General features: G+C 40.7%; 5 protein-coding genes across 13 annotated transcripts in view; 4 read left to right on the forward strand and 1 right to left on the reverse strand.

The window, feature by feature from the left end:
* The first annotated feature begins 484 nt into the window (after positions 1–484).
* h2ax (H2A.X variant histone) lies at positions 485–1,235 on the forward strand. Its single transcript, XM_029447727.1, has one exon. The coding sequence runs from the start codon at positions 598–600 to the stop codon at positions 1,024–1,026; it is 429 nt and encodes a 142-aa protein (XP_029303587.1). The 5' UTR covers positions 485–597; the 3' UTR covers positions 1,027–1,235.
* A 2,494-nt stretch (positions 1,236–3,729) lies between these two features.
* phldb1a (pleckstrin homology-like domain, family B, member 1a) lies at positions 3,730–35,723 on the forward strand. 7 transcript variants are annotated; one of them, XM_029448182.1, is made up of 24 exons: positions 3,730–3,899; positions 9,855–9,953; positions 10,502–10,625; positions 11,522–11,692; positions 13,537–13,662; positions 14,969–16,044; positions 19,266–19,502; positions 19,941–20,072; positions 20,275–20,412; positions 20,948–21,076; positions 22,015–22,170; positions 24,014–24,124; positions 24,226–24,315; positions 24,435–24,566; positions 25,926–26,084; positions 26,222–26,362; positions 27,074–27,172; positions 27,270–27,348; positions 27,521–27,665; positions 28,010–28,100; positions 29,393–29,539; positions 30,556–30,775; positions 34,170–34,255; positions 34,773–35,723. In XM_029448182.1, the coding sequence occupies exons 2-24, from the start codon at positions 9,894–9,896 to the stop codon at positions 34,911–34,913; spliced, it is 3,990 nt and encodes a 1,329-aa protein (XP_029304042.1). In that variant the 5' UTR covers positions 3,730–3,899; positions 9,855–9,893; the 3' UTR covers positions 34,914–35,723. The 7 variants fall into 7 exon arrangements, with proteins under 7 accessions (XP_029304042.1, XP_029304041.1, XP_029304039.1 ...); XM_029448181.1 differs by lacking the exon at positions 3,730–3,899 and adding an exon at positions 4,314–4,482; XM_029448179.1 differs by lacking the exon at positions 3,730–3,899 and adding an exon at positions 7,179–7,295.
* Positions 32,863–56,043, reverse strand: stk36 (serine/threonine kinase 36 (fused homolog, Drosophila)). 3 transcript variants are annotated; one of them, XM_029448189.1, is made up of 21 exons: positions 55,742–56,043; positions 55,509–55,649; positions 54,644–54,721; positions 54,421–54,551; positions 54,152–54,341; positions 53,095–53,188; positions 52,803–52,990; positions 52,545–52,714; positions 52,368–52,464; positions 51,444–51,575; positions 51,181–51,357; positions 50,998–51,089; positions 50,785–50,848; positions 50,563–50,673; positions 50,393–50,467; positions 50,191–50,305; positions 49,984–50,110; positions 49,698–49,878; positions 48,562–49,488; positions 48,103–48,198; positions 32,863–33,109 (listed from the first exon to the last, which is right to left on the reverse strand). In XM_029448189.1, the coding sequence occupies exons 1-21, from the start codon at positions 55,823–55,825 to the stop codon at positions 33,044–33,046; spliced, it is 3,336 nt and encodes a 1,111-aa protein (XP_029304049.1). In that variant the 5' UTR covers positions 55,826–56,043; the 3' UTR covers positions 32,863–33,043. The 3 variants fall into 3 exon arrangements, with proteins under 3 accessions (XP_029304049.1, XP_029304046.1, XP_029304048.1); XM_029448186.1 differs by having other exon boundaries at positions 32,864–33,109; positions 54,092–54,341; positions 55,742–56,042; XM_029448188.1 differs by lacking the exon at positions 32,863–33,109 and having other exon boundaries at positions 47,821–48,198; positions 54,092–54,341; positions 55,742–56,041.
* On the forward strand, positions 42,190–47,042 carry atf5a (activating transcription factor 5a). The gene is made up of 4 exons (XM_029448191.1): positions 42,190–42,341; positions 43,257–43,505; positions 43,790–44,975; positions 45,056–47,042. The coding sequence occupies exons 2-4, from the start codon at positions 43,364–43,366 to the stop codon at positions 45,240–45,242; spliced, it is 1,515 nt and encodes a 504-aa protein (XP_029304051.1). The 5' UTR covers positions 42,190–42,341; positions 43,257–43,363; the 3' UTR covers positions 45,243–47,042.
* Positions 56,044–58,614: 2,571 nt separating the features above from the next.
* The window catches only part of adamts15a (ADAM metallopeptidase with thrombospondin type 1 motif, 15a), a 12,245-nt gene continuing 25 nt past the window's right edge, over positions 58,615–70,834 (forward strand). The window contains exons 1-8 of the mRNA XM_029448190.1: positions 58,615–59,550; positions 63,639–63,771; positions 63,892–64,059; positions 66,384–66,667; positions 67,012–67,189; positions 67,284–67,456; positions 68,472–68,647; positions 69,209–70,834. The exon at positions 69,209–70,834 is cut by the window's right edge and continues 25 nt beyond it. Of these exons, the coding sequence (XP_029304050.1) occupies positions 58,615–59,550; positions 63,639–63,771; positions 63,892–64,059; positions 66,384–66,667; positions 67,012–67,189; positions 67,284–67,456; positions 68,472–68,647; positions 69,209–70,001 (2,841 nt within the window). The 3' untranslated portion in view covers positions 70,002–70,834. The remainder of the gene's footprint in view (positions 59,551–63,638; positions 63,772–63,891; positions 64,060–66,383; positions 66,668–67,011; positions 67,190–67,283; positions 67,457–68,471; positions 68,648–69,208) is intronic.

The following is a 70,834-nucleotide window of genomic DNA, read 5'->3' on the forward strand; positions in this document are numbered from 1 at the left end:
CGTTTCGCACAGCCACGTCTCCGTGCAACACAAAGCGGAGGATGAGGAAAAGTCTGTTTTTCACCACAAGTAGCTTTTATAGAGTAAATACAAAGTGTGCAAGTGTAGAGCTAACTTTACTAAGATTCAAGCGAGCCTAAATTGTCATAAAACAAGTTCCTGTTGTTAATTGGGTTTCATTATTCTAGGTAAGATAATATACCTCCACTGCTCCTGCATTAGATTTGCTTTACTTTTACTGCACCGTTCATAAAAGCGCCAAATAACTTGAAGCTGGAGGGAAGATACTCGATTGGTCCGCGTCTTTACATATGACCCAATCACAACGAGCAGAAGAAAACAACAGCCAATCGCCTTAGTTTCTGCTGTATGGCCAGCTTGATTGGTTTGAAAGCAGAGAAGAATGACCAATAGTCACTGACTTCCTGTCCTCTCTGACCTCTGAAAGCCAGTCATACTTGACTATTTTCATTCCAAAGGCCAATCACAACTTAGGGTGGGACAAAGCTGGGGTTTATATCCAGGTTGTGTGGCTTCGTCCCGCTTTGCTTGCTAACTTACGATTGTAGCTGTTTGTATTTGAAGATCAACTCGACAATGTCTGGAAGAGGAAAAACCGGAGCAAAGACCCGCGCCAAGGCCAAGACCCGCAGCTCCCGTGCCGGTCTGCAGTTCCCCGTGGGCCGTGTCCACCGTCACCTCCGCAAGGGTAACTATGCTGAGAGAGTCGGTGCCGGAGCCCCGGTGTACCTGGCCGCTGTCCTGGAGTACCTCACCGCTGAGATCCTGGAGTTGGCTGGCAACGCCGCCAGAGACAACAAGAAGACCCGTATCATCCCCCGTCACCTCCAGCTGGCTGTCCGCAACGACGAGGAGCTGAACAAACTGCTCGGCGGTGTGACCATCGCCCAGGGCGGCGTCCTGCCCAACATCCAGGCCGTCCTGCTGCCCAAGAAGACCGGACAGGCGGCAGCGAGTTCCGGCAAAGCGGGAAAGAAGGCCTCATCTCAATCTCAGGAGTATTAGCTTGCTGGCTAATAACTTACACCCCAAAGGCCCTTTTAAGGGCCACTCACTTCTCATCGAGAGGGCAATTGTCCTGGCTTGTTACCCGTTTCACATTCTTTATTAAATAAAAGCTTGTTTTGTAAAAGTGGTCTGCACCGTTTGTTAAGTAAACGTTAGGCCAACTAAAGTTCCTTGCTAATAATGTGAATAAAGTGTGCTAACCATTAGCCGATGAGTTAATGTAACGTCTGCATTCACCAGCCTGAGATTCGGCCTTATAATGAGAGTCTTTTGACTCGTAGAAGAACTATGTTGTTATATACACGTGCTACTCATTTAGCAAACCGTTACAGGTCTAAGGGGGGGGGTGGGAGTCAACCCCCTCTGACCAACATGCGCTACATGATCTTTGTAACGTTAATGAAACCTGTACGACCATCAGCCTGCTGTTCATCTGGTCTAGCATGACTTTGCACCTTTGGTGCAAGATTCTCAGTTGAGTCATTAAAAATAAAATAAACAAATTCTCTAGTGAAACTGTAGTCCCTTATTAACTTAACCAAACCTAGCTAAAACTAATTCAGTCAAACTATACATCTTACCGTCAATATGGACCTAATGTTCAGCTTTTGATTTATGGTCATTTGAGACTGGTGCAGTAATACTGTTTCCATCCCAGCTGAACTTAACATGGTAAGCCACCACCACAGTCCCCGAAAGCACCAAGATATTGAATCGATGCCTAACATGAATTCAATAAGACTTGAGTATGGACTTATTCTGGTAGGATTTACTCGGCACAATTGTATTACACTGCATTAGTTAAGAGTACCTACAAAATGTAAAAGCCTAAAGCCATATTTAGATTTAGGCAAAGTCTGTTTGAAACACTTTGTTTTTATTTGTTAAAACAGTTGTCTTCAGGTAAAAGTGTCCTAAATAGAGTCCTTGTGCATCGGTGCGGTTAACGCCTGCTCAACAACACTAACGTTTTTTTCTGCTTGCAGCTCCAGGTGTTTCCTTGAAGAAACAAACAAGAATGAGCACAGTGGCATCTGATCAAGTACATGTGGCTCTAGTGCAGCTGGCATACCATTGTGAATAATTGTACTCTATAAACTCCAAATGTATAGGAGATGGAACAGAAAGTGATCAATAACTAATGCAAGAATCATTCTGTTACACAAGACAAAAGCCATCAGCATAGACAAGCATTTAGATAAAGTTCCAGTACATCATGTGAGTAATTTATTTAGATTACTATATATTACCAATTGCTACATTCTTTATAAAACCATAACTGGCAGCTCTCATATTATACCATGTTAATTAGTGTTGCAGAGAGGTTTAGAATATGTTGTCCAATCTAAAAAGGGTGTGGTGTAATTATACAAGGATAAGTGCAAACCCTGAAACCCTCAGCTGCCCACATAAAATCTACACAGGAAGAAAAATCTCCCACCATACAAACTCCATGTCAACAATGCACACCAGGTTGCATACAATACATACATGGCTTCTGACATCTTTGCCTGACAGCTACACAGCAGCACAGTGACTGTTTGTGGACTACAAACACACATAAGAGCTGCAAATGCCACTGATACAGTTAACCTCGACAGACATGTCAGAACAATCATGGCGATCATGATAGTGGGAGTGCACTTCACTGATGTTGCCACCAGGGGTCAATTGTTTCAAGCCTAACAATCTGGGGTATGTGACAAGTGTTTACGTCCATGTGTGTTTCCATTTATTAACAATTGAAAACCGCTCTCTGCACATATTGTTCCAATGAATATATAACACATGGACTCTCGCCATAATACCAGATTGATGAAAACGTTCCCTGCTGGAAATGAAAGACTCGTCAGCAGTGTTAAAAATATAAAAATATTTGATCTTGAGGATCCATCAATCCTCTCAACAGTCATACTTAATACTTCTTTGTGTGGGATTCGTTTATTCAGAGACTCGGTTATTATTGTGTCATCTGTGGCGGGGATTACTTGTTTTTTTTCTCATTACATAAAAAAAAATCACCTATAACTGTTCCGCAGGAGGAGAGCCTGTATATATTTCTGTCTGCTTCGACTGTTTTATTAGTGGCAAAAACAGCATGACGCACCACGTTTGAACTGAGCCCAGGACAGGCTGAACCAATTACTCAGGCCATGACAACGTGTCCAACACCGACAGCCGTGCTAAAAATTCCAGCCTGTGAGGAAAACCTTAAATGTACACTGGCTGTGATAACTATAATTTCCTGATTGGCACTGTGTCAACAGTGATATTCAGTTTTTCTTTACAGCTTTCCTCTGCTTCTTCTGAGGTTTTACAGTATTTATGTAATGTAATGCTTGAAGTAGAGATGTAAAGTCACAGACATTGTTGACTTGTGCGTGTGCTTCTCTCAAAGTGCAAACAAAGGCAATCTAACCCCTTTATGAGTTTGAAGTGATGTCATCCTGACACTTTTTCCATGTTGTTAATGACAGCTTGGTAGGAATAATGAATGGAACAAAAAAAAGTATTACCTAAAGCTAGTCCAGGGATACTGAAGGGAAAGTCTGAGAAAAGAACAAATGTGCCTTTTGGGAATCACAGAGCAATGTTAGATTCAAATGAATGGGAAAAGGGAATGATAAGTGGGGAGAGAAAAAGGGCCGGACAGAGGGGTGGACCCGGCAGAAAGATATATGTGGATGCACTGAATGTTTCACTTTGAAACTGTCCCAACAGCAGTCGAGAACTGACTGCATATTTCCATCCTCTAGGAGAGAACTGGGAGACTTTTCTCATGAAGACTTGGGAAGATGCCTCGTCTCTTGTGTTTTTAATCTTTGGACCGAATCATCCCACAGACAAGAAGATGTTCCTAGCCAGCTCTGGTAATGAGAAACAACAAATGTTTGCTTGATTGTGTGTGTGTGTGTGTGTGTGTGTGTGTGTGTGTGTGTGTGTGTGTGTGTGTGTGTGTGTGTGTGTGTGTGTGTATTGCAATGAGAGACAGAGCAAGTGGGTGAGACAAAGAGATAATGGGGCTATTGTAGCAGTGTATTACGCTCATGGTTTTCAGCCTGATACGACCCAGTTATCTCTCACTCATTGTACGCTCTGTGAGAGAGAGTTTAATACTTTCATTATGATTTCTGTTATCTTCTTGTATTGACTTGCGTGCCCATTTATAACTTCAACATTAGAGAGCAGGTGGAAGTCATTTGGTTTCAGAAAGAGAGAGAGTTTAGGAGCTTGTGGTGGCTTGTGTGTGTGTGTGTGTGTGTGTGTGTGTGTGTGTGTGTGTGTGTGTGTGTGTGTGTGTGTGTGTGTGTGTGTGTGTGTGTGTGTGTGTGTGTGTGTGTGTGTGAGATCTGGCTGCCTTCAGGGCTCACGCGTCCAGTAATATACTTTGCTGGAATCACAGGCTGATGCAGTATTTCACCCGACAGGAGTGTGAGGTGTACATGAGCCTGAGTGAGTATATTTTTTACTTTAAATTGCTAAAAACCTTCCAATGTGATGCATTTTTACGTACATGGGGACAACAGGTAAACTTCACTTTATGATTACAACCTGTTTGCGTGTAGATAATATGTACGCCTCACTCTTCATATGTGCATTGTTGATATGTTATGAGAGACAAGTGGACAGATGTTACAAAGGAAAGTTGTTTTATTTTGTATTATTTGTTCTGGTTCGTCTGGGGTCGTGCATCACGTCTGATCACATGATGTGAGTTGGGACTTAGTGATGCTTGTTGCAATATATGAGAAAGTGTGTGTTATATCAAATAAGAAGATGCAATTGGCTTTCATGTGTACACATTGTAATGTTTTGGCTGCATAACGATATTGTAATTTTTCTGATGATGTTGCAAAAATGAGACACCACAATGTCCTGCAACTATCTGGCTCTTTTTTTCCCCCTGATATGATGATAATCTGTACAACTCATCTGAACATCAGTCTTTCATCACATTCCTCTCTCAAGATGAGGGTCGTTCTTGTCCTCATTTGAGTCTCACATGCAGCATTCCTCCCTGCCACAGCAAGCTGCACCGCTCAGTTTTGGGTTAAGGTTAGGGCAAAGGTCATGTTTTGGCTTATCAATCTTAGCAGAAGAGAAAGCATCAGTGTACTACTGAGAGGAAGTACCGACAGGGTTCAGGGGCAAGGAAGTCCCTGTTACCTGAATTAAAGCGAGAAGAAGGTCGAAAGCTGTTTCTCATCAGACCTTCACACATTCTTCAGCTTCATGGAATGTAAGCTGCCTCTACCTTTCTGACTGTATCCTGCCCAAGCTTTTTGAGCATGCTTCCACCTGTCTGCCATCATGTCCAGGCATCCTGCAGAGATCTACACGCATCTGCTCCACAACTTTAGACAGTATGAAGCGGTGTGTATCCACAGGGCCTCCGATCAAACACACGATTCAAGAAGTGGAAGAATTCCTCACACCAGTGCGATCAGTAAAATACACACGCTAACGCTATTAGAAAATGTTCTAATAGTGGTGAACTTCTTACGCTCCCACACCGCTCTTCAACTGTTTGAATGCTGAGGCATCTCTACTATCAGCTCAGGCTTACAACCAAGACCTCAGGGGAAATAAGAGTTGCATAAAGTCAGCAATCAAGATAAGAAGGCAAACTGTTAATCTGTGCAGGCCAATGTGATTAAACTCCTAAATAAAAACCTTCTTTTCATAGCCACACTGGTTAAATAAATGATTTCACACCACAAGACTTTTTGCTATAAAAATGTGTCAACTATTCAAATCTTTGTGTTACTAATAAATCACAATCTTTATAATAGTGCTACACGAATGGGAAAAAGCATCACCCTTATACTTTACTTTAAAGTGCTAATGCATGTGTTCCAATTAGGAGTGTCGCGATATAAAGATTGATGATAAAAAAGGTGATATTTAAAATATTTAATATTGATATGATGTTAATAATAAATACACATGATAATAGCGCCTCTGAAATCATTTCCGTTTTTGTTCTGCTATCCTATTCATCCATTAGTGTAATTGTTCCTTTTATACACTTTTGTACATTTGTGGTTACAGACTCTCTCTCCTCCCCCGACACTTGTATTCAAAGTAAAGTGTAGTTGGTGTGGACACTAGGTGTTGACAGGTTTAGATGATCCCTTTCTTCTGCTACCGTATTTGCTGTAGCTAGACTGACTAATCTCCATTTAAAGTCCTCATTTAAAGAACATTCAGCGACTTTTCATCCCCTCAGCTGTAACCTCCACATCATCACTGAGGGCGACTGTTTCAGAACATCAGGCTTTTGCTCCAAGTCCATCTGGTTACATAGCTGCCTCTGTTTGTTTGTTTTTATTCTCCTTAGTGACTCATCATCTCCTTCATTTCCTCCATCTCCTCTCCCCCGACCATGGGAAAAGCCTTGAGAGATCAATAGTGGAGTCTTTCTCCCACTCTCTCACTCTCTCTCTCTGTCTTTAAAGGCCAAATGGTTCCTGTGGGACGTCTGAAAAGATGGCTCACACGTGTTCGCTCACTTCCTGTGGAAGTTAGTATTTCTCTATCCCATCATCATTGATGTATCAAGCACAGTGGATGAACTATAATCAGCCGTGCTTCGTCATATCATCATGAACTGTTATTCAACAGAGTGGAAATACCTGCTCGACACACTGTTACATCAGCAGCACAGAGCTTGGAGCAGGAAGTCAGAGGACACAAGGTCTTTTCCATCCCCTTACTCCTACACCACGTTGTATTTCCTGCCCGGATCACACTCTTAACAGCTGCTTAACCAATAGCCAACGGTGAGGAGACTCACGGCATGGAAGGGGTTCGTTCTCCAGCCTCCTCAGATCATCTGGTGCGGTCCATCTGATCTTCCAATCAATGGAAATCCTGTAGGAGTGAATACATCTCAGGGACTCTCTGAGGAGGATCTGGACTTTAACCCCAACGTCTCTTTATATGGGGTGTTTATAAATTGGAGTCGAAGGGGTTTATCTGCCAAAAAAGTGAAAGGAAGTCAGTAAGAAACATGTAATTTAGGGAGATGTAATAGCACATTTTAAAGGGCAGTGCCGATGCTGGTCCCCCCTCTGTAACTCTGCACCGGGATGGGGAGGAGAAGGGGTTGGGAGGTGGGAAATAGCCGAGGAACTCAGTGAGTGAATGAAGAAAGCTAGGAGCAAGACGTAAACAATAATGTGGACACTGCTCTGCGGATTAATGCACTTCAAACTAACTCATGGATCTAGCTGTTGTCTGGACTCTGTAAAGGTAGAGAAATGGTAAGAGCTGCATGCCTGTCAGTGAAGTGAGTGTGTTTGCAGCACGGTTCTGTTTGTGAATAGTTTTCTGCCTATTTTTATCTCGTCCTTCATAAATTAACACTCTTTTATGTTATGAATAATTTAAAATGTCGAATTTATTGTTTCGTCAGTGTTCACTCTCAGCAGAAATCATTTCTCTTTAAAAGTAGCAGCCCAGACTGTGTGGCTGGCGGTGTCTATTTTCAGAAGCTCATAGCAACTCTGAAGGGCATAACTGCCCCCATAATCACAGGTTACAGTGGAAGGCCCTGCATTTGCAAGCACTAAAAACTATTCTCCGGCCTGGGTGTGTACGTTAAATCACTGAGGCTTGTGGGAGCAGGAGCATGTGTGTGCACATGTGTGTGTGTGTGTGTGTGTGTGTGTGTGTGTGTGTGTGAGTCAGACAGCCAGAGACACATTACCCTGCCCACTCTCCTGTCCTGTGTCTGACTGCGTGGCTCAAAGAGGACCAGTGTTGACAGCCAGTGGGCTGACAGCAGAGGCGTGAGGGGTCCAGTGTCAACGGTGAACAGAGGGGACGGTCTGTTCTCCGTGTCACCGGGTCCTCTGAGACTCGCACACTGGACGTGATTGTCAGATATGTGTGGCTTCATGCGGCGGCTTCGTCTGGAGTGACATCAGACGCAGATAGAACGCCCTGTTGTCTCAGGGCTAAACTTGGAGCAAACAGCTGTAGATGTTTTTTGGCAATTCTCTTTTCAAGAATTTTAATTGATCAGTGATGTCAGCATGGGGCAACAATGAGCTCAAGCATTTGTCTTTGATGCAACAGTCATGTGTTGGTGTGCGAATGGGCTGGTGTGGTCATTTCCTGAGAGTACAGACAGGTAGGAAATTAAAGGCGACATTTTTAGTCTATTTGCGTCTGTAGATTTCTCCTAAATTCACCAAAGGTTAGAATTAGATAATGCATCATATGCATATTTAAACATAACTTTCAGAAAACTTGTAATACAAAAAATAATTGTCTTAATGTAAGTTAAGACACTTGACTGTAAGTCAAGTTACTGGGGAAGTTGCATGGTGATATATTAGTTAAAGATTTTACCCTAGTCACATGCAGTGTCAAAATGTACATAACTTTTAAGGCTGTTTCCTCATATTGACTTTTTTTCTCATACTTTAGTAGCACGTACACACACCAGACTTTCCAGTTTCATTCATATTTATATTCTGAAAGATTTATACAGAGGGGCTTATTTTTTGGCTGATATGCCTAATATATATGATATATGATAGCCTAATTATATAACATGTTATTCCTAATAACATGGCAAAAATGTATTCTTTTTTTATGGGTGTTAAGGGTACAGTATTTTATGATTTATGGAGTAATACAAATATATATCCAAAGTTCCCTACGTGAAAACCTGTGACCATAATATGTCAACAAAAATACATTTTGAACCTAGTTTTATCCAATCTCTGTTCAGAAAATAAAACTAAGCACATATTTAATAAGATAAAGCTTCAATTGCATATATATATATATATATATATATATATATTACATTTCAGAAAACTTGTAATATAAAATTTGTATTTCTTAATCTAGGTAATGAACTGGGGAAGTTTCATGGTGATATCTGATAGTTAAAATATTGTTACCCTATTCACCTGTAGGGTTATGAGAAACACAGGTCAAGATGGTTTGATATAAAGTATATAATAACGTGGATCATATACTACTGCCTTCAAAGTCACCATCTGTCAGAGACAGCTCTCTTCACCATCACAGCACCAAATTAAGGAATACATTTTGGAAAGATGGTGTTTGTGTAACCAGTCATACAGGACATGCAGTCATTTCAATTTGGTCCATGATAGACAAAACAGACACTACATAGCAGATCATTTTGTCAATCTCAGTTTGGCTTGGAATGCTGAGCAGATACTAAATCGTTGCCAGGACGAGCAACCCATGTGGGTGATAGTGAGAGACATGGAAACCAGCTTTTAGTAAAAAAGACGGTGAGTCATCTGGGCTGCTTATGTGTCTGCGTGTGATTGTTTGAGTTCCGTCTGGTCTCTGTTTCCCTTTCGTCTGATGAGCAGACAGCTGGATATAATCTGCAGCATCTGTCTGCAAACATGGAGTGTGTTTGTGTTTGCAAGAGCTGTGTGAGAGTCACAGTGACTCATCGGAGACCGAGGAAGCAATGATCTGACCCTTGATGTTTGAGGGACCTGCAGAGCTCATTCATACCTTCTGATACACCTCATAAGTACAATTGTGAGGATACTAATAGCAGACTGTTGTGTCAAATCAGTCATGTCTTTTAGATTGAGGCATAAATTAATCCCAGTTTTCTTGATGGATCATTTGGTCTGGCCAGTTCTAGTGAAACAATTACCCACTATAATGGTTTGGTCACATGGGCTTATAAGTGGGGCAGGAGGTTTCTAAGGAAAGCACTGTTCCCATTGTAGTACAACTGTAGTAGCAGTATTCCCAGCGCTCCCATTCATGCCCTGCTCTCCCTCTCTGTGTGTGTGTGTGTGTGTTTGCTTCAGGATCTTCATGTGTCAGATCATTCTGACAGTCCAGACGAGATGGAGCGTGTGAGCAGGAACAAAGTGGAACATGGGAGACAGACGCACCAGATCTTACAAGTAAGAATTTAAGATTGTGTTTAAGGATTTAAAAGTAAGTCTTCAGTTTTTTTTAAACATATATTATTACAGTATATGTTAATTCCTCATCTTTTAAATGTTAAGACATGGACTTGTCTATGCTCTTTCTCTCTTGTTATGGATTTTAATTATTTTATTCCTCTTTATTTCTCTCTTTATTTCTAACAAGTAATCCTGATTTTGAATGAAACAATCTTTCATTAAAATGATACCATGTCCAGTCTTCCAGTACTCGAGGCTCATATAAGATGTGAGACTATATCTTATTCAATTGTTTAAAATTAGGATTTCAGGATGAGAGACTAGTACAGTTTGAGTCAAGTGTATACATTGGACTTCTTATTTTAACATTTTAATAGCTGTTCTTTGCTATTCATACATGTAGTTTTCACTTTTAAGATTCGGTACAAAACTGATGCTGTGATGATGTTTTAAGACGTGTAAAATCAATATGCCGTGTGTAGAACGTAAGTGAGCAGTTTCAGGATCATATAATCATGTTTTTTAAATTGTTTTTGTTTTGACAGAGCACCCCTTTAGACCTGATTGAGACAAGCAAGTCCCTGAAAGTCCAGGCAGAGCGCCCCCACCTGGTTAGTTTGGGAAGTGGACGCTTGAGCACAGCTATCACCTTGCTACCACTGCAGGAAGGTAAACACCTGAGTGTGTGTGTGTGTGGGATTGGTGGGTGCATTGAATATGGAAACTAATACTTATTTAGAATGATTTATCTTCTCACTAAATTATGCACTACTTATTTTATAAATATCTTTATGTCCTTGTTGAATAGGATCTCATTAACAGCTTGTTAAATACGCAGTATTGCTGTTAAGGTGACTAAAAGAGGAGCCAATAAGATCAGGGAATGTTTTAACATACATGTTAAGCTACAGTTTATAAACCCAGACATCTCTGTAGTGACTACAGGATCTGTAATCTATGTTATTGTTAGCAAGTATAGATACTTCCATAAGCACATTATCCAAAATAATTCACATGTTCTTTAATAAGTAGGTAGCACAACTTGTCCTGAGTTGACACAAACGGATACACTCCCTGAGGCACCTTACCTTCTAACCATCTTGTTGTTGCTCATACTGCGTGAAAGTTGCAATTACACCCTTGTCTGTGATTTTCTTGCACTGAGCCCATAGACACCACAGAGGAAGAGAGGGTGTGACGGTAGCGCCCCAGAGACGGAAGTCTTCTGGGATTTTCGTTGTGCTCCATCTCTGTGATGTCACAGAAGAATAAATAGTGTTAAAGTTAAATCTTTTACAATCAGACAGCAATATAAATACAACTGATACAATACAGAGAATAGTAGATGCATATATTAATTTTTAGCCTTACATTTGCCAGGCTAAGCACACCTTGTTTTTCAACATTCAATAACTCCATTTGTGACTCTACCATGTGACCTTGACCCCCGAGATGACGCCAGTACTTCGAACTGCAACCTAAGAATACTTCTGTGAAGAAATAAATAGCAGGTCCAAACGGCTCTCCTGTAACTGACGCTGAGGAAATGTTTTCTCTTGTTGCAGGGAGAACCACGCTGGGCAGCGGGGCGACAGACATCCCTCTGCAGGGCCAAGGCATCGCAGCTCAGCACTGCTACATTGAAAACCAGGCAGGCATCATCAACTTGTACCCATGTGGAAACCAGTGCTCTGTCGATGGCCTTCACATCACCAAACCCTATCGCCTGACACAAGGTAGCACGCGCACAGGCTTAAGTGACTGAAGTAATATGAGTGTTGGTGTTAAAGCTGTTTTTTTTATTGCATCTTATATCAATTAGCTTATATAGCTTATATAATGGTTGCCTTAGACATCCACAATGCCCAGAGGATGAATCCTAATGACTTTGGATCCACTGACCTTTCATTTAGCACTACCAGCAACATTTTCACCTTCCATTGAAACATCTCAATGTCTACGAGATGGATTGGCACAAAATTTGGTAAAGACTTTCATGGTCCCCAGTGGATGATTCCTAAGGACTTTGGTGATCCCCTGACTTTTCCTTGTGCGATAGCATGAGATGGAAATGTGTAGTTTCATGGGAAATGTCTCAACAACTATTGAATGGATTGCCACAAAATTTGGTCCTTTTCATGATGAATTGTAATAACTTTGGTGACCCCTTAACTTTTCATCTCGTGTCGTCAGTTTGAAATTAAAATGTATCCACTCCTTTGAACTACATACCACCAAATCTAGTGATATTCCCATCACAACATTTGTGTTTTGTGCTAATTAGCAAATGTTAGCATGATAACATGCTAAGCTAAGATGGTGATTACAGTAAACATTACAACCGCTTGGTATCAGCATTTTAGCATTGTCATTGTGAGCCTGTTAGCATGCTGATGTTAGCATTTAGCTCAAAGTACTGATGTGTAGCCTACTGATGAGCTGCTAGCATAGCTATAGACCCTTAATCTTGTTTAACTGCCCTTTATCTATGAAATCACACAGATGTACATTCAGATTACTTACATTCAGCTTCGTAACAACAAAAGAGTCCCACGTCTTTCCAGTAACATGTATACTTGCCATAAAAAGGCACAACAGTCCCGCCCCCCTCAGTCCCCTCTCCATGGGATCCAAGCCAGCAACTACACCAGAATGACATTTGAAGCCGGTGTGATCAGCCAGTGTGTGGAAGCAGCAGCTGCTGAACAAGAATACTTCAGGCTGTGCTTCATTCAAAGGACTCCTGTCGTGAAATTCTGATTAAAACAACTGGGAATGGAGGAAACCGCTTCATTTATATCTTAAGGAACAATGTTGCAGCCATATGGACCTTTGACTTCACTTTGAAGGATGACATATTAATCTCCCTGTGGATTATCCAAAACTGGAAACAAAACTTCTGGGAGTATATCAGGCGGAAATGCAGGGAAAGGAGAAGGAGAGGGAGTTGATTTCACTACCTTGCTAATTACACGTGAGTTAAACTAGTCTGTTTATTTGTGTCAGGTAAACAGTCAATACACTCCCTGTAATTGTGCAAACTCTATTGTTGACTACAGGACAAATGAACAACAACAGTACATATGTTGAGCTCTTTGCCATGTCTGTGTCACACTTTAGGATTCCTGTTTCCTACCACTTGCTTTTACTTTTTATATTTTGTTTCTTTACATGTCAAGCTTAAATGTGGTTCACATTCAAAGCATGTTAAAATAAATCGTACAAAAAAATCAGTGTATACACTCACACCTCCTATTCCTAGTCTTGATTATGTAATGCTGGTAAGCAGGACTGCATTATGGATGTATACACGCAGCATATGCACTGTTGTGAAACCCTGCAGCCATTATACTGTAGACATATTGAACTAGTTAAGCCATTGAAAGCTGAAGTTACTGATTGTTAGAAATGCTTAAATATGAAAAAAGCAACAACACCGCATCAGCAATAATTTGTTGATCAGTTTGTTGAATCTTCTGTAGCACTGCATTTATGGTGTTGTTAATACTTAGCCTCTCTGACGATGTTAACTAACTAATCATTGACAGCTTTCTACCCACATGTTCTTCTCTCCTCGCAGGGTGCATGCTGTGTTTCGGGCAATCTGTCTTTTTCCGCTTCAACCATCCAGAGGAGGCCCTGCGGATGAAGAGCATGCTGCCTGGAGGGAGCCAAGGACTGATCAGCACAAGAACTCACCCAACAGGTAAAGACCCTGATTTGATAATCATACAACACTTATAGCTTCAGATTGTACAATTCCTGTGATCCAGTTGCTGTGAAAAACACACCGGTTGTGTTCATACTCAGTGCGTCAGTTAGTAATAATACCTAACAGGGACCCAGAAATAAGCTGGTATGTATGAAGGTTGTACAGTTTCCTCAGAAGCTATTCTAGGCAGAGCAAATACTTTGGGCTGATAGATATTATGTCACAGTTGGGTTCCTACCTTAGTGTACAAATCAAGAAGTCAGCCTCTGGTTAGGATGATTGTACATGATTAGCTGTATCCATGTTTTAGGACCTTCATCCTAACAAATGGTTACTGAGATGACATACAGTAAGCATAAAAACTAAAGAGAGAGAGAGAGAAGATAACTGAACACTTGATCATTTTGATAGATAGATACTTTATTTATCCCGAGGGAAATTCAGGACAGTTTTTTGTGTTAAACTCAGAATTGACGTTGACATTAAACTTGCATTTTCATGTCAAAAGTAACATTTGATACCAATTTTTCCAGCTCTTCATATCTCCAGTACAATTGTTCTTGAAGTCTGACTTGAAACATTGGTCATTATCCTTGGCGGGATGCAGAAATAGCTTGTTCAAGGCTAATTATCTGTGGCCTACATTGTGATCTAGTTCATTTAAATCTATGGTTTTTGCTCCAGGTGTGACCCCATTGTGACAAAGAATTGTTGTAACCTTTCTTTTTAGAGTAACATTCATATAGTGTTATATTGTACTGGCCCGTTAATTGCTTTGCCGTCGTGCCGTCGATGATATTTAGAACCCATTCTCCTCTGACCTTATTAGTTGGGCTGTCAGTGCCTAAACATACAGTAAGAGTACCACACCCTGCCCAGTGTGTATGGGCCACTCTTTCCTGACCAGGCCCTGATTTCATCTGCTCTGAATGAAGTATACCACTGCAGCTTTTATATTTAGCAGCTCCAGATCCCTGTAGGATTAAAACACAACTGAGGAGCAAAACATCCCGCCTGCTGGGTTCCTATAGGTGAAAATGGGCTCTGAGACATTTATCACTATTCAAAGTGGGCCACTGGGACACTGTGTGTTCAGGCATGTGTATTTGACCTTTTAAGGGCTTCCCCCCTTTATCCTACAGCACTCACTATGTGGTGAACGTCAGTAGGACAAAGATGACACAGGACAGATCCCTCCCCCTGTGTTTGTTTCTGTGTGTTTTTGCAACTGTCCTCAAGTGTCCTCTTCCTTTATTCGACAGGAATGCTCATAAACAAGTGTTTATGTCTCCCTTCGCAGACTCTCACAGCGCCCTGAACGGGAACCATCAGTCTTTTCCGAGCAACGGCGACTCCAAAATCAACAACAAAGCAAAGAACCTCCAGGACTCTTTGGTGCTGAAGGGTGGATCTGGTAAACAGCCCTCTCCTACAAACATGCTCAATGGGAGAAACGGAGAGGACTCCATTTATGAAAACAGCAGCATCTTTCTTGACGAGAACCTCGACAGCAAAACTCCTCCAGTACCTGCACGGTCCACTCACACAAACTACCCTCCTGTTCCCCATCCACGGACCTCACTCTCTGTGGCCTCAAGCGGTACTAGTCAGAGGGCCCAGGAGAGCCCAAAGCTTCGTAGGAACATAAGACCAGAGGCCACGTCAAGCCCCACACCACTGAGCAGGGGGTCAGGACAGGGAAAAGAAAACTCTAGCCCCAAACCATCCCCCGTTAAATTTTCCCCAACAGCTCCATCCAGCCCACGAGTGAGGGGCTCCTCCCTACAGAAGAGATCCCCCAGTCCTATGCGAGATCAGCCTCTCTCTCATGTAGAAGTCCCTCAAAGGCTCAGGACTCCAGAGCCAATTGGGTCCACCAGCCTGAGAGACCTCCCTCCTCTCAGCCTGAGAGACCTCCCTCCTCTCAGCCCTTACATGTCCCGCAGAGGGACTCCAGGATCGCAGGGCTCAGCTTCCTCCCTCGCCTCACAGGGCTTCAACTTCCCAGAAGGACCCCAGTCCCACCTTAAACTCACAACTACTTCAAAAGCAGAAGCCATGAGGGCAATGTATGCCCAGGGTCCATCGCCAATCTCAGGGCAGGAGAAGGATCCTGGAGGCAGGCAGATAAGGGCCTTCCAGGGAAGTGCCAATATGTCAGGCCTGGGTTCTCTGTCGAGTTTGTCTCCTCTTGCTAGCCCTCGTAGCCAAAGAAAGACTTCCTGCACGACCATGAAGGAGCAGAGTCATATGAAACCATATACTCGCGAACGCAAAAACAGCATCTCTGAGATCAGTGACAATGAGGACGAGTTACTGGAATACCATCGCTGGCAGAGAGAGGAGAGGCTGCGCGAGCAAGAAATGGAGAAACTGGTAAGTGATCAGCACTTTAGATACGACTTCACAGTAGATACTAGAGAAATCTGTGTACTGCTGTGAACTTCACTCAGGAATTCTTAAATAAATCATCTGCAGGTGTATGACTCTTTGCTTATTCTATATACTCTTCATGGGCGGAATGTGTATAAACTTTAAATCTGCTATAATCAATTTTTGACCAATTAGGAGAAACATCTAAACAAACTGACAGGTACAGAGCCACAGGTGTATCCAGGCATACAAACATCTTTAAAAAAAAGAAAATGTATCCAGTAGACACAGAGCAAAAAACATGTGAAAGTTAAGTGAAGGTGCTGAAACTGCTGGCATAGCAGACACTGTGTCTGCATTCAGACATCTTGTCTAAATCTCCTGGCACACGGCCACTAGCTCATCTCCCCAGAGCATTACTGGCATCGTCAGCCCATGTGGCCCGTGAAACACGGGGTGAACATTCCTCCACAAGTCAGTCCAGAGCGGAGGGTGCGGCTGCTTACTGCTCAACACTATATTTATCAAAAGGACGAGCGGCTTTTACTTTCAAAGATGCCCGTACTTCACTGGAGGCTCTTTCTTATCTGTACCCACTCTACATCATAGACTGCATACTTGTTATCCATCCTCAGTCCACACCCACTAGCCCCCGACCCCCATTCTTCAGCCCCTACCCCTGCCTGCTTCTGACAGCTGAAGCGACCATAAGGGAGAAGAGGGGGGTTGGGGTTCCCAGCACTCCACAGACTATTTCAGGAACCAAAAGGTTTCTGGTAACAAATAAGAGAGTTACCAACCACACACATCTGAGTTGGACTGATAGAGGTTTCACTGCTGTGGCTACAGAGTGTGCATGTTTGTGTTGACTCATCCAGTATGTGTAGATAATGTAAACTGATAAATAACTGATATTTCTTGGCCGAATGGTGTGTTGATCAGTGTTTTTGCTTGGGATACATATTTAGAATTTCCTCCATTACATGATTTTAATTTTGTAGGCATTGATATTCTGCTGTGTTCATGTGGTGGTCCAAGTTAAACAGCATCACTTGCAAATGCTAGTTTGTCAAACCACCACCTGATGATCAAGCTTGGTAGTCTGGCCCACACAAACTAGACATTATAATTATCCAGCTGCAAACTCAAAATTTGAAATTTGTTCTGGGTTGGCTGACATTTGTAGGTTTTCAGTGATTTCTGGCTATGTTGCGCTATGTTGCTAGTTCTTATGAAGATAGATGATAATAAGACTTACTGCTTGTGTGTACGGTAAAATATGATGACACAGATATGAATGTAGATAACAAAAAACGTGAAAAAACTTTCCTGAATTACACATTAAACAGTAAAGTACCTCAATAACGTCAAGGCATCTGTTGAAGGAAAAGTTTAACATTTTGGGAAATAAGTGTATTTACTTTCTGGGAGTTATGTGCAGAGATTTATATCACTGTGTCTGTTAAATTGGAAGCGAGATCCAGGATATGGTTAACTTATCTTAGCAGAGGCAAACAGCTAGCTTGGCTCTGCTAATCAGCACCACCAATCAATACTTAATCTGTTTTAATCCGTACAAAAACCTAAGTGTATCTTCTAACAGTGAGCTTAGACTGGACAAAAACAAAGGAATAATGAAGTGTGTCCATATGGACTATGGATTAAACAAATGAGATTCAATATGCTAATTATTGAGCTTTAGAGGCGCTAGCTGATTCCCTCCGTTTCCAGTCTATGCTAAGATATGCTGATGTCTCCTAGTGGTGATGTTTAAATGGTGCACATTTGACAACGAGCTGATGTGGTGAACTGTGTTGGTCCCTGGACGATTGATCGCGATTGTTGTTTTTGTTTCAACTGTAGACCTGTAGATGAGAGAGACAAAGAGAGGATATCCACTCAGTGAAATGAATGCCCTACATTTGGCACACTGCTCTCTTAGCACAGTTATCTCACTTTACTGAACCCAACCTACATAAATATTGCTGCTATTTAAAAATACAAATAAAAAACAAACCATTCTGCAGTTATCTCTCAGCAAAAGGAAGAGCATGGCTAGAGAGGAAGAGATGCGATAGAAGAGTTAGTTTTAGCATCAATTCCACTGGGATGGACTACTAACTGTAGGCTTGCAACATAGTTCAAATATTAATGTTTTAAGTGGGTTCTGGTTGATTGAGAGGATTTATATGGTGATAGAAGAAGAAATATTTATATTGCAATAAACAGCAACATTTCAGTAAAAATAAAGTAGTTTGTTTCAGCATTACGCTATTTTGCACCATCAGATGAGCTCAACATTTTGGTTAATAGCCTACGCTTACCGGTGTTTACTTTTTTGAAGAGAGTCACATGAGAGGCGTCAATACCACTCTCATATGAGTCTGTTACAAACATACCATAACACAATATTACTGGCATTACTTGCCAGTTTACAACTCTGAAGTCTGAATTTAAGTCAAGAACTAGACAAACAGCATAAACAACTGTCAAAGGTATAAATCTTGCCATTAAAGTCAATGCTTAAGACAGAGTTGATGTGGTTATTTTAACAGCCTGAATAATTTAAATACCAGACAAAAGTGGCACAATTGTTCCCAGTCTCTCTCCTAATTATTGTTTCACATTCTATTTTGATAGATTAAAGCAAGCATCCCATTGTTTGGAGTGATGGGAAACAGCAGACTGGCCACAAGCTAGAACCATGTGGCATATGAAAGAAATGAAATGAAACACAATGAAGAAAAAATAATCTAAAACAGAGCAACATCTAAATGATCTCTGATCAGAAAGTAAAAACCAATAGACAACTAATGTATAATTATTATTATTATTATTATATTATTATTATTATTATTATTATTATTATTATTATTATTATTATTATTATTACATTATTATTATTATTATTATTATTATTATTATTATTAATAATGTAGTGTAATCTCAGCAACCAAACTCACTCGTTTTACATTTATACCTCTTACAGTTATCAGCCTGTCAGATTCTCTTCTCATAAACTGCTCTGACAAGTTTTACTATGAACCCCCTCCTGAGAGACAAACTCCATCAGCTTCTGCCCTCCTGATATTAGGTTACAGTTGCCCCGTGCCAGTGGTCGAGGGACAGCTGCCTAAATGGGACAATGTCACACAAGGACACTTGCAGCTAATACAATCTATAATGTAGGACAGGCACGCTTACGTCTCACATCTCTTCTTTAGGAGCGACAGAGGCTGGAGACCATCCTTAATCTGTGTGCAGACTATAATTACGAGGACAGTGCTGCGGAGCTGGCTGAGGTGGTGAGGAGGGGGCTGCTGGGGGGCGTGAGAGGAAGCTGCTCGGACACAGCAGGGGGGATGTCCCTTCAGGGAGTAGACAGACCCCAGAGGGTGAGAGAGACTGATGAAGAAACCCAGAGAGAGGAGTCTAGCAGCACAGAGAGCACACATCAAGAGGTAATAAACACGTTCATGAAGGCATGCATTAGATTCTGTTAACTATGTATTCGTCTGATTAGTACGGAAGAGTGTAAGGACCGGGCATGAGAGGAAATATTGAGAGGAAGAATTTTTACAATTTTGCATTTCAAAAATAAAGTCGAAAGGTTGAGAATAAGTCGAACTTTCTGTACATGCGCTAACGCTAGCAGTTTGATTTATTCTCAACATTTCAATTTTATTCTCAAAATGGAAAAAAATTGTATTTTCCCCAAAGTTTGACTTTATTCTCAACATTTTAACTTTGTCCTAAACATTTTGACTTTATCCTCGCAGTTCGACTTATTTTCTCAACATTTCGACTTCCTCTTCTCATTTATTTCCCATTATGCCTGGCCCTGATACTCTTCCATAGATTAGGAATCTTGTAACAAAGGTGTTTAAATGTGCCCTCAGTGTGAAGAGCTGTTAGCTGGTCAGGAGCAGGTCTACCTGGAGGAGGAGAGGAGCAGGATCTTGGCCAGGGTTGATGACTTGAAGCACAGAGTCAGTGAACTGGAGCTGCAGCTACAAGAGACCAAACAGGAGGTCAAAACACACACACACACACACACACACACACACACACACACACACACACACACACACACACACACACACACATTGTAGCTTGTACCCTCTTAGATCAACCCTGATAGTGAGAGGAGTGGAAGCCGTTTCACCTTGAAGTATTTATTTAGCTTGACAGCACTTGTTGGTATTCAGACTCTGACTCCATATTTGTCTCTAGGTGGAGATGGAGCAAGCCCTGCTGCAGGCGGAGAGGCGGGCAGAGCATGAGCAGGTGGAGGCTGAAAATGAAATCATCTCCCAGCTGCAGCTCAAACTCAGCCAGCTGGACAAGGCCACCCAGAAAGAGAAAGACAAGGTGGGCACCCAGGACAGAACTATGCAATGCCATTAATACTCTCAGTCTGCTCAAAGCTGTTGGTCTTATACGTACTGTTTGCACACAAATGTTCTTGAACATCTGTGTTTGACTATATAACTGACATGCACTGCTTATGAATTAGCTGTCTGTCCTACAACTAAAGCACAAACTGACTTCTCTTTGAAGTGTCCAATATTTCTTGCGATTAAAAAATATAAAAACAGCTGAAATATTCCTTCCATGCATTAGCTGGATGTGACCAACACTAAAATGTTGATTCAGACGTGCATATACCTTTTTAATTTTCTCCCATTTTAACAAATATGTGGAGCGTTGCGACCCCTAACACACCTGCAAACCTAACCTCTGCTTCAATCCAATAATACTTTAACTACCTTGGCCTGTTAGCTTTAAAGCTTCGCTGCATGGATTTGAGATGTGTGTGATTTTTTTGTTTTATTTCTCCCTGGGGTGGTCTGTGTGTGAATGTGGACCCAATCGTGCGTATGTGTGTGTTTCTATGTGTTTTTAGGGGAGGGCTAATGTGTCGGCTGAGCGGAAGGCCCTGGAAAAGCAGAGGAATGAGTACAATGAGCTGAAGAGGCAGTTTGATAAGTGCCTGTTGTCTCAAAGGGAACAGTTACAGGAGCAGCTCAGCAGGGTCAGTGTTCTCACGCAGCCCACTGGCTGGCAACAGTGAGTTATAATATACCAAATACCGCAGTTCTAGATGATCTGCACAGAAACGTCCGCAGACATAACACTGACTCTGTTATGAAGCATTCAGAGTTACTCATAAAGCTACAGACTGTGTTGTCCCTCATTACTTCAACATATAAGGTTATAAGTGTAGCGATACAGTAGGCAATGCTTTTGCTATTCTAGCAGCGATTTTAGACTGTTGCTTTATCTCTGCTGTTCCCTCATTCTGGATGCTTGAAATGTGAAATGCAATTAGTAATCATTAATAATGTCATTAACTGCTTTGCGCTAAAAAGTTTGCATGCCCTTTACAATGAATCGCATAAGCACACTTGATGTCTACAGGCAGATTATTTTCAGATTTGATGTCATCAAAATTTGGCTTCTTAATCATAGACATTAAAGGATAATGATGGTGTGTCTGTATAGTTTTATTGTTGTGAACATGTCCCATGAAAAGGCCAAAACCAAGCACAGGTTAGTCCGTCTCTCAATACTTTCCGACCTCTCCACCTGTCTGTGGTACTCATAAGAAACCATCTGTTGCTACTAAAACCTTAAATCCTCAATAGCGGGTCAGAAATTTGGTTTAATATATATATATATATATATATCTTTTAACTGAATACTGTAGTTATTCGCAAAAGCTTCTCAAGCAGGAGTAAACTGTGCTTTTGTTGGGGGCTATTTTCAACCACGGTTGCATATGTGCTAGTTAGTATTTACAGCAGCAGTGCCTGTGTTCATCATTAGGAAGGGAAATGTCACCCTGCGGTAATATAATCACTGTTGGTTTTGCTCTTTTCATGGGATTTTGTGAACAATAAGAAAACATATAGAATATTTCCAGCCTTATCCTTTAATAAATAACCTGCATGTGTATCTGTATGTGGACAGAAAGCTGAAGCTCTGGAGTCTGGGACCAAGCAGTTTGAGGAGCTGGAGTTCTGCCAGCTGGAGGAGGAGAGCAGTCTGGAGGAGAAGAAGGACACTCGGAGCTCGCAGCTTTTCCAAGAGCGAGCCGAGTATCACTGCAGCGTGGCCAAGAGGAAGGTGGGGAAACACGTGTGGCATACATCACTCTCTATGACGACCATGACTATTCAAACGGAATTATAATCTGTTTATAATTAACACTCATAACAATATTCATAATGCTTTATAATCATGAAGCATTTTATAAAGTCACTATAGGTGGTCATTGTTTGCTTTAAGTAAAGTGAACAAATATCAAAAACAACACACATTGTTGTAAAATGTATTTATTTGTTTGACGGGTCATAACAGAAATGTAGTTTGGCACACCTTTTTGAACTAATCTAATATTTACCTAAAAAACGTACTCTAAAGATGCAAAATATAGATAATGCGTCAAACCATTTATTCTTTATATTTAAGCTTTGATCAACAAAAGTGAAAAAAAGTGTATTGTGTATTGTGTATTGTCTGGTTAAGTAGAAATCGTTTCAGGCTATATTATATATATTTATATTTATATATAATATATATTATCTATATTTTTAGTCAATCTTTAGAGTGAGTTCTTAGGGGGAAATATTACATTATTTAAATGTAAATGCCCATTCAATTGTTCTTCATTCAAAAGTTGAGTCAAATTGGAGAACTACATTTCTGCTATACATTGATTTAAAAATCTTTTGTGTGTTCTTGCATAGATTTAATGATATTTGTTCACTTTACTTAAACCAAACAATGACCACTAGTAACGTATAACTGTATTATATCTGTCTATACCTCAGGACTTTCATTACTTCCCTTGAAGAACCCAACGACCACTCATAGTCACATAACAGTTATTATAATGCATTATAAAGAGATTATACGATTCAAGATTTAAGCTTCAAGATATTTATTGTCATATGCACAGATAACAGACAGTTATACCGTACTTACTTTACTAATCCTCCAACAGCAAAAACTTAAAATTAGAACTACATGTAAGAGATATACACAATATAAAAATATAAAAATAAATAAAGAGGTAAAAGGTATTGCACATAGCTTCACAGTACAGTGTTAGTACTGTGACATATGAAATATTTCACAAATAAGGTGGACAACAACAAAGTGCACCATGCATAGTTCAAGTTGTGTTGTGCTCACAGTTCAATCAGTTGGGGTGGGGGTGGGGGGAGCATATTCACAAGCCTGTGTGCCTGTGGGTAGAAACTGTTTGTTAGTCTCGTGGTCCTGGATTTCAGACTCCCGTAGCGCCTGCCTGATGGAGGAGAGTGAAGAGTCTGTGCTGGGGGGGGGGTGTACTGTCCCTGATAATGTTTTGGGCCCTCCTGGTGGTGTAAATGTCCTGTAGTGAGGGGAAGGCTGCTCCTGCGATGTACTGTGTCATTTTTATCACACGCTGGACTGCCTTCCTGTCCCGGGTAGTTCCTGTCTGTGATGGTACTGGTAAGGACGCTCTCAACTGTACTTCTGTAGAAGTTGCTGAGAATTTTGAATTTTCTCAGCCTCCTTAGGAAGAACAGTCGCTGCTGGGATTTCTTAATGTTCTGTTGTGTGTTGTGAGACCAGGTGAGATCCTCGCTGATGAGGGTTCCGATAATAATGTTATAATAATGTATTACAACTATGATACTTCAAAATAAATCTCAGTGAGTGACCAGCAATTATGAAGTATTATGATACTTGACCTCATAAGTCATTATAAAATACTTTATGTGTTATGTATTATGTATACTATAGTATTTTTGCAAGCATTATGAATATTTAGGATAGCTAACTATAATTGTACAGTGCTATAAGCAGAATATAAAGTATATTTATTATGCATTACAGACATGGGTGTCATAAAAGCTAAAACATTTATGTGTGTAAAATATGATGTCAGCGTGATATGAAGAAACTGGTTGATTTGCAGGAGAAGATGACCACTATGGAAACTCAGGTGAAGCAGCTGGGGGTACAGGCGGCTCAAGAATGTGAGAGGATGGCTAAAGACAGGATAGTGACTCTGCAGCTGCTACACAAGGTTGGCTTTTTACTGCCCAGTGAGCTTGTATGTAATTCATAATAGTGATGCATGGCAAGCTTTGAAAGCGCCTCTATGTCCATGCTGGTTTTGCTTCTTAGGAGCAAGACAGGCTGTGTGTCCTGGAGAAGAAGTACTACACCTTGACAGGAGGGAGAAACTTCCCGAAGCCCAACAGCAGCATGGCAGAGGTGAGCAGGAACATGTGAGACATGATATCAAACAGCCGTCTGTGGTTACTGGGAGAGAAGTACTGCAAAATAAAAACAAATGGATTTTTTTTTAAAACTTAGATTACCTTTTTAAACAGGGATTTCTTCACATCAGCGAACCCGACCTTGTTAATGTGGACGGTCCTCCTCATAGCCCCTGTCCCTCCACTGCCTCCTTCTCCTCCTCTCACATCCCCTCCCCTGAATTCTACCCTGTTAGGCTGCAAGAGGTAAATCTCCTCTTTGAAACAAAACCTAACAAATGGCTAATAAATGCCTGTGCTGCAGTTTGTAAGATAAACAATGGGCATGATGGTGTGTTAGCAAATACTGACAAACAGCAAGCGTGCAGTGCGTATCTTGGTAGGTCAAGTTTCTACCTAGCTCCACATCATAGGGTTATACTATTTAGAATTGAAAGATTCAATAATGCAAAACAATATGTATATATTTGGAAGATTACTTTTAGGATCATTGAACTGTAACGTTGCTACAATCCATATTTATTTCAAAGATAGAGACCAAGTGAGTTCATGTGATCATGTGTGTATAATACAGTGTTGGGGAAGCACATTTGAAAGCATAGCTTTGCAAACTACCAATTACTTCACACTCTCTAGGGAGGAAGCTAGTTTGGTTAACTAAAGTAGTAGTTCAAACTACTTTGTAAAAACTATTCCACTCAATTGGGTTTATTGCAAAAATTGCCCACTCGTTCACAGGTCATTTATAAACCAAAACAATATTGAACTTGCACCTTTTTAGACCGTTTGACGACTTGGGCACTGCTCTAAAAATAGGTGTAAAAGGCTTGTTGTATTACTTATTAGTTTTGTAACGTCTGACTTTTACAATCTTAAATATTTTTCTCAAAGAAAAAGGGGACCAGCAGGTCAAAGGGGGTTCAACACAAACAGTAGAGAAGCATAAAAAATCACAATTACTTTCCTTTTATGACCCAAAATTGTGCAGTTGTTTCAGTAGTTAACTACACAAAACATGCCAAAAAATAAGGTAATTGAACTACTTGAATCACTATGCAACTATGAATGTAGTTGAATACCAGAAAGCTACTGCTAGTAGTAGTTAAACTATTAGATTAATTACATGTAGTTCACTGCTCCCCAACACTGATGATACATCCGTGGTTGTGATGCCCACACGTTTGCTTGTGCATCTTTGCATGACTTTTCTAAGTGTTGACTATTGCCGTCTGCAGCCTTCTCACCCATGTGTTCTGGCTGTCGCTGCAGGAGTACCTCAGGCTCTCTGATGTCTTTAAGATGTATGGAAATGCTTCTATGCAACCTCACTCTTCTGCCCCTGCTGCTCTCCACTGCCTCTCCCTCGCTGTAGCTCCAGCTCTGCCGTGTGAGGTAGACACCCTGCCTGCATTCTGCCATTATCTGATATGTTTCTCTGACTTGTCAGTGTACTAAATACTGAACCCACCTGAGCAAGTTAACCGTATCTCAAAACATATTTTCTTATAGATGCTGCTTCTTAACGTTCTTTTCCACTTTCTTCTCTCTCCTTGTTCTGTAAATGTGTGTGTCTTGTTTCTGTATCGACTGGTTGTCTGTGTGAAGGAGTACATCACAGTCAGTCAGTTAAGCCAGATCTTTGGGATGCAGAGACTTGATCCCTCCTCTTCTTCCTCTATTCCATCATTCCAACTTGCCTCCTCTGAATCTACCTTCTCGTGCCACTCAACTGCATGTGGTCCTTCCTCCTTTCTCTCTGCGCAGGTTTGTTATTCTTTCGTTATTAGTGGGGTCCAAAGGGCTGTTTCATGTTTATCTTTCCGACCTGCTTGATGCTTCTGTCACTGATGCCGGTGCTGTACTTGCTCCTCTCTTTGGCTGGATGTTTTTCATCACCTCAGAGCCAGCCTGAGCTGAGCAGGAATGCAATGCCTCCTATTAACCTCGAGCGCTGGTACCAGGACATCATGGCTGCTGGAGAGCCTCGTTCATGTCCTCCACCACTGCCTGCAAAGTCTTTTTCCGCACGCAGACACAGTCAGGTAAATGCTCCACTCTTTCTGCAGGCCAGACACCAACACACTATCTTGGACCCCTGAATCTAGGTGATCTTCACACTCTCCATGTTATTATGGCTAGGAGGCCCTCTAGTGGACAAAACAAGACAGGGTACTTATTCTGTAGTTTCAGGAACTTCGCTACGATTTGTCATTGAGAGATGCTGCTATTAGTTTAATCTTCAATTGGGTATTTGAGCATGCAGGTATAAAGTACATCATGTTAGAACTTGTTGTAAAAACAAACAAACTGTGAGCTGGAAGAGGAAGTCTTAACCAACAGTGTTACATGTGCTGACTGACACAAGGTTGAGGCTCTTCTGTTTGCTGTACAAACATGTGTAAGTGGAGAGCTAATATAAATCATAGTGCTCCGACATCAGTACAAACAAGCAGTAACAGTCAGCGTTGGACTCAGCTGAAGAGGTAAGAAACAGATACAGTAATAAATGTAGTGGAGTAGAAGTTTAAAGAGGCAGAACATTGAAATACAAATACTTTAAAATTGTACTTGAGTACAGTGCTTGAGTAAATGAACCAAGGTCCCTACCACAACTGCCCCCAGGGTGTGCAATCAGTTTCGGTTTGTTGAAATAATCTTCCATATTAAGATAAGAAAGTAGAAGAGAGTATGAGAGCATATCCACTTCCTCCTCAAATGTAAAGAAATATTGAACAGATTTGTCTTTCTCTCAGTTACTGAAGTCCAAATCAGATGGTGAGGTTGGACAGGCAGCATCATACACACTGCCACACTGCAGTGGTGTTGCTCATGAGAAACATGCATCAGCCAAGGTGAGCCCGGTTTAACACATGTAAATTGTAAAAAAGAAAACATTAAAATAAATCTTCTAAGTAGTTAAACGTGCGGTGCTTTCTATATGTTTTTCAGGGGTTACAGTTAATGCTGAGAGAGATGTCGAACCCACTAGACATGGACTCCAGGAGGCAGTTGGCTCTGCAGAGCAAAGGTACTTGAGTCGCATGTCATCTGTTGAGCACACAGGAGGGTTTCACCTGGCATGCTCTCACCACAAGTCTCTTAACATGCTCTGGATCTGACTATAATCAGCTGGTAGCAATCACTTGGCACTGTCAGCAGAGGGCACTGTAAGTCTGTGACAGCTGTCTCCGCTCCCACAGATCTGTCTCCCACAGTCCATCACTCCATCCTCCATCACCAGTCGCCACCGAGTGGCAGCCAAGCGTACGACACCCTGAGCCTGGAGAGCTCAGACAGCACGGAGACCAGCGTCTCCACCGGCAACTCCGCCTGTACCCCAGAAAGGTGAGAGACTGGAAAATTAGCAATTGGCTCTGTTTCCATGGGAACACTCAAGTCTGCCCCGTCTCCCAGGAGAAGGGTCACTGTGCTTTGTTTCCGTGACAACATGTTTTGTTACATGTCTGCTCCCGTGACTACTAGTACACTGGCTGTTGCCATGCCAACCTCTTCAAGTTTCCAGTTGTTTGATGAAGTTAGGAGTTCAAAGACTCCGTTTACTGCCGCTCATGGAGAAACCTTTGTCTCCGTCTCCTGCTGCTGTCAGTGTTTGGTTTCCAGGCATGTCTGTTGACTTTTTTCTTGTCGCAGCCGTGTCATCAGAGCATCCTTCCCTCTGTGTGTTGTAGTGCCTGCGGGTTGGAGGCCCAGAGGATAGAAGAGATGGAGAAGATGTTGAAGGAGGCGCAGCAGGAGAAAGCCAGACTGATGGAGAACCGAGTGAGTGTTGTTGTGAAGTTATCCTCAGTTATCCCATCACTTCCGACACTTCATCTACTCCAAGTTCATTTCAGGTTTCGACAAGATTAGTCATTTACACAATTAGTGTATACAATTAGGCAACTATTTTGATAATCGATTTAGTTTAATTACTTATACAACTCAAATACACATATCAAATATAATTAATAAACAATAATAAGTCATTTATTTTGAACAAGTGACAAACCAAAGCAAACTTATATTGACCAAAAAGGTGTAAGCTTAGCCTATTACACCTACCCCTTTTACATGTATTCATTTATATAGTTCTCATTAATCCCTTTATCCTTTTTCAAGCAAAAATGCCAAATATTGTCCAGTTCCTTTTTTTTAAGATTGTGAAGATTGTTCTGCTTCTCTGTCATACATGATACTAAACAAGCAATTTGAATACATGCTCGTGGACTGTGGGACAGTTTCTAACGATGTACTGTTAATCAATAATTTGTTAAATTGCAGCCCTAGTTCCAAATGATAAACCTGAAGTTAGTGCCCTGACCTCTGGTGTAACGAGTGCTGTATTAATAGAACTTATTTAACGTGGTTTCAGTAGTGAGTATAAAGTGGATCCCCACTCTGGCGACACGTTTTGTTGCTGGAGTTAGGGCTGGGCATTATGGATGAAATACATTTTTAATATAGGCCTATATCATGGGTTAGGGTTAGGGTTAGGGTTAGGCTGTTAAATATCAAATATCTTATCAAATTAGTGTCCGAAGCTAAAAACTCACAATTTCCTCATTCATTTTGACTACGGATTTTGTAAAAGAATAACAGGATATGATCCTATCATCACCAAACATAGGCTTGCCAATTCCCCTGAAAGTTGATGAGCAATATTTTGGAAATGATCGCAGGAATCTCATTTTCTCCTGTTTAAAGGAACCAAAAAACAGTGTCTCAAAGTGATCAGTTCAAGGTGTGGTGAAATATAAGTTGTAAGTAAGTAAGTTTGTTTACCTTTGTATTATTTCTACATGTTGAAACAAAGTAGACCTGTATGTAAGTATCTGAAAGCGGCAAAGGATCATTTACATCAGCAAAGCTTACTCTTCTATATACAGACTTAAGGGATATATTTTACAAAACCCTGGATTGGGACTTGAATTCTCATGTGCCTCCTCTGACAGTCATTCACTTTGTATTGCAATATTTGCCTACCATTTACATATTCTCCCCGTCTCCCTTTTCCCCCTGTTATTTTCTCTTCTCTCCTTCTGTTCCTCTTTCTCCTCTCCCGACGCTCCCAGGAGAGGGAGGTGCAGGCTCGGCGGCAGATGTTGGAGGAGGAGCGGAGGAGGCGAGAGGAGGCCGAGAGGAGGCTTCAGGACGAGACGACCCACAGGCTGAGGCTGGTGGAGGAGGAGGTGAAGATGAGAGAGAAACACTTCTCGCAGGTCAGTGGAGCAACGGGAAGAGACGGGCGGCGGGGGAAAAAAGAGAGGAGGGGAGGGGAGGGAGACTTAGGGGAGAGGATGAGAGGCGAGACACTAAAGAGAGGCTGGGAATATGGGAAGATCAAAGATTGTCAGGGAAGGGAAAGAATGGAAAGGGTAGAGAGGAAGAACAGAGAGAAAATGGATGGGGGTGCACAACAAATATAATTTAGATTTAATCTTGACAGACTGTATTTAATTACCAATTGTCTTTGTCTTTGGTATGAGAGCTGCCAGTAAACAAATATCCTCAAATCATCAAGGACACATGCACCTAGTTCTGCCAATTTAAAGCTATAATCAATATAATTATATCACATTTTGGTATTAAACATCAAATGACTATGTGTAATGTGAAAGGGGCCGCTGGTCGCGATGAAGCCACAGGTTATTATCCTCAGCTCAAAAGAGCGTTTTAGGGTCTTTAGGGTCTTTTCACTCTCACAGCTCAGGCATGCAGCTGTTTTCCCATATCAAGCTCTAAAATCCTACTGCACACTACCAGCTCAGCAACAAACAGCAGACGGACACAGTTAGCGACTAGCTGTAGTGTAGCATTTAGTAGCTAAAAAAGCAGATATTCCCCCCAGGAGATGGTAGAGACCAAAAAAGAGCTAAAAGTCGAGTTAATATTGGACTCACATTCATCAGGTGGACAGAACCCTTCAGACTTGACAGCAGATGTCTTAAGTTTTTCTTAAAAAATAAATAAGACCGTGTCAGGCAGGCCTTGTATAGCCTCTCACTTTGAATATTTAATTAGTAACCCTATGTATCAACAGGACTGTAAGTAGAAAACACAAATAGCTTTGAAAGAAAAAAATGTTCAGATGTCATTTAAATAGTCAGCCATCCACAGACCTGAAAAATTTGCATCCTGACTTATAATTAGCTTATTACGACTTGAAAACGTTAGACTGTCTTCTCATAGCACTTGGTTAGTAGCATTACAGCAGCATGAAACCTTTCCTTCACAGGCCCGACCAATGACGCGCTATCTGCCGAACCGTAAGGAGGAGTTTGACCTGCGAGCCCACGTGGAGTCGTCCGGCCACAGCATAGACACTTGCCCCTTCGTCATCCTCACAGAGAAGATGTGCAAGGGCCACCTGGTGAAGATGGGCGGCAAAATCAAATCGTGGAAGAAACGCTGGTTCGTTTTTGACCGTATCAAGAGGAACTTCTGTTATTACGGGGGTGAGGATACAATGACACTTCATCATGATTAAAGGGTATATTTGTCTAATTATTACTGCTAATTTGAGCATTTTTTACTGAGGAACTCTCGTTATCAAGACATCTTTTGCAAGAGAGACCTGAAGATTCATGCACACACAAAACAATCTAAATGAAAACAAGCACAGATGTTAAGAAAAATATGCACAGAGGAATGAGTGTCTATAATTTCATGTTGTGTTGGAGTAAGGAGGACTGGAAACCAGTCTTCCCCAGTTCAGAGTTGGTACAGAGAACTTATCCTGTCAGTATCGAAATACACACGGGTACTGGTACCAAGCACATGGTGAGGAAAACTTAAGCAGCTACGGTTCAACATTTGCAAATACTAAGAAAGATAAACAGGCCAGGTAGCTAGCTCAGTTTCACGTGCAGTAATTCGAGGGAATCTTAAGGTGCTCTTGAAGATGAAAAAACTGATCACAGAAAAGAAAACTTTCTTCAGGCACCCTTAAGCAGAGCAAGCAGAAGAGTTGTAGTTGGGCATATTGGTTAAAACGCTGACATGTTTGACCTCACAAGGTCATCCCCGGGGCGGATATAGTAAAAGCAGACTGATTACTGATTACACCTGGTACTTTAAATAGACAATACACCGGAAATAAACAATATTTCAAGTAACCAACAAATTCAGAACATGCAAATATTGATTTCCTGAAGATAAAATAAAAAGAATGACCTTTCAAATAATATCACTCAGAACCAGAAGGGCCCTGGAGAGCACATACCTCCGCTAAGGCCGTTTCCATAAGTGAAAGAATAATGCTTGCATACCCCACGTGATTGATGTTCAGTAAAAAGAAATGTAATGGGTCCTTCCTTGGCCCATTCTACATCCTTCCTACAAGTTTAATGAAAACCAGGCCAGCAGTTTTTCTGTAATCCTGCTGACAAATAAACCAACAAACCAAACGGAAAACATGGTGAACACATGGTGATGATCCCGTCCCATCGATAGCTACAAATAAGAAAGATGTTTATTAAAAAGGGTTTGTTTTCTATTTCCTCATTCAAACCTGGATATCTTTAGCAGTTTGTTTAGAGGACCATCTATTCTTTCTACCCTCAAGAGACTCATCACACGCATGATGTTAGACTGTCAATCAAAGTCCATTAAAATCTGCAAATAACACTTTAAGAGCAACTTAAGCCTTTCAGGCATAAAAGTTACAGCCATTTGTTAACTACTACTCAATGCCCTCTGCACCAACAGGAGTAATAGCATTACTGTGAACCTTTTTGGATTCTCCATAACAGGATCCATGTTCTGCTTGGCTTGTCCCATTCAAGTCTCGGGCATCGTTTACAGAAAGATTAAAGTGGTCAAACCAATTTGCTCACATAAGAATCCACTCACATGTAGAATTCATAAACTTAGAACTTTATGTTGAAAAGTTGCCGTGCACCAGGCCTGGCTCTGATTTATTCAGTTCAGCCGACAGCAGTGCCGAGACTCTTCTGAAAAAAGTACACTTCGCTCTCTTTTTCAATAAAACCCGACTTCTGTCCCAACCGGCGTTTATTCATCTGGAACCAAACACTAATTAAAGCTGCACTAAGTGGAATTTCCCGCCTCGCTCGTGTGTGTTAAGTCTGTTTGTAATTCACGTCTATCAGACTGTCCCCTGAATTTGAAACGAGAACAGTTAGTTTTCTGAATAATTCATGAGCGTGTTTTTGAAACATTATTTTACAATCAAGTTCAAAAAGACAATCCAAGTATATTTTCACTACTGTCGCCTCTGTTCTCTTTGCTCCCCTCTCTCTCTCTCCACTCACCCACCTAGCCTTTTCACCCCCTTACTCCTGACGAAGATGATGGTGATGATGGTGATGAAATAAGATGCAATACTTTCTCTAGATGTGTTTTTCTTGGGGAGGAGGCTAGCTCCTGGCTTGTTCGTGACTAATAAAACGAAACTCACATTTCAAAAACATTTATCTCATTACTAAGCAGTTTTGATTTACGGAAAAGGGAAAGCAAGAGAAAGTGTCAGACGTATTTCAAAAGATTGCTTTTAATTGTTACTGGATGTTTGTTTCCTATAGCCGAGCGCTCCAGTGTGCATGGAAGGCACAAAAAGATGTTTATTTGAACAAGAGTGAAATTCAGAAACTCTTTGAACCAATTTTATTTGAAGAAAATTGAAACGTGAGAAAACTTAAGTGCCTACAGTTTAGCCCCAAACTAGAGAAACCCATCAGTCCAACGACTGCGTCCGATGTGCTTCAACCGCAGGTTTCCCTCAACCAAACACCTCTGCATGGAGTGACATTAAAAGGCTCCAAGATATTCTGTGAATAGAGAACAGCAATCAAAAGGACTGGACAGAAGGTCTGACCTGCTTTAAGGGAAATGTTATACAAAAGAGAAGCATTTCTTTTAAGATATACAAAAAGATCTCAAGTCGTGAACCTCCCCGGCAGGGAAAATGATAAAAAAAAAAAATCCGGAAAGTACGACTGAAGAAAACAAGTCAGATTAATAGGTTGGTAAAGACTTCAGGCATAGCTGGAAATAGACTTGCACTTTTAATTAACTTTAACGTGCTGCTCATACCTATTCATGGATTATGTGTTGCTGGGAAAAAGAATGAACACCTTTCTGCTTTACAGCTGATTGTGTGTCTGAATTCTCCATACTTACTTACAAACTACTTTAATGGCAGGGTTTGATATTTTATGGAAACTAACAAGATTAAAAAAAAGACAAAACGATACAAATGTCCTCTTTAAAGTAATCTAATTAAGTCACATCAAACAATCAATATACCTCATTCATATTCATTGCAAAATGTGCTCAAGCAGAGTTATGGCAAATCACACATTTTCTTCAGTCTTATCTTGGATAAGTAATCGGATTGAACTGCTTTTACTTGGGACTCACACTTCAGTCATGAAACAAAACAAAAGGGCTTTGCATTTTCTGTGTGCACTGTTTGACAAAATATCTTTTTGTGCCCGTTTTTTAAATTATTTTTCGTAAACATTTATTTCTAAACGTATATTTCAGGGGCATAAGAAAATGTGCAGCTTGTTTTGTCATTTCACTTTGTTACGGTTAAATAATAAATAATAAAATAGTAAAATGGCTAAAATGTCATTGGAAAGGCCAAATGTTTTGAGATAGTATATTGTAAACATGATATATTATTTATCGACTATAATTCTCGACAGGTTTGTATGAAACATTTATTTAAAATAAGACTGTCTAATATTATTTGACCATAGACAAATATGAAATGTATCCTCACAGGCTGATTGTACTGTCTACTGCTTGGGCTGTCAGAGGTCTTGCATCAGTACAAGGCGTAATGTATCTTAATATGTTTTTTTTTTCTTTTTCTCCTCTCAGACAAGCATGAGACCAAGCTGAAAGGGCTCATTTACTTTCAGGCGATTGAAGAGGTTTATTACGATCACCTGCGCAGTGCCACCAAGGTAACGGACACTCTTTTTTCCTTTACTTATTATTCAGAACTTCATCTGTTTTGCACAGATGTTTATTAAATGTATCAATTCAATTCAATCCATGCTAATGATTCTCTTACATTTCCCCATAATAAACATTATTTTAACATGTAAAAGAATGTTGTTTTCTTTTGTATTAAAATGGTAGATTTCAAAATAAAGCTACCTTACAGTCACTCACAATTTATGTTCATTTTGACTGAAGCCGTTTGTGAGCAGCAATTAAATACTTATAAACAAATTGGATGTCTGTTATTCATGAAAATGGGAATGTTTTCAATTGGGAACTATTTTTAGATGCCATATTAGACTAGATTAAGTAGTTTTCTCTTCTTAATTTTAATGAATTTGTCTTCTTAACTTGCAAATGTGCAGAAAGTTAGTCTTTAAAAAAAGGCTGAAACCAACACATTTGAACTGTTAGTATATGCAACAGGTTGCGGCTTGCAGTCTAAAGAGTCTCCCCCCTCTCTGTGTGATCTTCCAGAGCCCCAACCCGTCTTTGACCTTCTGTGTGAAAACCCATGACCGCCTCTACTACATGGTGGCCCCGTCCCCGGAGGCCATGAGGATCTGGATGGATGTCATAGTAACGGGCGCTGAGGGATACACGCAGTTCATGAGCTGAGGGACCACTGGGTGACAGATTTGGAGGATGACGGGGGACTGAGCGAGCAACACAGACACCTGTAAGCCAACCTGAGCTGCTGCCTGCCGGAGCCTAAGTGCGAGACATTTGGCCTGATGCCGTGTAACGGATGGACATTTGAATAGATGGGGCTCTCATAAAAAGCCTGATGCCTTTGAACAAATGAGGGCTTAATGATGACAGAGGTGCGTTTGATATCATGTATGAGTTGTATATATATATCTTTCAGCCGCTATGAGATGGAATATAATTTGAGCAACCTGCCAATGGATCTATGAAGGGAACTCTCAATTAGATCACATTCTGCTACCAAAATGCAATGTTAATAATTACAGTATCATTTCTGAGGTTTCTTACTACATATAAGCTCAACGTTTTTCACCTCCGATCTATGCATGCAGTGTTATCACTCTAACCGATGCCTTCCCCCCCCCCCCCCCCTTTTTGATACATTTGTACTTTTTCTCTTGAGTTTGTTAACTTTACTCAGGTGAAAACAAAATATCTTGATACTTCAGAACTCTAAAAGTTCAACAAATGTTATAAGCAAATATTTTTAAAAAGTCATATGTTACTTATTTGATTAAACATTACTTGGTGCCAAATACTTGATGTAATGTTTTGTCAAATACAATATAAATGTTAATATCACTATATATTGTTTTATTCAGGCATATAACACAGCATTAATCTGTCTGTATTTTACACATAAATATATATATACATACATACATACATACATACATATACATATATATACATACATACATACATATATATATATATATATATATATACATACATATATATATATATATATACATATATATATATATATATATATATATATATATATATATATATATATATATATATATATATATGGCAAAGGAAACATTCTATTAGCATTTAAAAAAAATCATAAATAGTCCTATAATTATATTGTAAAACTACCGTGTACGTGTAATAAATAAATATATATGATGCATCTGTTTGTTTTGTCTGAACTAGTTTGTTGCTGACAAAGTGGTTAAACTGAGGACATTCAGTTACAAACCACTTCTTGTTCCTTAATTAGTGATTCTCGCAAACAAGTCATTAATTACCATCTTTCTTTAAATACTCTCAGACGCCCTAATGATGCCCTAGCGTTCACATTTTATTTAAATGAGAGCACACAATAGGTGTGCTCTCATTTAAGACTCCGCAGCTTCTCTATTTACATAAGAACAGTCAGGTGCTTTAATTAGTTAATTGCCTCGTTAACTCTGATTATCTACAGAAGTTGCTCTGGAAGTTTTGAAATCATATTCCATGTGTGTATTTCTGGCACAGTGTAATTAATTATGTGGCTCGCCCTACACTAGGTAGACCTCATAAAATAAAAAAACATGAAGTGAAATTACATGCAACTTAACATGCATGATTCAACGTCGAGAAATTTGAAATAAATAAAAAAATCCTCCCCCCTTCAACAAGTTCTTGTATGAAAATATATTCACACAGCGTATCTCTTTTCTTGTGCTCTTGGTTCAAATCAGTGATAGAGCAGTGCATGTGCGGATACATGATAATATATGACATGGCTGTGTGATTAATTTATTGCAGGGAATCAGTTGAATATTTAACAGACATGCAGGTAATCACAGAAACACACCTTGCCCCTGACAGGTACCAATTAGATTCAGCACATGAAATTTAAATTTTTAATATCCCTGGTTAGAAGTGAAAAACGGTTATATTTAGTGATATTTATTCAAATGAACAGTTCCGTACGAAGAAAGGTTCCTTCTTAAAACTCCGATACTAGAGAAGAGTATATCTGTGTTAAAGCTTCATTGACAGCGTTCGCACCATTTCACTGACCTTGGGAGAGATTTTCACACATTGTGCTTTTAGTATCTTTGAGTCTCTGGCGCGCCCGGCTGAATAATAAACAGATCTTTAAGAGGGCAGTGTGAGCTCATTACCGTGGTGATGAGCATGAGTGACACCTAGCCTTATTGTTGGTGAAATATTAATGAGCCATGGGTGATTTCCCCTCATTTTCTCACTCGCGGACTGGCCTTTCCCCCAGGCCTTTATAGCACAAGTAAGATAGCCAAGCTGTGAATTAGCACCGGTCTAGCATAATTTTGTCAATGTAAATGGGAGATCTTAACCTAGTCTGAAAACAACCTCAAAGATTCTGATGAAACGGAGATATCTCTCGGCTGCGAGGGCAAGCTCGTAGCATCACCTGTCAGAGACTTCCACATACTTCACAAAATTTCAGCGCAGATGTTTGTAATTTATAAGTTTTCATATCCACATGTGAGTTCAGAGTAATTTAGGAGATTAAAGAGAAAAATATCCTGCCCAACCCCGAACACACACACACACACACACACACACACACACACAAACTCAGAGCAGATGAAAGAAGCGTTCACTAAATGCATCTGATACAGCTGTGAAAGTTCCTCAGTTAATGTTTACCGCTTTGAACAAATCATCTTCACTCTCTTTGAAGTCAACGTAAAATGACAGTCGTGCATTCCAAATAGGGTACACGATGTACAAATCATTAAATTACAAAAGAAACATGTTTTCGGATTTCATGGCAAGCACAACAATGATATCTGAAAAATATCCAGAGGGGAGAATGAGCAGAAGCCCCAGCGCTGACCTAATGAGGCCAACAAAAACATAGATTGTGAATACCACAACTGCACCCCAGTGTGGGGTATATATATATCTTTGATTTAAGTCACTAGTAGCCATGGAAGTGAAATGCTTTCCAATATCATTGCAGTGTGAAAACTTGTATCATACTGTATGCGTTCAGTCCTACTTCTGGCCACACACATTTTAGATCATAAATTGTTTTTCAAAGTGTACATATTAGGGATATATATTGGAATTTTGCCGATATTTGATATGTTGAAATCTTCCATTTACTTTAAGCTGATTGATGATGCCAGTTCTGATAAATGCCCATATTTTTTCCACCCAATTGCAAGAAGCGTGAAGTGGAATTAACATATTATTATGGCTACAGTTATTGTGAGGGCCCACTGGTACAGATACAGATACAGACATTAAATACAACGCTTTTAAAAATGCACACATTCACTGGGGAAAAATTAAGTAAATTACTTCAACTGAGGTTAAATTTAAAAAAACATGCCATACTTATTTTCATGTAACATATCGGAGGAAATTTTCATTTTCAGATGCGGATAATTCATTGTAAAGCCTTTATCTACCGATACCGCTGACATGCCGATATCATTGTGCTTCCCTAACAAATAAACACACTTCCTTAGTGAAGCAAAGCATTGGTTATTGTTTTATCTTAATGTTGTTAATTGTTCGGGTCTTGACCTTTACCCTCAAGAAGTTCAGTGATGTAAGAATTAGATTTATAGTAGACTTAATACAAAAACATCACATGATTAAAATGCAATGTGAAAACTAACTGATGAGGAATAAAAAAAAGAAATCATACAGTAAAGCCAGCACTTTTAAATTGCCAGACTTAACATATTTAAAGTTCACTGTCATTGTAAGTCTAAAAATAAAGTAGTGTCAGTTAAGTGAAGCTCTGAGGAGTGAGCGGTATAAGTGTTATGAGCAAGAAGCACATTATGGCCAGAATGAATATCGGCTGTGTGAAGCTGAAAGGCGATAGACGCTGAGCCTGTGGGGTTTAAATGGCTCTGCAGGGCAGCATGACACAGCCTGAGTGCTGTGAATGACACTGAGGAATCATTTGGGACTTGTTTGCTTAAAGAGCTAAAATTTTGCAGAACACAAGTGATGCACGAAACAGTAAGGTTGAGTCAAAATCTGCGATCCTCGATTATTATTTTATCTGGGTTATTCTGCTGTTATTGTCAAGTTTTTTCCTCCCATACTTCTTATACATCCACAATACATAGCAATCTATCAACCTGCTGTTATTGAAGTTACATTTTACAATATGGGGTTTAATTGTTTTTATGCCAGGTCAGTTTAAGCTGAGCTTTGTGTGCTTTTAAGATGCATTTAGATGTTAGAGCTAGTTAGGAGTGATCTTCCAAAAGCTGTGACATCCCAAAGGAAGACAAAACAGATGCTGTAGTCCTTTAAATAACACCTCTAATTTACCACAAAGTCCTTGAGGAATAGTAGGTAAACATAACCCTGTGACTGACTGGTTCACATCTGTCAAAGCCTAGATACTATTCGTGAATGAAAATTATATCACACTTGTCACTTTTTTTTTCTCTCCAGACTTTAACTGTTTTCGTGCCAAAGAAATGGAAGTGATTTGTAGGCAGAACATAACATAAAAACATCCACAAATCCCCCCTGAGAGACGCCCATTCACAAGTCGTAACTGAATTCCATGTTTTCATCGTATGTTCAAAGCGGCCAAAAGTTGAGGACAATAAATTCTGAGAGAGATGATGATGAAATGATGGTGTAACCCTTACTAACGTGCCATACGTGCACTTGGCATGCAGCATCAACTTTTCCCTGACTTCCCGCCTCATACACAATATTCAGACAATGAATTTGGGCATCAATTGATGGACAGTCGCGTCTCGCTGTAGAAAATAATAATATATATCTCAAGTCCAATTTGATCCTAAGTTTACGGGCTTTCCTTTGATTCTTTAGTTAAATTTAGTTGAGTTTCAACAATCTGGAATATTTTACGAGTCCATATTTTGCTCTAAAAATACTGAGCCCATTGGATTATCAAAAGCAAGAAGAAGAATTAGAAGGTATTTGTAACACATTTGACATCTTTTTCTAATTAATGACGAAGGTAAATGCAGCAGTTCTGTCATGAGCATCACCTTGGATTTCTCTCGTGATGCGCAAACAGGAGGCACTCAGTGGACCAATTAATACAGACAGAGAGAGCAGTCAGCGATTTCCTGGGAGACCCTCTAACTTCACCAGCTCCTACTATCTCAATCTAGTCTCCATTACAACCACATTTATCTAGATTGCATCAGGTTGCCCTTCTACAAATCTCTCAAAGCTCCACTCATATGATAGCAACCACACGGCGGGCATTTTGCTGAATAGCCCCTCTGTAACAGGGCTGTCCCTTTGAATGACTCAGATTAACACAGATGAACTTCAGAGTCCTACACATGGCCTGCTACTCATGTACAATATAATCTATAGATACAGAGTTTCTGTAGTTTAAAAGTCTATTCAAAATGAGACACTTCCCCTTTGTGTGGAAACCACTCCTCTGTAGCCATTCTGGATAATTTAAGTGAAATGCTTTCCAACTTTTACTCAATACACAGACATGCTGCTCAGTGGACTAATCTATTAGAGGCTAGACACTGCTGTCCCTTCATTATGCTAATTCAGCAGAACTGCAAATAAGCCAATTGGTTATGACAAAATGATATTGTCGCAGAGATGCAACTCAGCAAATCAGATGGAGGAATAGTGGAACAAGGAGGGGTGCAGAAACAGAGGTGAGGTGGAAGGAAAACAGCAGGTATGGAGGGGGAGAGAGACAGACAGAGAGACAGAGAGCGTGAGAGAGAGAGGGAAAGAGAGACAGAAAGAGAGAGAGACAGAGAGAGAGAGATGCAAATCCCATGGCAACAGCAACCAGAAAACAAGTCTAAAATAGGGGGCAGTGTCCGCTATTACTATAGCAACAGGAGAACAGCACATTCACTCAGCTTCGGGATTTGCTGAAAGGAGAAAAACAAAGCTATATTTCTCACATGCTCACATAATTAAAATTGACAGTCATTACTAGTAAATCAATTTGCTTCTGCCAGCTGTGTCTCACTAAATTAGCCACGGAAATAGATTCTCAAAGTACATTATGATAACATTCAACAACAAAAGGTGAATAAGTTATCAGTCATTATTCACTAACTCGGTGTCATTTCATCAAACAATGTGAAGGTGAAGTTGATATGAACTGACAGCTACTGATTAGCAAATTATTTGACATATTTACAATAGAGTAATTGCTAAATAATAACGACATGATAATGACAACATAGATTCCTATTATAGAGCATATTTTAAGTGTATTAATAAATGACATACATTCTCATTTAGTTTGCTCAACTGTATAATCAGTCAGACAGACTTGATTACCACAAGCAGTTTGGTAAAACTGTACCACAAAAAGCTTTTCTCAGCTTTAAAAGCTGCAGCACTTATATCCACGCCCGGTTTGTTTACCTGAACCATGTGCACAGTCTGCACTGCAGAAACAAAAGATAACAACACAGTGATGCTTTGCCTTGCCTACCACCGACCAATCAAATTTCACATGTAGCCGAATCCAACCAATGACAGAAGGGCAGTCAGAGCACGCGCAGCCAATCGCTCTGAGCATGGACCACTGATGCAACGGCGATGCAACAGACTTCTAACTGAACAACAAAGTGTGTTGTGAATCAAATAGTCCCCCTTCAAAACAATACCATGCCACATAAAGTACACGGAACTGTATTGGTGTGTGTGTGTGTGTGTGTGTGTGTGTGTGTGTGTGTGAGAGAGTCGTGTTCACGTAAATCAAGCCTATCAGCAGGTTATGGACGGTCATATAAAGGAGCAGGCTACGCCGTCGAGCTCAGACACTAAAGGCACTGCCCGTATTTCCCCGGCTGTCTCTATAGCAACAACGAGTTATAGGAAAACAATTACAAAGTGTAACGCGTTACTTAATGTGATTACTTTTTGTATTGCCATTGCGATATAAACACTATATTGAGTCGAAACCACTTGTTATTGACCTTTCACTACTAAATTTCAGTTTCATTAAATTATTGACCCTGAATGAGTGTTTGTTCTGTGACTAAACGCTAATTCCTTGAGGTTTTAAGGGGTACAACTAGAGCAAAACATGTTTCCTATGGACAGTTAACTACTGCACACGGTACTTTTGTGTTACATTGTTGCCCTTCTGTTTACTTTTTTCAGATGTTTCCTTTTTACTCAAAACAAATTTGAAAGCGCCATTTTTGTGGTTGTATTATAACAATAATACAAGTTATCTTCACGTACTAAATTAAGAGATGGTATTACTTTTGAAACAACCATCAAGCAACGAGTAACTGTATTTTTAGCCTAGCGATGAGTTTGTGGGACGTCCTTCGGTGAGACGCGGAGGGTGGGGGCGGAGGGATCTACCCTCAGCAGCACGGTTTGTCCTGGTGACGCAGTTGGTTGCTAGGTGTGAATGAACTGATGCTTTCTCACAATTAAGCAGCTCCTCAGTTTACAGGTCGACCACAACAAAGCAACAACTCGTCCTTTTTTGCGGATATTCCGAGCTAAAAAATGGCTCTTTGAACTCGTGAAGTTGTTGGACCCGTGAAGAAATCGTGCTTTGCTTTAGCAACGCACCCCCAAGTGCTCTACCTTTTTTTCTGCAAGAATGGAGTAAGTCAACTGTCTCTACTCGCTATCCATACAGCTGTGTCAAGTTTGTTTTAGTGTTGTTGTATTGGTGTGTCTCAAGTGGTTACAGCTACGGAGTGGTCCCTACTTTGTCTGTTTTTTCTGCTTTACACATTTCTCCTATCTTCATATAGACTGTTTGCCTACATATTTAATGCTTCTTTAATGGCGTTGCTTCTAGGGTTTAGTCTGTTTTGCGTTGCTTTGTTAACACCGCATGGCCAGGTTAATATCAAATACTTTCATGTAAATGTATAGCCTCCATCCTGGAGATACAGTAGCAGATCACTGTCACTTTCAGTGGCACATCTTACCAGGTTTCCATTTAGATAACACATTATTGTCACCTAAACTGCTTAAGTGTCCAAACAGAGGTGATTATTTAAAAAAGGAAGATGGGATTGGGAATCTGCATTAATCCAATTTAATGATCAGGATGTCTCTCTCTCAAGAGAGTTAACCTACTGCTCTAGTGCTTCTTGACGCCAGTTGGGCAGCGTCACTAGGTCCCACGTGTTTTGAGAACATCAAGTGCATTTTGCTTTTTAGGGAGTTCAAAGCTCAAAGGACCCAGCTCTCACTTGTGTATCACTGCCTGTCAATTCTGAGGGTTGGTTTTTGAAAGTGTTTGAAAATTCTATTTTGAACAATTGACATTTAGTCTAAATGTCAATGTTTTGGAGAGCTAATTTCTAATAATCCTTTTTGCTCCAAACCCAATGATTCTTACATGATGAACAGCAGGTGATTTCTTCATTGTAACCCCTCCGTCAACAGACTTGAGTGATGTTGAGAAACTTGCTGAGGGCGGCAAAAGTGATATTCCTGATTCCCTGTCGAATAAGTTGCATCTTTTTAGCAGCATGTCTCTGATCCATGTCTCTGTTTACCCTCCAGGTTTCATTATGCACACCCAGCCCTGCTCTCTGTGGCCCATCTGTCAGACCCCGCTTGCTCTCAGCATATGCTTGGACTTGGACTGATTCAAAGCACCAACAGACAATATGATGGCAACATCAGCTCCTGTTTGGAAGACTCTTCGTGTCTGCCCGGCAGACCCCCTCGCTCTCTCTCACCCACAGGCTAACCACAGCCAATCACAGGGGTGCAGGGGGGAGGTGTCAGAGGAGAGTCAGCACTTAATTGGTGAGTTGCAGCGAGTACGCTTTTTTATATTTTTCCCCGTTTCAGGTGGGCTCGGCACTGCAGCACATTCGTCCTTCTCGAACAGTAAGTTAAAAACTAGCTACGCCTCATGCGTTGATATGCTACAACTATATTTTGAAAAAATCTTTCTTTACATTTACTATTGTCGATCTTATTATGCCTTTAGAAAACATGCAATGTTGGGTGACTGCTATTTTTATAAGATTTTCTTGAACGTTGCTATTTATCTTAAAACGATTGCACTTTTTTCCTCTCCTCAATAGGTGATGGTCTGACTGACTGGATGACGGAAGAAGTGGATTTCTCCTCGTACCTCCCAAACCCTCCTTCCCCTCCCTCCTCCACCAATGCCTCCCTTCCCCCTTCACCCCTTCAGAATGATATTCAGGTGCCCTCTGACTTGGAGGTCATGACCTCTCTGCTGCAAGAGGAACTTGCCCAACTAGAGGACTACTTCCTGTCTGAACCACTGCCAGAGAAAGGACCGAGGCTGGGAAAATGCGACAGGGGTCCACTGCCGGCGGGTCCTCAGCAGTTCAGTCAGCTGCCATATGCATCATACTCGACATCCAACCAATCGGAATCCAGCCCACTCCTTGTTACCCTGGCAACCGGTGAACTGGACCTGCTGAGCATCTGTGGCGGGCCCATTGGGCGATCCAAAATTCCAAGACACGCCCCGTACAGCTGCAGTCGCCCCACTGGGTGTGTTAGGAAAAGAGTTCCTGATGGTGCGAGGTTCAATGAGGGCTACGATAACAGTTTGTTGAGTTCCAAAGGAAACAACTCAGGTAACTCAGCCGTAACCCTCACAGGTAACTACGACTGTGTAGAGGACGAGCAGCTGGTAGGGAAAAGCTACTGTCTGGGTAGTGCAGTCGAGGTCAGAAGATGTGCCGTTCTACCAAAAGACGACAAAAATTGCTGTTTCAGCCAAGATGTCATAGGTGGCGGAAAAGTAGTTGGATTTGGCTGTGGTGGATCGCTTGATGTCCCGCACAAGAAAGAGGATCTGCTGATGTATAGCATGAGGGAAGTCAGCGGAGGCACTGCTAACAACGAGGTGCTGAATAGTATCAAGAATAGTGTGGAGGTGACAAAAGCCACATGCTCTTGGAAAACAGAGAGCAGCGAAGGTTGTTATCTTCCAGCAACACCGCAGTCTGAGGCCTTTCATAGCTACTTAGGCAACATCACCGAACAGGTGAAATCAGAGAGTCTACAGATAGCGCAACATGATTTACACTGTAATTTCCTGGAGAATCAGGGCCCAGAGTGTCTTTTAATGGCTAGGGAGAGTTTGAACTTGGAGTCTTCAGGGCACCGACAAGCATGCAGACTGAAGGAAGACCACTGTGCTTTAACATACGACGAAGACGACCTCATTCCAGGTGAAGGCGGCGAGCGCAAACAGAAGAAGAGAGATCAGAACAAAACTGCCGCTCACAGGTAAGTTTTCGTTTCTGCTTGGCAAAATATAACTTTCACAGGTGAAGATCTGCATTTACTCTATGTTTTGCTTAACGCAGATATCGCCAGCGAAAAAGGGCGGAGCTAGATTCTTTGGAGGGACAGTTGCATTGCCTTGAAGGCAGGAACCGGGAGCTCCGGGACAAGGCAGAGTCGGTAGAACGTGAAATCCAGTATGTCAAAGATCTGCTGATTGAAGTTTACAAGGCCCGCAGCCAAAGGCTGAAGCAGGACACAACAGCGTAACGCCAAGCTCTTGCAAGTAAATTTAAAGAGGGCATAACAGGGAGAATGTGGCGCTTTTTGTGTCTTTAACATTGTTCAGAATTGAATGTTTATTTTTAAATGCATGCTTTGCTAATGTGATTTTTTTTTTTTACATTTGAAATCAACACTATCCAATGCTTCCATTGCTTTCGCACTCTAATCACTCGAGCCTGCACTGTGGCATTGCAATGCTTTAAATGACAATCATTTTTAATAGATCTCGCACTGCGTGGATCCACTAATTGAAATACGCTTATTTCTGAAGAAGTAATGTTATTCATTATGCAGGTTTAATCATTTTTAACAGCCTTACATTGGAATTGATGTCAGCAATAGAACTTCATGTTTTTTTTTTCAATTACTGTACCATCCTTTTCACTAGTTGAAGTTGTCAAATATGTTGTGGGTGTCAACATGTGAAACTGCATCACTTCATTTTGAATACATCTTTCAAACCAAATACTTTTCTATAATAATTTCTCGCCTCTCTTGAACAGCAAATGTTATTTCAACTATTATGAATATTTTAAAATATTAGAATTGCTCTTGAAGATGCATTGACTTTTACAATGGCGGAAAGAACGGCTGATGTACAGAAGAGCAAAAAATAATTTCATCAATTTAATATTGTTACAATTTTATTGGACAATGCGTTTGATAGACTTCAGTTTCTGCAGCCCAACATATTCATTTGTAAAATGGAATTTGATGTTTTGAGTATTTAGTTCCTGTTTTCTTTTACTGAATGTCAAACATTTTACCCTGCTTTGTTGGAAACATTATTTTGTCTACTTTATTGGTTGTTTTTTTTCCTGATATTTGCATTACTTTTATTTTAACATATCACCGATTTTTTCCAGAAATGAATAATGTCCAAATTATAAATGATGTGATCAAAATATAATTTATCATTTATACTGTTTTGAAGGTGGAAACTGACTTTTTGTGTGTGTTTGTGGCAGTTGTGTCATCTATTGCATATTGCAAATATTACAATCTGTTTTGCAGCTCAGGATATGCAATTTGTCCTCCAGTCCTACCGATGCCAGTGGAAGATTCATGGCACCAGACTTCTTTCCTTCATTTTACATGCTAAAGATTTCACTGCTATAGGTTTTCACGAAGAAAAAAAAAGAAAAAAAAAAGGAAAAGGATATCCTTATGTACAAATATTTTAACTAGTGGAGTTTTAGCAGCCTCCCTCTGCATGTTTTTCCATAAACGGAGTAGGAAATGTAGGATTTCAGAAATAAGTCGGGGATTCTTCCTCTAAAGAGCTTGCTAAGGCAATACATTTTATAGGCCTCTGGCTGATCTGCACTAATTTGTAACAACTTTTGTATGTTCAGAGAGTGAAGTGTGTTAGCCTTTTCTTTGTAGAAAGTTAACTGAAAAAAATCTCATTAGGTTATTTGTAAAGGCTTTTGCAGTGTTAGCTTGGGTGTAAGAGGATACTGTGTAAATAATTTTCCAATTTGATTGTTGCTAAGCAAATAACCACTACTGTTACTGCCTATACCGGGGATAGATTTTTTCTATGCATATTTATTTTCAAACAATCATGGCTACATGAACGCTGACCTTTGGACATTTATGTGTAACAAGAAATTCATCTCACATTCCTGCGGTGTACTATCAACTGCGATTGTTAAAACCAAAAATATGTGACAGCACATTACTTTCATGTTCATTTAATCATATATGCACATGTCCTTTGTGTGGCGTCAAGTTTTTTTGTTTTCCTTTAAAAAATAAATAAAGTGTGTCATCAACCCAGTCCGTTGTGTTTTTCAGAGGTTTTCTCTCCGATTTGGGAAATTGACTGGGAATTATTTTTAGTTGCACTGACTGGTACAATAATTAGAAATTACAATCTGCCGTCTAATTTACCTTAAAAAAATAACAACGTCGTGCCTTTTTGAACGTAATAAATCTTTGTATTTGGCACAGAAAGGTCCAAACCTGTAGGGCCTGATGGACGCCGACACGCGCTGCTGTTTGATCCGAGCCCGCGGCCCATTCATACACGTAATGATACAGCGAGGAATGACACCTTTTATAATATTTATTAATATTATTAATAGTAATAAGTAGGCGCTTTGTGTTTAGTCGTTATCACGCAAAAAAAATGACAATTTAAAAAGAAATGAACAAATAACTAAACGTCCCGACCCTCCGAAAAATGCTGTTGGCAGCGGCCCGACAGTTCAATAAATCAAGTCAATTATAGCCTATAGCTCAAATTCAAGTACACAAAAAGAAACCCTAAATTCGGATAAGTAAACACGACCCCTAAATATCAATGAAGTGCGGTACCTGAAAACAACCAAAATGTATACAATCTGCAACCTGCGCTGCTGTGACAGCAGAGAAGCATTTCTAATGCAAACGTGTATTACCTCTGCAGTTTGTTGCTCTTATAACGACTACTAGTTATTATTACTGGAGAGTACGAAAAGTAAAAATGATCTCTTCGCTAATGAAAAAGAAAATCCGTCATCTCTGTGGAATTTCGATTATCTAATTTTTTTCTTAGAAAACTTTAACAGCAATCACATAGAAACAAACTTTTGTTTTATTTAAAACACACAGCCACGATTTCAGCTCTGCTAACAAAGATCTCCATTAAAGGAAAGTTACTTTTTATTTCCACCACTTAATCTTTAAATTAGAAAAAAGACACACTTTAGAAAAATAATAAATGTGATATTACTACTTTCTTTAATTCTCTAAGACACTGCTTAAGACAGGAGGAATAAGTATTGTAAAGTGAGGAAGGAGATCACTTATGTACACGTGGCTTATAAATCTGCCATCATTCCTAGAGAACTGGACTCACTTCCAGCCGTCTGATGAGCTGATGATAGTCACATTGTGGAGGTGCATGTTGTGAAGCCTGAAGAAGTTTCTTACTGGCATCGAGGGATCTCAGGACCTTCAAATGAATGCAAAAGAAATTGAATACATTTCAAATTTAAAAAGTTGCAACAGAAAATGACTAACTTGAAAATATGTGTATGTGTGTAAACATGCACAAATGTATATCCTATGAAAGACTATGCAATGAACTATGACCAATAAACAATTATTATTATTTTTACAAAGGAATGAATGAGCGCAAGGCAATAACACCGATAATTAAAATAAAAAAGTGAATTATTCTCTTCCATAAACAAACTAAACAAACTCTTGTACATGTTAAAATTCCAAACGGTTCCTTCTAACCAAATTTTGAAAACAAAAACAGACTTGTTGTAATGTCGACATCTGCCCTCCTGTAACCTGCTCATTTCATTACCTGACGTATTGCGTCCTGCTCGCTGTACAGGCACAGGGTTGCTATGGCAGCTTTTCTCACTGCATTTTGGGAATCCATGCACGCGGCTCTCAGAAGTAAGCTGGACATGTTTTCCTCCAACAACAAGGATAGGGTGCCGTCAACCTTTACCAGGTTTCCCAGGGCTGCACAACAGTGCCGACGCGTGAGGGCATCGGGGTCAGCGATGAGAGACGGCAACACGGCCGCCGTACTCCTGGCTTCCTCCATCCACCTGCGCCCCTCCTCATCGTCCAGTCCCTGTTCTACTATAGTACCCAAATATCCAGCTGCCTCACTGTGTGAAAACTTGTGTTTATTTTGTTCCATCCCTTTGCCCCACCCTGTAGTGTCACTGTCCTTTCCATTGGACCTACCTATTTTAAAGTCTGCCACAATATATCCCAACCAGTTCCCCACTGCCTTGCAAGCCATCCGCCGGACAGGCATGCAAGAATCTTGAAGACAGTCTATCATGCTTTTGAAAATGTCAGGTTGCAGGGTGTGCAGTGCAGGAGGCCTGAATGGATCCACATTACCCAAAAGTCTGCATGTGGCAGCCCTGATCTGGTCATAGGAGTGAGCCAGCGCCTGGTGCAGCGCTGAGGCTTCCAGGTGAAGCTGAAGGCGAGTGGGCCGAGGGGCCACTTGGGACAACAGAGTTAAGAGTTCCACAGCAGAATCCCACAGCACATCAAGCTGCAGCAAGTCATGGAGCAGAGAGCTGGCAGTTCTGTACAGAGGCGTCTGCTGTTTGGAGGAATCGAGCTGGCTGTTTCTGGGTGGCGCAAAAAAACCACAAGCCGCTTTTCCGAGGCGGGAAACAGAGCGCTCGGGGTCACAGAGGAGCAAACGGCTCAGCAGGGAGAGAGGCAGCTCTAATAGCGGAGGAGGAAGAGTTTGAATTACCTGCCAAAAAAGCACGAAAAACAAAATCACCCAGACAACTCGTCACAGATCAAACAGCCGACAACAAACAACACAATGCTCTCACCAAAGACATTAAGATGTAGAGTGGTGTGTGTCTGATGTGAGCCTACTGCAAGTGTTATCCTGTGTTGCATCAGAGAATTATGTTTGTCAGTGAGGTCTTTATTGGAGCATGTGAAGGCCCTCACCTGCAGGAGGCTTGAAACAATACCACAACTGTCATACAACTGTAAAATCGTGGCCATGGCGTGTGAAGGCGTGTCCAGGGCAAACGGAAAGCACAACAAGTGGCAGCTCAACACGGACAGGCTGCCGTGACTCAGATCCACCTCAAGTCTCCCAGGATCGCCTTCAGCAAACAAATGTAGACTGCAGGGTATAAAATATGTTATTGTTAGACCAGGCGTAGTAGCAGCGCTACGCTAACATTGGTGGTACAAATTAAACGGTACGTTAAGAAATCTGAACACCAACCAGTCAGTGCCCAGCAGCCGGCCAAGAGTGTGTACACATTTTGATTCACGTTCAGAAAACAGAGGAATGCACGAGTATGGAACCTTGGTGAAGACAAACAGCGCCGTAGACAGAAAGGAATGCAGCCCTGATGTAAAAAGAAAATTAAAAAGTAAATAAAGAATAAAATTGTTCTAAAATAAGGTGGGCCCTATAAGACATATTTACCATTTGCCGAACAGAAGTCTGCGTCTGGTGTCCTTGCCAGTGAAGTGCCAATCTTTTTCCATAGATCCAGAAACATTACTGGATCTAAACATGAAGGTCCATAGCCATTTGCATGCTGTTAAATATAAATACAGGCAAAGCTCAGAGGAAGAAAATGCAGGTTTATCAAATTGTTTTTATCACATTGTAGTTACCGTCTAACCTCAGTGAGCGTGTGCAGGAGTAAAGACATGAGGCCATCACAGAGCCCCCATCCAGAAGGAAGAGAAAGTTGGGGCTGAAAAAGCCAAAGAAAACAATAGTGGATCACTATAAAAACGTTCATCAAAAACTGTCTAATTATTTCCAAATTATTCCTTACAGATCAAATACCTCATACGAGTCCAAAAGCAGGTTTTTCAGCAAGGAGGATAGGCTGTCCATATCAACTCTGACATCAACATCATGGTGTATTAACAGAGACAAAACAGAGGCGGCCAGAGGCTAAAGAAGAGATAACAACAGACAACAGTGTCTCACAGATGACGAGCTCTATAAGCCGGAGTGAAGGGCCAGAGTCACTCTCTATATACACATACCGACTTTAATACTTACTGCCAAAGGAATGAGGTTTGGTTGACTGAGAATTGTGATGAAAGGCTTGGTGATCTCTTCCAGTCTACAGTAAGAGAACAGGCGATGAGCTGCCATGACTGTCATGTATGTTAGTTACTCACTTTCATACATACAACATTCTTTTATTAATATTATTATTAATGTTTTTAAATGAACAAAATCAGCTTCAGTGAAGAAAAAGAATACTCAAACCTATGCTCTTCGTCCACCCAGTCACAATGCTTCTCCTGGTAGATCATGAGCACAACAATCATTTCTCCAAGTGCTGGCACGCTCCATGGTTGCTGAGAAGAAGAAACATTTATAAAACAAGTCAGAAATTCTGTTGCAGGAATAAAGGCATTGTTGAATTTGGTTCCATGACTGAGCATTAACCTTGATGAAGTTTGAGTTTCCAACAGCATCATGGACTAGGTCAAAGAGGACATGAGGTAGTCCAACTTCCTGACCGATGTGGTAAGACTTCTCCAGGTCAGAGGTCACAATCAGGTTACGTAAGACCCTCAGCGGTAGGTGCATGCGCCATTCTTCTTTAACAACGCCGCCTGTTAGCTGACCAAACAAAACAAAGAGACTAAAGGCTAAATTGTTCCGAGTTAGAGTCAACTTATGTGTTATTGAAAATGTTACCTAATTACCTGAGCTTGAAATGTCAAGATCTTGGATTTAAGTTGAGGAATAATGGCACTGTAGTTTAATATTTCTCTCTGCTGCCTGCTTGGATCTGATTCGTGGGCCAGTTTCTCCCAATACTCCTCACGGTCATCATCCTGAAAGAACAAGAAATGATTGATAATGTAGGAAACATTTTCCTTTAAAGACAGCAAACAGTATCTTCATCACCAGGGCAGGTTGGCGACTGGAAGAGCATAGTAATATACTCTATATCAGTGGTGGAATGTAACAAAGTACATTTACTCAAGTACTGTTCTTAAGCAAAGTTTTGAGTTACTTCTACTTTACTTGATTATTTCCCTATTCTGCTTCATTATACATCCACTTCACTACATCTAAGAGGTAAATATTGTGCTTTTTACTCCACTACATGCGTCTGATCACTTGAGTTACTAGTTACTTTGCAGCCTAATATTTTACATATGAAACACATGATGAAAATATATAACATGATAACAATGCATCATGTTTTAAAAGTCCATTATGTCATTTCAAATATATTAAATTACCCAACAGCATATACAATTGTTCAAATCAGCTCCACCTCGACCAACTATAACAGAAACACACTAATTACTCATAAATGCATCAGCAATAATAATACAATATATAATAGTAAAACACTAGAAGGGGTCATTTTTCCGCATTATGAGCCATTTTACTTTTGATACTTAAGTACACTTTGTTGATAATACTTATGTACTTGTATTTAAGTATTATTTTCAATACAGGACTTTCACTTGTAATGGAGTATTTTCAAAGTGTGGTATTTGTATTTACAAGGATCTGAATACTTCTTCCACTACTGCTCTATAGTATGCAAAAATACACATTTTTTAACTGAAGAATGTCTTGTATTATCACTAGACAACGCAGCCGGCACTGACCTGCATGTGCAGTGTGTCCACATTGCATCTCTGCACTAGTCCCGGCCCGACCTCTACAGAGGGGAACTCCTGTTCATAGTCCCTGCTGATCTGACCCCTGCAGAGAGAATGCCCATAACCGTGAACACATAGCTCAGTCTGTTTGGTAGTGTATTGTGTTTTTAATTCCATAGACACCTGTGCTTTGGTCTCACGCAGACTTGATTCTTTGGGTTAAGGCTTTGATTGGCAGCTGTTGTGACCGAGTGATCCGAGTTAACAGTGACATCACTGGGCGGTTTGGCTCTCGGGGATGCTGCTGCCGTCCCAGAGTTAGCCCTTTCATTCCCCAATCCATCCTTCTTTTTCTGTTAACATACACACACAACAGCTTAAAACGCCTCCATGAATTCTCATGCGTCTAATTTAAGAATGAAAAATCCATTTGGGTCTCACTTTTACACCGTCACTGCCTGGCGATTTCCCTCTGTTACCGTTGTCCGTCTGTTCCCTGACCTTTCGCACTAATCTGCTCCCTCCAGGAGTCGGTACCGTCTTTGCCGCCACTTGCTGAAGTTTCAGCGCCAGCATGTCTGGGCTGGGTGTGACTGTCAGAGGGCTGAACACACCTGTGTCTGACAGCACTGAGCCAACACATCAAGAGGGGAAAAAAACGTTAAAATCAGAAATCAGAATAAGCTCAAAAACAGACCCGTGTCCTGCATATTTGGACATTTTTAAGCATCACCTAAAACATCATCAGCAACAAAGGGATGGTGCAGGAGGTCTGGCCATGACAACCGCTTCTGAGGGTCTTTGGTTAACAAACCTTTCAGGAAACTCTGTAAGGGAAATATCAGACAAGAACTGTGATTAAGGTAATATATTCTGTTTGTCAAACATTAAAAAACCAAAGGCCTTGTCTCCCCTTAAGCAGGCCTGTAGCTATTACTGATGATACGTGCTACATTTCTTCAGAATGTTTGACTAAAACGTGAGTGTTGAGTCCCCTTAAGTTCAGCTTCTCTTCTGGAGCTGACAGTGGCAAATCACTGACAAGAAAAAAGAAACAAAAATGATACATTTGTCTAATTTTAAACACACAAGAAGTAATTTTCTGCCACTAGGGGTCTCTCAACCAAAACAAAAACCAGAGAATGAGGTTGGTGGCGTGGGAGTTGTTGTCTTCGGCTGATCACAGTTAGGCTTCCTTTGTTGATCATTGTTCAGGAAGTTTTCACAGAGAGCCAAATTATCCGCAGGTCTCCTCTTCTTCAAAACAAACTGACACGATGAGTAAAACAGGTAAAAATAGTATAGTTAAAAATGACCAAGATCTAAAAAGTGTATCGTAAAAATGTGGTTTAAATTGAATAAAAAACGCATGCGCAAAAGGGGATGTGTGCAAAAACATTTGGGATAATGTAAGAACACAACTTAACAAAATATATAACATAGGTCGAATCATTTTTAGACATTTTAATGCAGAAATGTCACATATTATACTTTGAAGCTGAGAAAGAATTTAAAGTAATTTGTTTTTGGTGTCTGGTCAAAATGAAAAAGTATTTCTTATGGTCCTGCGCCTAAGCACAGACCACCTGGCTGAGCATTTGAAAAGATAAGGCTTTCAGTTTTCACTGTACAATCAGCTTGCCTTATTTGAAATCACATATTTATACGGTGCAGATGTTGACTTTGTCACAAATATGATACAGCACCACCAGGCTGCAGTTGTACTGTACCGTGCAGGTGTCGCTCATAGTGTCTGGCCATTTGACTGGGTCTCTCATTATAAGATGTACCAGGTGGAAGATGGAGTTTGTGTAGAACGGAGGCGCCCCCGTGTGGAGTTCATACAGGATGCAGCCCAGAGACCAGAGATCAGCAGTGTGGTCATATGGCTTCTCCTCCACCAGCTCAGGAGACATGTACAGCGGCGTCCCCTTGATAGAAGTCAGCACCAAGGTGGAGACGCTCATGGCCCTGGCAAACCTACAGCATAATTTCATCACATGTAATTTATCTTTGTGAAAATAATTAAGACAGCTACTTTAAAAAAACATATACCTACCCAAAGTCACACAGTTTCACCACCCCACTTTTGTTCAAGAGAATATTTTGTGGTTTCATGTCACGATGAAGAATGCGATGGGAGTGTAAATAATACAGAGCGGAGACCAGCTGGCAGGCGATCTCACGGACCTGGGAAGAAGGGAAGAATGAGCACATGTTGATGATGAGAAACCATGATAAATCTGTTGTCTGGCATAACTCTGTGCACTGAAAATGCAAACCTGGCTCTCTGGTAAATTCCCATCATCCTCAAGAATCTGGAACAACTGACCCTCCGCATACTCAGTTACAACCACAACCTGTTAAAAACATATGAGGGATTAAGACAGTGATAAAACATGAAATTTACTCCCCCCAAATCTGGCCTGCGCTAGGGTGCCAGGTGGCCTGCTGACGATTTTCTAATTCACAATGAAAATTAATTGATTCACAATCTGTTTTGTTGTACCTCTAATGTAAATAAAGTGCATAAATAAAAGCATCAAAATAGACTAATAGAGCTTGTTTATTAAAATATATCAGGGGAGGATACCAAAACAGAGGTCCAGGGTAATTCCAGGAAGACAACTATTAGCCGAAAAGAGCAAAGGTCACACAGAAATGATGATAATTCTGATCCCATAAATGTGAATTTCTCACTTAAATAGCTTAAATATGCTATTTATTCTGTACCTGATAGCACACGATTATGTTTATGAATCATTCCAACATTTGAGTAATGATGGAAGAAGTAGCGGTTATGTTTATTGTTGTATTAACTCTTTCAAAGCAGTTTACCAGCACTAACATGCATGTGCAGCTATTAAAGGCAGTAAAATATCTGATGTTGCGGTTATATCGACCCAGTGTCAATCCTTGTGCTAAATTAATTTACCTAATAAATTAAGTTATTAGTTAATTTGAAAATAAAGAAAGAGGAGTTATGGGCCTTTTAAATGTATTTTATGTGATGCATATTATTGAAGCAAGTAGTATCCCTGCATTATGGCCATGGCATTATAAACTCAGATGTAAAGATAATTAGTTTAGTAGATCCAATAATCTTTTGTGATTGCATTCTGGAACAGAAGATTATAGTGAATGTACCTCAGTTTCAGTCTCAAAGTTGTCAAAGAGTTGGACAATATTCGGATGTTGAAGACCCCTCATGATCTCAATCTCTCTTTTGAGACTCCGAAGCTCCTTTTCAGAACGACCCACTTTAGGCATAAACTTCAGAGCCACCACCTACAATGGAAACGGATGCAAAGACGGTGAAGAAGCATGGCTAAACAAACCAGTCACACAGCTATCAAACCATTCAAACAAAAGATACTTACCTGGCCAGTAAATATTTTCCTTCCCTTGTAAACTCGACCAAATGAGCCCTCTCCAACCAGCTCCAAAACATGATACGAGTTCATGTCGACGGTGAACGGCAGGAGGCTAACGTTACAATGGGCAGCAACTGAATATCGGTAAATTATCCGTTAGGGCAATAGGCGCGTGGCTGTTTCATTCCCTACAAGCAAACCCTACTTTTATCCCAAACTTTGAACTTTTCAAGTCACAAGTTCTAGCTAGCAGCCAGGTGTAGATGCTAACGTTGACTTCGAGCGTCACAGTTTACTTTTGAGTGCCACTACTTTTTGTGTGACAACAGAAATGTAAACGCTGTAGAGCAAGTCTAACTGCCGTTTCACAAAAGTAACAACATACAGTTAAGTTTAACTTGCCACAAATATTTACTCTATAGTTATATGCATACCATTTTATTAGCGTTTAATTTGATTAAAAAACCCGTTATTTTAATCATTATTTTAATGGAAATACAAAAGTCAAAACTGGCTCTTCTGTGGACAACAGGCAAGCAGGGGTCCTTAGCCTAGCAACCACTGTTGCGTTCATGGCAACGAGCTAAGAAGGGACAACAAACAGGCGGCTAGCTGATTTTCTTTTGGATTTTATGAATTGTACCATTTCCTTTTTCTTTTTCTCTCAATATTTCTTCACGCTTTAACAATACTGTATTTTTTACACTCATGCCAATAAATAGCCGGCCCTGGATGATCCATAATAGAAGAAAAGCTTTGGTAGCATAGCCAACTGATTGGCAGAGGACATCATATACATTCTGTATTACCAAAGTAAACATCCCCATTTTACACGATATATCCAAAACATATCTATTTATCTAAATTCCTTAGATATTGAAAACAAATGTAATCTTTGCAATGATGAACCATAATCTTTAACGCATTAATTTTAACATTGTATACATTCAGTTACTTTTGAACTCAAATGAAAGATTATATATTGTGTAGAACTAATCATATAAAAATTTAGTTAAAAAGTGTCATTATACATTTTGAACAAATAGTCTATAACATTGAATTTATTGTACTCTGATTATAGACTTTATTGTAAAGCTTAAATAGATGCAAAATAACAAAAGAAAGGCTGCCCTTAATTTCACTGGATTTTCATGTGAATTAAAAGAATATATTAAGACTCCCAAACTTATAAACTAAAACTAAAAGAACGTAATAAAACTGTCAAAATGTAGCCGCCGGTGAACTCTTTGAAGAATGAACTAGTGTGTGTTACTTTTCCTTGATGTAAGTTTATATTATTTATCCCAATTCTATTTGTTTTATTATTACCTTTTATTTATTTAAAATCAAATTCTTGTTTTTTCTGTACCATTATGTTGAGTATATGTCTGCAATGTTTGTATAGTTTTCTCAATAAAGATTGGAAAAAAAACACAACTGATCCACTGATTTTAAGCCAAAATACATGTGCTACATATGTCCACTGTATTTTCTGTGCTTATAGATAATAAAATGTTGGTTGAACTACATTCTACATACATAGATAGATGTCAACGTGCTTTTCTCTCAACCTCTCTCTCGACCTTTCTTTCAATCTGATTCTCCATTTGCCTCTGTGGTGGAGAAAGTATTATTCACGTCCTTAACTTAAGTAAAAGTATCAATACCACAGTGCAAATTGACTCTATTACAAGGCCTGCATTCAAAATAAGTAAAAGTATAAAAGCATCATCAGCAAAATGTACTAAATGAAAACAGATTATTAGTGTTGCTTAACATTTAGCCCACATGTTGAGGTAGAGTCATATAACAAATCAATGTATTTTAAAGGGTGATCAAATGTTCTGTAAATAAAAAGGTTTGATCTTCAAAGTAATTAGTAACTGATTAAAACGTGTAGAGGAATAGAAGTATAAACTTGCATCATTAGTACTTCAAAACTGTACCAAAATACATCAGCCTATTTGAGTAAATGTACTTAGTTACTTTCCACATTTGTTCTGCATTACATTACAGCAATAATCAGATTGCACACAATATTTGAATTGAAGGATCCCAGTTATTTTGTTGTCCACCAGATGTCGCATGCGAGTTATGCAGAGAAACAGATCTGACCATGACATCAACGCTGATAAAGAATTACAGCAGCCTCATATTCTTCTAAGGGACGTCAGTTGCAAACATTATAATTACGTGTCATGTTCACTTTTTTAACATCTATGTAATCTCCTGCAGCCCACTGAACATGTAAAGTGCAATGCAAGTTATTAAAGCATTCTTCTTAGTTATATATTCAAAGTAGGACATATTTCTGCTGATCTAGCTCTTTGAGATGAAAACTAATTTTATTAATTGCATCTTCGCAATGTTGTCAAAAGTGTCAATTTAGTAATGACATGGTGGACTGCAGATTGTGTGGAGTCAGGCAGGCTCTGCGCGCACAAAACCCTGGAAGTTAGGAGATCTGATAATTCATCAGTGTGTTGGGAACACAATGATAGGCCTGCTGTTTGCTGAGTCTCAAGTGGCCGCAGAAAAAGTTTCGAGCCGAGACGCGCATCCAATGAGCACCTCCACAGACTTCCCCCCCTCCAAAAGGGAGATTGAGTTTCCATATTTTTTACACATGACGAAAATGCATAAAGTCCACAGAAGGCAGGAGTCGACTCAGCACACACAGGTGGAGAATGGGAATGGGTCATGACCAGGAGGAGTTTGCACTGAGTGGACTTGTACGACCTGCATTGTTTTAGAATCCTGCGCACTGGATCTCTTCCTCCTGATCTGTGGCTCCTACCGCTTCCACTGAGCTTGCATATTCAATATCGTTTTGTTTCCTATGGTGGTCATTGCATTCTTTATTGAATGCAAATATCGTCATGTTTATCAAGAAAAATGTTCTCCTCTACGTTGTGGTCTCACTCTTAAAACTTGTTCGTTGCATGGAAAGTGAACTTTGCTTCCCTATTAGATCGGATAACCACAACAATGACAAGAGGGATTTTGACAACGACGTGGATGTCCTGAATGGAAAATGTGTGCTAAAAATACGAGCTTTCCAGCAGGAATTAGTGATCGATTTACACCAGGACTCTAATTTTATTGCCCCTTCCATTTCTAACCAAGACGCATTCTGGCTCTCCAACACCGACGTCACCACTGACCTGAGCCGGTGTTTTTACTCCGGATACGTGAACGCTGACCCACATTCTTACGCTGCTTTGAGCCTCTGTAAGGGTTTACAAGGTGCATTTGGCTTCCAAGGCTGGGAATATTTTATCAGCCCCGTGCAAAATGACACCACAAGCTCAGAAGGTGCGCATATCATCCGGCGCAGAACCAGCAACAACCTGAAGCTCAATTCGACCTCTAGGTGCGCAGTGGACAGCGACATAAGTCTCCAAGTTGCACAATCGTTGGAGAAGTATAAGCGACTAAAAGATTACAATAATGTGACCGAAACGTTGCTGAAGAGGATGGGGAGAGCCAAAAGGTTCGCTTCAATCCCTAGGTACGTGGAGACGCTGGTGGTGGCGGACGAGTCCATGGCGCAGTTCCATGGAGATGACCTAAAACACTACATTTTGACACTCATGGCAGTGGCAGCGAGGCTCTACAAACACCCCAGTATCCTAAACTCCATCAGTATAGTAGTTGTGAAGATCGTGATTATTTCCGAGGAGGACAAAGGACCCAAGGTGTCTGGGAACGCAGCCATGACATTGCGAAACTTTTGCACTTGGCAAAAAAAGATGAACAAAAACAACGACAAGCATCCAGACTACTGGGACACAGCCATCCTTTTCACTAGACAGGTAAATTGCTTTATGCAGCTGGGTCTGATGTAACACGGCAGAATGTGGTATTTTACTAAACGTAATTACGCACATAAATGCGTTAATCTGAGAAAATTGCTATGCAAATACATTATTTCAAGGTCTAAAATAATGAGGTGATGATAATGATAATAAACATTAATAGTGTTTTTTGTATGTAAGACATGTTTATGTTTGATAAGAGATTAACTTGGTCAGCTAGATGCTGTATTTTACATGACATGCTTGCCTCTCAGCGACTCCTGCTGTGTCAGGTAATTGGTTTGCTTTCAAAACACACTCCCCACCTCTAGTGAACTTAGGGAACAGGCATTCAGTGAGTATCCAGTCCACCAATAACATCACAGCTTTGACACTGAGGCTGGGTCACTGAGGAAATTACTTGAGCCGAACAGAGCAAGAGCCCTGATTGCTCTTCATGGATCCTTAGAGGCTAGTTTTATAGACTTGGAACCTACCTCTGAGTTCTCTCTGCACTCCCAAATATTTGGCAGATGACGCCGGGTCAGAGATTAAGTCTATGCTCAAATTCATTGGCCAGTGTGTAACCCACTGATATATGATGAACTGTCTGCCTTGTGGATACAGGCCGATGTTGAAGACAAACTCAGCAGATTAATGACTGAGAATGATTATGTTTGGATATAGTTCACTCTGCAGTCAAGGGGTCAACTGCAGATGGAATTACAGTCTCAAAGGACCATAATTAAAGAGTCAAAGTAACATAAGAAGGTGCTGAATTACCAGTGACCAATGTCACTAACATTATCCGACACATGATCGTATCAGACCTCAAACAAATGTTTTAACTGTAACTTTGCCAAATGTAAGTGTGACCAGGGAGGAGATTGTGGGAAGTGTCTTGTTTCTCTCAGCCGTTCCCATTCTTCCTCCAGCTGTGGGTTTTCCAGCCCTTCCCACCACCTTGCCTGCTCCTCATTAAACAGGCCCCTGAAGGGAGAGATGGAGGGAGCGGGGGAGTGATGTAGGAGGGGGGAGGTCCCTTTGTGCATGTCACATAGGGACCTGCTCACATACCTGCTCGCCCCAAGTCTGGCACAAGCTGCAGTCAGCCTGCACAGTTGCATCATCTTCACAACACATTCTTCACTCTGTCACACACTTCCTCTCTCCTTCATTCGTTTTGCTTTAAGGCTCCTATGTGCGCACAGCATGCTTTCCCCATTTAGGCCATGACACCTCAAAGATGGGCTGTATTTTCCAGAAAGCTACAAAATCTAGGGTGTTACCAGGTTTTGGTAAACTCCACGTGCAGTCGATGTTATAAACTCTGTAGCCAGTTTAAATGACCGCATCCAACTGCACTGGACCTGTCTACAGACAGTGAGTCATGTGGCTGTAATCTGTGGTATAAAGTAGAAAGACATACGTTACAGGATTCAGTCATTGTTTGGGTTCATATTATATTGGACTGAATGAATTGAACTGTATTTCAGAAGAAGATGCATTTGCCAGGATTGGACCAACAAAGAAAACTTTGCATCAATATGTATGAAAAACAAGTTCCTGCTGATGGAAGTTCATGGAGTGTTCATTTAGAGTGTTCAACAAACAAAATATAAACATTAACACAATCCATCAAACCCATGTTTCAGAGGTCAGATGTTTTCAAAGTGGGAGGCGGGCTTCCCTAGGAGGGCTCCAAACACTTTCAGTGGAGGCTCAGTGAATGGAAGTGGAAAATGATTACATTAGTTAAAAGAAAATCACACAGAATAACCAAATGTGTGTGATTTGGTTTAAGAGATAGTTCAGAGATGCAGGAGTTTGGCTTTAGTAGTTAGATACTGTTGTTAAGACAGGCCTTTTTTATATTTTTGGTGTAGTCAGAAGTTACGTCAAACAGCAATATAAGGCTATCTTGGCTTATTTGGTGAGTATTTATGGGATCAAATAACATTATCATGATCCCATAGGCACGCAGGAATTGAGCGAAACTAAACAAGTAGGTAAAAGGGTGAGGGGGAACCTTTTTTCAAGATTTGTCTGAACAATCTATGCCTGCACTGACATTTCAATTTCCATGCAATAACATTTCAGCTTTATTTATGAATACATATAATATGTAATCGATCAGAATGAGCTCTCCTTCATAAATGGATATACACAATGGTTTTGGGCTTGCTAACATCACATGCAAAACATCCAGGATCTCAACACAGTATAAAATACGAGAGGCCGAACGAATAGGATCATGAAATTATAAGTAAAACTGCCAGGTCTTTTTTTTTAACAAAATATTTTGCCATTCTGTCCTGTAGTGTGCATTCAGACAAATTCACCCCTTCCAGACTAAAAGGGGCTTATTAATAATATTTTACACTTTAGCTTCACAATATATTAAACAAGGCGTCTGCACACATGCGCATTGATAAAAGAGCATTCTGCTTAGTAAAGCAGCTGAAGGTCAAAAAGTCAATGTTCTTAGTCAGTGGTGGTGTTTTGGTTTACCATTGCTTTCAATGGGCATTTAAGGCATGTCCATTGTCTGCTTTTTACCATCCCACAGTACAATTTGCAGGTTTTATGAAGACCAACTCAGTGTTGTCCGGAGGCAACTGTGGTTGTCTTTAAACTCTTTAGCCAGCATGATCGTTGTGTAAAGAATGTTGCAAGTTTACTCAGTTCATTAAGTTACACAGAAAGTTTATTGTATGTGAACATCCAGTATCCAACAAAAGACCCAATCTAACTGTACATCTGACATATTTATTTCTCCTCTGGGAGAGAGGGGGGTGGTTGTACTTTAGCTCACAGCATGTTTGACTTTATTTGCACGATAGATAATGGTTTGAGAAAGGAGAGTACACCCAGATATGTCCAGATGTCGTAAACCAGGTGTATGATACTGCTGTATAGCAGAACTATTTTTCCACTCCTAATAGTATTTAGTTTAAAAAGTACTAACTGAAACTCGGAACAACATGACTGTTATGAATAATGCACCAAAAACACAAACCGCAAAAGGCACCGTGTTAGTTAAATGCATTGAAATTTGCACACAAAATAAAATGGAAATATTTATTTGCGGAGATAACTTGCATATTGTTTTTAATTGTTTTTAAACACACAAAAAGCAAAGATAGATGACAGATATGGGAAGTAGGTCAAATCAAAGAACAAACTCATTGACACCGTCTTGCAGTTTTTGCTCATAAATGGCCTAAGCATTCACATGTCGTCTGCGCACATGAGCACATCTGGACTAGATTTGCGCTGGCCAACAATTGCGGTTTTGTGGTTTATTCTAGGAATGATTTGTCATAGCGCTCAAGGTCTTCACTTGGCACTGTCTTTAATGTGTACATCCAGTACAGAGGAGGATTGCAGGGGTTATGTGACATTAACCCAGTGCTGTGCTTTATCTCTAATAGCTGACCACTATTGGTTTTCTGTGTGTCTGGGGTATGTAGAGACAGAGCTGTTTAGGAGCCAGGCAGATGGGCGGTTCTCTGTGGTGGTTTCTGCAGAAGTTGTCCTGTGATTAGGAGGTTCAGCTCCAAATGGATACTCTCTAAGATTGGGTTTTAAAAACCTTGTGGTGGAGAAATAGGTCATCTGGAAACTCTGCTCTGGCATGGACATGTTATGATTGGGGACAGTTACATTAGCTCATAGAAGAAGGTGTGCTCTAAACACGGCTGACCACTAAAAACACGGAGTGGGTGGTAGCAAGGATGGCTTAACACTATCGCATCTTTTCACAATCTCTAGAAAACAAGCGTTACTGTAATGACAAGACAACTTTAAAAGGATAATTCCAGTTTGTAACAACTCAGGTCTTATTTTCGTAGTTTTGGCCATCACTTCTATAAGTATTGATACCGTTGTACTCACCAAGTTAAATGCTGAGGGCTGGGAACGAGGTGACATTACTAAAAAGAAGTCAGCCAGGGCAAGAAACAGAAAAGTTTCAGACAAACTCCAAGGTTAGAATCAACCAGATTACAATGGTATAACACATAGTAATGAAGGCCAAGGCTACACAAATTGAGGCTCACATTACTGAATCTTTTACTAATTCAAATGATTATATTTTTGTCTAGGACCTGTGCGGGGCCTCCACCTGTGACACTCTTGGCATGGCGGATGTCGGCACCATGTGTGACCCCAAGAGGAGCTGCTCTGTGATCGAAGACGACGGCCTACCTTCAGCCTTCACCACTGCTCATGAGCTCGGTGAGCCAACGGCATCCATCATTCAATACACATTAGTACTGTAATGTTTCCTACAGTGTCACAGATAAAGGTATCCGTGTATTCATGAAAGACATCTGACATCTCGTCCCCTCTCCACAGGACATGTGTTCAACATGCCACACGACAATGTGAGGGCCTGCGAGGACGTGTTTGGGAAACTGCAGGAAAACCACATGATGTCTCCCACTCTCATTCAGATCAACCGCACCAGCCCCTGGTCCCCCTGCAGTGCTGCCATCATCACTGAATTCTTGGACAGCGGACACGGTGAGTTTCCACGACCCCTGACCCCTGACTCCTGTGTTTCACCGCAAGCAGCCTCATAGCGTGATTAAAATGATTAAAATGGTGTGAAGCCAAAGTCAGGACAGACACAAACTATAACTAAAGGGTAATTTCCACAGATTTTAGACATCAAAGTCTGTTTACACATGTTAGGGAGTACTACAGCATATGTGACAAAAATTGTATAAGGCCTTTTGTGGCTCCAGAGGGAGCTGTGTGAAGTCTGATGAATTGCCTTAAGTGACATCACTTGAGTCAGCGTCAGTTGGGTCTGAAGACTGCAAGTTGGAAAATCAACTAAATCTGGAGGTGTGGAGTTAGAAAGAAGTGAGTCCATCAGACATCTGTAGCCCGCTCCTCATCTCTTTTTGAGGCTTGCACCTCAAAGCTACATTAGTTACTATTAGCTTGACACACAAGCGTCAAGTTGAATTGTGGGTAATGCTTGCACTACGTTTTGAAAAGGAAGACGATATCTTGTTTTCGGGATAGAATGTTAAATTGGTGGAGCACAGTGCTTAACAAACATGTAGTTAGGTTCTGATCACATTAGGAGAGCACATACTTATTGCATTATTCATATAAGCAGATCATGACCTCCATGCAGCTGGTGAAGAGCAGCAGGCTCTTCTTTTGACATTTGCTGGGTTTTACTCCATATTTGAGGGTTAACACCTCCTGATTTGCAAGATGACAACAATCATTTGAGGTAAATGCAAGTGAGAGCATGATTGAATTTCACCATCAGTCTATCTTCAAATGTGACATCTGCCTAACCTTGTATAGCACCATGATTTTAGAAAAGAATGGTAAAAGCCAAGAAGAAATTCATTCGGTTGGAGGCAGATTGTTTGCCAAGCAGGCCAGACCACAGGACTTGGCCTCAGAGCAACGCTAAACGTTTATTTTAAAACTGCCCCCACATCTGTCCCAAATTAGAGGGCTTGTTCTGGGGAGAGTCGCCACAGTGGTTTGGACTGAGAGGTGTATCTGCCCAGTGTTTCCCATGCAGGTTTACTCCAAATAGACAAACTTTTTTTCTAATTTCTGTGTCTATTTAAGAGATGGTCTGAGGACAAAAGAACACAAACTGGTCCAGAACGAGACATAGATGAACATTTTTGACTTGACAGGCAGTGATTTCTATCTAACAATGTTGTAACTTGGCTTCTCCTGGCCGTCTGTCAAAAATGTAGACTTCAAAAAGCATTGGGGAGGGAAAAAAACATGTTGCCACATGTTTGAGGCAGTTTTTATGGAGTGCTGTGCCCCAAATTATTTGTAACCTGTTAATTTCTCCACACAACAACAATGACAGCTATTGTTTTCGAAGATAGCTCTTTGTAGTGAGAGTAGGAAGGAAGAGGCTAGGTTTAGCTTATTCAGTGTGGAGTGACTTGTTTATGTAGTATTACTTATTATCAGTTAATCAGTACATTTCTTCTGCCAAATTTGCGGTGAAATGGGAGGAAACTAATTTGCCACAAGTTAGAGCTCATTCACTCACTGCCTTATTATCTGTTGTGAATTCACCGCAACACGAATGGCATAATAAACAGTTCAAAGCAAGCAAACCCATTTTTCCCCCAGTGCAAATGACTTGTTTTGGATGTGTAAATTCCCCATAAGGGTGAGAAGCTGTGTGATAAAAACCTCCTTATGGAAACCTTCTCATCCCTTGATGTTGATCTTTCATGTTTCCAACCACCTGCTCGTCAAACTCTTCCTATTATCAGCCTGTTCCTGGAATTGTTTCTGTGTGCCATTTATTGTAAATGGAGGCCATGCGTTTGACCTTTGAACTGCTTGCTTTCCGCATGTCATTTTGGTTTAAAGCTAAGATGTCATGCTCCGATCTAAAAGTTTAAGTGTATTGTAGTATAACTTTATCCCTGGGTGGGATCAAACATATGAGGATGAGCTTGTGGGTTTTCAGTTTGAGTATGGGATGGGGATGCATGAGTGTATGTTATGTGTCTGTGTGTGGTATGTGGCATGCACTGCATCAAGCTGTACTTCCACTTCAAAGAGCCCAAATCACAAGGGCAATGGCTACTTACTGCCTGCAACCCTCAATCCCACCCACCCACAACACACACACACTTAATGAAAGGAAAGTGGAAATATTGATGCATAAGTATAGAACACATTGTTTTTCATGATTTTGTGGTAATATCTTTGTGAAATATTTGCTATTATTTTAATAAATGGGTGTAAGTGCTTAAAGTAGGTAAAGAAAAGCAATGAAACTAGAGATGACAGTTGGTATCGTCCATTGTGTTGCTCACTGAGTTGCCCTCTTCTAGGGGAATGTTTGCTGGACCAGCCTCCGAAACCACTGGTCCTCCCTGACGTGCTGCCGGGAGCATCCTACGCCCTCATCCGTCAGTGTGAGCTTGCTTTTGGAGAAGGCTCCAAGCCCTGTCCCTTTATGCAACCTCCATGCGGCCGTCTGTGGTGCACAGGAAAATCCAATGGCCATTTGGTGTGTATGACTCGTCACTTCCCCTGGGCAGATGGCACCCACTGTGGGGACAATCAGGTCTGCGACCGAGGGGTCTGCTCCGACAAACGGGTCCAAAATGTGAAGGTAAACAGAGCTCTTGATATCAACATAGGCTGTATTCACACCAGATCATGCATTGCGGCAAAAATGCCAGTCCTCCCATTCCTTTGAATGTGGGTAGTGCGTTTGGGCTACAGTGGTGGGGACCGCAAGGGATGCCGAAAGAAACTGCAGCGGCTCGCACTGAAAGTTGAAACACTTTTGCAATCAATGGCCCATTTTGGCAACACTTCCACAACTTGGCACAAACCTGCACTAATTGCCGCAACGTTTGATTTGGTGTGAAGGCAGCCTTAATTGGGATATGATTAAGGACAGTCTTTGTTGTTATACGTTCTGTAATATGCCACTGGTTTGTGTATTTCCAGGTGGACGGCCGCTGGGGAAAGTGGGGCCCGTTCGGTTCCTGCTCACGCACATGTGGAGGCGGAGTCCAACTGTCTAAAAGACAGTGTAACAACCCAGTTCCATCAAATGGTGGTAAATACTGCCAAGGGGTTCGGGTCAAATACCGCTCCTGCAACCTGTACCGCTGCCCTGACACAGGTACGAGGCATTCAAAACAGACAACTATGTCTACTGACATTTTAGAGCGTTCCCACCTCTCACTTCCTGTACCCTCCCCCTTCCCTTTGTGTAGGTAAAACTTATCGTGAGGAGCAGTGTGCGTCCAGTGGCCGCAATTTCAACAGTAACCGTATCGACCCCTCTGTGGTGTGGGTACCCAAGTACTCTGGAGTGTCCACCGATGACAGATGTAAACTCATCTGCAGGGCTAATGGCACTGGCTACTTCTATGTCCTGGCACCCAAGGTAAACAGCAAGACCTCAAGTGCATTTTCTGCCCTGCCTGAACAAATGTAAAGACAATTTCATTGGTGATGGGACAAAAGTCTAAATAAGTTAAAGTTTTAAGATTTGAGGCCAAGGAACGTGAATATATAGTATGTCAGCCAGCTGCCTCTGGTCTAAGTGCAAAGAGTGAAGGCAGGAATGAAGGAGGGGAGGAAGATAGTTTATTTCTTTCAGATAGGAGGGTGTAGAGTGAGCTTTAGCAGCAGTGAGGCAGAGTCACTTCACACTTCACTCCATCATACCGGCTTAGGAGGAGTAGATAAGAGCGCTCAGGGGACACGTAGCTCTGAATCACGGAGCAGCTGGATGTTTTAACTACAGAGTCATGACTTAGAACCAAAAATTAGTTTACATAGTATTCTGTGCACAGTTTTGCTTAAAACGTGAGCTCTAGTTTGGTTTATTTGGTGTCAGATATATCCTAGGATGGAAAATTGTCTGCGTCAGGGAGCTCACTACCGCAATAAGTGAACTCCTCAGTCACATATTTGCAGACAGACAAGCAGTGAAGCTGATTTAGCCTCACTTTAGAAACTGTCCTCCACATAAAATAGTATCTTACTATATGTCATCCTGGTACTCGTTTGTTCACTGTTTACATTATTTATGTCTGTAACTAATACATTTATGAGGGATAATTTAAACGTTTAGTTTGCCTGCTTTCTTATTAATTAAGAAAACAAGAAGGTATTCTGTATATTGAGCAAACTGTGGATATATTGAAAGAATTACAGGAATCAAAACAGCTATACAAAAGGAAATGGCTTCAATAATTCAAATATATTCCTACCTGGGAATTTTAATAACCTGGAATAAAGATATAAACTAAATTCAACACACAGGGACTGGTATATGAGTCACATTGTGTGTTGGATGCACTGCTGTGTTTGCTTCTTGCAACTAAAGATCTTTGATTTCTTTACTGTATAGTGTATATGAAAATCTAAAATGAAAATGTCTTTGTACACTCCAGGTTGTGGATGGGACTCCATGCTCCCCAGACTCGACAGGAGTGTGTGTCCAAGGAAAGTGCATTAAGGCGGGCTGTGAAGGAAAAATTGGCTCCAACAAGAAGTTTGATAAGTGTGGAATCTGCGGAGGTGATAGCAAGGGCTGCAAGAAGGTGTCGGGACTCTTCACAAAGCCAGAGTGAGTAAAACCTGCATCATCATGGGATAACGCTTACATCATTCTTATTCTTTATTACTTAAACATGAAAGTACAGCATGACGGTGTATTAGGGCCATTGTAGGTTATAAATAAATATACGGAGCCATGGGAGGGGGTAATATTTAGAGAAAAAACTCAGAATTTACGAGATTAGAGTCATACATTTATGAGAAGAACATTTTTTTGGATATTCTGTGAGATAAAGTCATACATTTGCGGAGCAAAAGAAAAGTTGGTCATGGTCATCCACTGCAGGCACAACAAACGGCAACATCTGTGGTGTGATGAGGTTGATCCAACCTGTGAAGCAATGTTGTTCCTTGACAAAAAACACAAATTCTTTTGGAGTTTAGTTCTCGGAAATTCACAACTTTGTTCTCGGAAAATCAGAGTTTGTTCTCGTAAACAATACCCCCTTCCCCGAATTCCGTAACTTTTTTTTTTTTTTTTTACCTAGAATGGCCCTAATACAGCGTTGTATGACAGCATTATCTTCACTATTATAAGCTCTCATTAACTGTTATATGTTTTGGCATGTAGGCATGGCTACAACTTTGTGGTCATGTTACCAGTGGGCGCAGCCAACATAGACATCCGTCAGCGAGGCTACAAGGGAATGAGGAGTGACGACAACTATTTGGCGGTTAAAAACAGCGAGGGCCACTACCTGCTCAATGGGAACTATGTGGTGTCAGCTGGAGAGAGGGACATCATTGTGAAGGGAAGCCTGATGCGCTACAGTGGCACGGCCGGCCTCTCAGAGACCCTGCAGGCCGTAAAGCCTTTGGGAGAATCCCTGACTGTAGAGGTGCTGTGTGCAGGCCAAATGACGCCGCCTCGAATCCGCTATTCCTTCTACCTCGCCCGTCAGACCAAGGAGGACAAGACTCTGAAGAAGGACGGGCGTGTAAACTCCCATAACAGTGTCCTGGCTGAGGATAGTGTCAAGGAAAAGGGGGGAGACACCCTGAAGAAGTCTTATATCATGGAGGATCCCACTCTTGGGAAATGGATATCCACAGGTTGGGACCAGTGCTCAGTGACGTGCGGAAGTGGGATCCAGAGGAGGATGGTTCAGTGTCTGAGACTGGACGGGAGGCCAGGGTTGGACTGTGATCCTTCACAAAGACTCCCAGCCACCAGGATTTGTGGGGACCCCTGTCCTGAGTGGCATATTGGGCAGTGGTCACCTTGCTCCAGAACCTGTGGGAAGGGCTTCAAGAGACGACCGTTGCACTGCAAAACCCAAAATGGGCATCTGCTCCCAAGGGACCACTGCACTGGCTTACGCAAGCCACAGGAGCTGGACTTCTGTAACTTAAGGCCTTGCTAGTAACTAAAAACCTATAAACTACAAATCTTTGTTGTGTTTTAAATGGACTAAATTGAATCAACCTGCAAGTATCACACACACACCGTGTCTGTCGGGTGCAGATTTTTCCACCTGCATCATGGGACGCTTGCTTGGAAGAACCAAGAAAATATTGGAAGGAGAGTGAAAGTCGCAGGATGAATGCTGGAAGATATTTTTCACTGCCATCACTCTGACTTCAAAAGACTATATCCAGGTCTAACTATGATTCTGGCAAAATAACATTATAGAAGGTCAAATAAAATGTAGTTGAATCTACAAATGTCCCATTTGCAAGCAATCAATCAAGATTACCTTATGAGTCTGGAACCCATTTCATGTCACACTATTTTGACTGTTCAGGTTTCAAAGTTTTATTTGAGTCTTGCAAAAAGATGAGTGAAGCCTTCTGATGTCCAAGAAATTCTTCCATTTTTCAAAAAGCAAATACACCAGGATTGACGTGCATAACTTTTCACAAACTGGACTAAAATGTAATGCCCACAACACTTCACACAGAGTCATCTGTCCATCTAATGATTAACATTATGTGTGCTCTTCATCTGCCATCTTAAAGGCGTTTCTTCAGGGAATCTTTTAAAATCATGGAATTGATAAAAAAATTAAACAGATCTCATAATTTATGTCATTGTACATAAGCTGCTGCTGCTGCATTGCTCCTACAATGCAAGTTAAAGAATCGTTCACGCTTGAATGGCAGACATTCTGTTTTTAGCCTCTCAAATATGTAGATGTCCTGCTATTCTCTGTTTTATATCATATTAAACTGAACATCTTTGGGTTTTGGACTGACA

Source organism: Cottoperca gobio, chromosome 14 (assembly GCF_900634415.1).
Source record: "Cottoperca gobio chromosome 14, fCotGob3.1, whole genome shotgun sequence".
Taxonomy (NCBI): domain Eukaryota; kingdom Metazoa; phylum Chordata; class Actinopteri; order Perciformes; family Bovichtidae; genus Cottoperca; species Cottoperca gobio.

What these genes read in the sequence shown, in the direction of transcription:
- h2ax (XM_029447727.1), top strand. Translation starts at nt 598, where the DNA reads ATGTCTGGAAGAGGAAAAACCGGAGCAAAGACCCGCGCCAAGGCCAAG.
- phldb1a (XM_029448179.1), top strand. An exon ending in CCAACAGCAGCATGGCAGAG is followed by an intron (nt 24,316 to 24,434) that starts GTGAGCAGGAAC and finishes CTTTTTAAACAG; the next exon opens with GGATTTCTTCACATCAGCGA. An exon ending in CCAGACTGATGGAGAACCGA is followed by an intron (nt 28,101 to 29,392) that starts GTGAGTGTTGTT and finishes CGACGCTCCCAG; the next exon opens with GAGAGGGAGGTGCAGGCTCG.
- atf5a (XM_029448191.1), top strand. Translation starts at nt 43,364, where the DNA reads ATGATGGCAACATCAGCTCCTGTTTGGAAGACTCTTCGTGTCTGCCCG. An exon ending in GGAGAGTCAGCACTTAATTG is followed by an intron (nt 43,506 to 43,789) that starts GTGAGTTGCAGC and finishes TCTCCTCAATAG; the next exon opens with GTGATGGTCTGACTGACTGG. An exon ending in AACAAAACTGCCGCTCACAG is followed by an intron (nt 44,976 to 45,055) that starts GTAAGTTTTCGT and finishes TGCTTAACGCAG; the next exon opens with ATATCGCCAGCGAAAAAGGG.
- stk36 (XM_029448186.1), bottom strand. Translation starts at nt 55,825, where the DNA reads ATGAACTCGTATCATGTTTTGGAGCTGGTTGGAGAGGGCTCATTTGGT. An exon ending in TGCGTGAGACCAAAGCACAG is followed by an intron (nt 52,465 to 52,544) that starts GTGTCTATGGAA and finishes TTCTCTCTGCAG; the next exon opens with GGGTCAGATCAGCAGGGACT. An exon ending in TGCTTTTGGACTCGTATGAG is followed by an intron (nt 50,468 to 50,562) that starts GTATTTGATCTG and finishes TGGCTTTTTCAG; the next exon opens with CCCCAACTTTCTCTTCCTTC.